The sequence below is a fragment of the Neovison vison genome, chromosome 12 (assembly GCF_020171115.1).
Source record: "Neovison vison isolate M4711 chromosome 12, ASM_NN_V1, whole genome shotgun sequence".
NCBI classification, from domain to species: domain Eukaryota; kingdom Metazoa; phylum Chordata; class Mammalia; order Carnivora; family Mustelidae; genus Neogale; species Neogale vison.
Window position 1 is genome coordinate 46,470,515 of NC_058102.1, and position 72,089 is coordinate 46,542,603.

General features: G+C 38.7%; 1 protein-coding gene across 1 annotated transcript; it reads left to right on the plus strand.

The window, feature by feature from the left end:
* Positions 1-1,860: 1,860 nt before the first annotated feature.
* Positions 1,861-33,522, plus strand: TSPAN8 (tetraspanin 8). Its single transcript, XM_044228312.1, has 8 exons — positions 1,861-2,289; positions 15,002-15,064; positions 19,748-19,885; positions 21,386-21,460; positions 21,562-21,669; positions 25,861-25,992; positions 28,830-28,913; positions 33,225-33,522. The coding sequence occupies exons 1-8, from the start codon at positions 2,230-2,232 to the stop codon at positions 33,276-33,278; spliced, it is 714 nt and encodes a 237-aa protein (XP_044084247.1). The 5' UTR covers positions 1,861-2,229; the 3' UTR covers positions 33,279-33,522.
* Positions 33,523-72,089: the final 38,567 nt, after the last annotated feature.

Here is a 72,089-nt window from a genome sequence, read left to right on the forward strand (position 1 = left end):
TGGAACATATCCTGTAGGTGACAGGAAGCCATCCTTTGACTGGCTTTTAATCAGGGGAATTACATAATCCATAAGCATTTATGAAGAGATTTACAGAATGAAAAAGAAAATTCTGGAGTGCTAAGGCAGACGGAGGGGGAAGAGACTGACAGGGAAACTAAGGTTCTTATGGAATGAGAGAGGGTAACAGGTTGAGTAATGACAGCAGCTAAAGGAGAGATGGAGGAACCAGATTTGGAGGAAATTTAGGAGCTCAGCGGACTGTGGGAAATGATTGGATACCAGGCAAGAAAGAAAGAGGGATACAAAGGGATTCCACAGTATTAACTTTGGTAAATGTAAATGTTGTGTGATTACAAAATTTACTGGGATAGGAATTCAGAGGAATGAACTGTTTCATTTAGATTTTTGAATTGGATGTCGGAATCTTCTACAAAAAGGAATTTTTCTATAAAAGGCATCCATTGATTTTTGTGTTTCAGAGTTCATTAGTGATTTAATTAAAGACTATATTCTTTTAAAAAATGTATTCTAAACTGAAATTTGGTAAGTACTCAATACATTCTTGTCCACAAAACAGCATTTTTATCTATAGGGTTTTTTTTTTTTTTTCTTTTTAATTTTTACCTCTAGCTGATAACCATTTCTAGGACTTCAAATCCATTTTGGTTTTTCACTCAGTCCAAACCAGTTTCTTCTTTCAGCTTCTGATAATCCTATCCACATTAATATCTCAGTAGAAGTTTGTGAAATTATTTCCATTTTCTAGAGGAAACAGCATAGGACTCCAACAATTTTCATGATTATTTAAATATTAAGCCATTATTTTTGAACTAATCCTGAACTTGACATTCACACTAAATATTACTGATGCCAAAACAATAAAAATACATTGTGTTTATACTCAGGGAGAGGGATTTTTCAAGAGCACCTTTCTATGTCAGTGAAAAGTAGAAAAAGATTCTTTTAACTGACCCAGTTTCTTACAGGTCCATGCTAGCTTATTGTATAGAACTTAACGAAGATTTTAAAGAATTATTCTGCCCTAAAACATTTTGAAGTATAGGGTTCTTTTCTTTAGGGACACAAGAACTCCCTTTTAGAGGCAGGATGTGGAAACGAGCATGACCCAAATTGTTTATACAAAAGCAGTCCACACCTCCCTGATTAGGTCAGAGAATTTTGCCTTTTACCTGCCACAGCTGCCTTCTATTAGCACTAGAAACAAATTGTACAATCTATGGTCACTGAACTGTGACCACCTTCTCATTTTGAATTTCTTTGTCTAAGAGGACCAGGAATCCAGAAACTGAGTTGGTGGGGAGGAGCTGTTGCTGGATGTAACTTACCAGGGGAAGGGAAGTACTTCAGCCTTAACAATAAACTGAACTATCAAAATGGCTACCCATTATAAAATGAACACAATGAAGCAGTCAGAAAGTGACTCCTGAGCATTTTCCCCCTCTTTATACTGTAAAGAAATAAAGGTAAAAGCTGAATGGTCTTGTCATAGGCAGGGCAGTCTCTCCCTCCCCACTTCCCGTATGTGTGCTGCCTTCACAGCAGCTCCCCGACTTGTTTTGAAATGAGTTTAGAAGCTTTGGAAGGCAGGTGCATGTCATGGTTGTTCCCAGTCCTCTGGGGTTCAGGATGAAAGGAGACTGGGGGGTAAGCCTCCAGATTTTGCACATTTCTAAATGCATTCTATTGCCCCCAGGAGAAATCTTGCATTGTCGAGAAAATGCAATGCAAAAACGAGTTGAGAGACAATGTCCCTTTATGTCAGAGCGAAACAGTCTTGCTTTCCTATAGTAGAAACAGAGGGCAGGAAGTCAAGTTGTGGTTTCTGAAATCCAGCAACCTCGTATCACTGTGCCACTCTCACTGGGATCCAGCGCCGCTCCTTAACTTGATATCTGTTTACTTTAGAGGAGGCAGTTTTTTGAGAAAGGATCATAAATATCCTGGCCGGGTGCCCCAGGAGCCATGACAAGCAAAAGAACATACTCGCCTAGTGATAGTCCTTGTGATATTTAAATGTGTGGGTTAATTTTTTATCCACTTTAATAACTGGATTATTCCCCTCCACTCCTCCTCTGCTTTCTATTTCTACTCTGAAGCCGTGGGCACAGAAATCTCTGCAGGCAAATTACTCCAGAGCATATTGCTGGACAGTCCTACAAGGAACAGTTACATTCACGGCATCTGGATTCCTGATCGTTTTCCGACATGGCAGGTGTGAGTGGCTGTATAAAATATTCTATGTTTATCTTCAACTTCTTGTTCTGGGTAAGTTTTTTTTTTTAAATTATCAATTTTAGACAAGAAAGGGGACCTTGATACATATATCATAAATGAGAACAGACCCTGCACTAGAGAAATAAGAGGAGGAGGAAAATGTATTTTCCATTTACTTGTTTGGTTTTGTTTGTTCTTTCTTTGGTTATTTCAGTAATTGAAAATGAGCCAATGACTCAAGAAAAGTGGACTTCAGGATCTGTGAGGATAAACATTTCATAAATGTTTTGATATTGTTGCAAAACAATCACAGAGGGGAAAAAAAAATCCCTTAATTAAAGGACAACGATTCTGAGTTGTGTATCATGCAGGCCTCCCTGGTTTGAGGATCTTGTGGGAAAAATTTGGTCTCATTCCACCGGCGCCCAGCCCCTGAATCCTAATCTTTACATCTGGGTCTGAAACAGGTGAATGGTGGGGTGTCCGATTAGGGATGTGAGGAAGGGATCATTTTCAGAGACCCAAAGAAGAAACAGTGGGTCATAAAAACCTTGAGAGGGAAATAATACAATTATTTAATCATGGAAAAATTAAACTTTGTTAAACTAGGTTAAAAAGAAGTTAATATTTCCATGTGTCATCACCCTGCCTCTTAATCAACAGGGTTGGTATTTTAGCAGGTCTTATGGGTTTTTTTTGAAAGCCTGTTGACATAAGACAGCAAATAAATTGATAAGTCACATTAAATCTTAGAAAATGGAGAAAATAAGATATGGAAGGCAAAAGGTAAAAGGCAGGCTGGGATGTTGGACAATCGACATCATTTTTAGTAATATAGGTATAATTAAATGTTGTTCAGAAGTGAATCAGTAGAAATAGTCCAATGTCCTTAAATGAAAAATTTATTTTGCATACTAGATTTAAGATTTTATTTATTTATTTGACAAACAGAGATCACAAGTAGGTAGAGAGGCAGACAGAGAGAGGGGGGAAGCAGGCTCCCTGCTAAGCAGAGAGCCTGATGCGGGGCTCGATCCCAGGACCCTGAGACCGTGACCTGAGCCAAAGGCAGAGGCTTAACCCTCTGAGCCACCCAGGTGCCCCTGCATACTAGAATTAAAAAATGGCTTCTGCGTGGGATGCCTGGGTGACTTAGTTGGTTAAGTGTCTGCCCTGGACTTTGGTCATTATCCCAGAGTGTGGGATCGAGTTCAGCATAGAACTCCTTCCTTGTTCAGCAGGGAACCTACTGAACCCTCTGCCTGCTGCTCCTTCTGCTTGTCCTCTCTCTCCCTCTCTCTCTGACAAATAAGTAAATAAAATCTTAAAAAGAAAATGGCTTATGTAGTATAGGCAGGAGAGAGTTTTGGTTTTGTTTTTTACCTGGTTACCTTTAGTAAACAGGCAGCTGGTATCTATATGTTGGTCAACTTCTGTCCTGTTAAAACAATGATGTACCTAATTAAACAACTACAGGAATACAGTCTTGTACAGAATGACTTTCCATTCAATGTCAGCAACCCTCATGAGTACAGATGAAATATTGGCGAAGTAAATGAGAACGTAAACAAATAAAATAAAATAGAGACGATCTGTCCCTTTACTTCCTCTTTTCCCTAGGAAAACAGACTGGTTTTTATAAGTATTAAGTCTAGATCATGAATATATGCCAGTTTTTTAAAGTTAGTCCTGATAAATTTCTTCCCTTAAAATATTTAAAACTGGTTAAACCTTGAGAGTAGAATATAAACAAAGGGATGTCTATCAACTTTGATTTGGTTTTGTTTGTAGCTTTTTGTTACGAAGAATTTTGAACATGCACAGAATAGAAAGAGGTGATCAACCCCATCATCGAGCCCCAACAGTGAGGACATCAAGGCAATTCTGTGTGTGTGCTCTCATTCACTTTCTTCACCCTGTATGAATTTGAAGCAAATCCCAGATACATCAATTCATCTGTAAACATTTTGGTATATATCTCTAAAAGAGAAGTAATTCTTAAAAAAAAAGAAAAGAAAAAGAAAAACGTAACCACAATGTCATTATCACACTAAAAACTTAACAAGAATTTCTTAATTATCGAATATCCATCTAGGGATGTTTCAGAATCTAAATAAGGTTCACACTTTGCCATTGGCTGATATATCCTATATGTCAATTTCACTTCCATCTTTATCTCTTCCCCGCCCACCCCCCCCCACCCCCCACCCCCCCGGCCCTTGAAATTTTATATATTGATGTGTGTTGTCGGTCTTCCCACATTTCCCACAGTCTGGAGTTTGCTATTTGCATACCTGTGGTCTAGTTTATCATGTCCCCATGTCCTCTGTATTATCTCTAATCTAGTGATTGAATTTTTCCCCTTGAAGGGATTCAGGTGGTTATTTGGGGGGCGGGGGCAGGGGAACACAACTACTTTCTTTTTTTTTTTTTTTTTAGATTTTATTTATTTATTTGTCAGAGAGAGCGAGCGAGAGCGAGCACAGGCAGACAAAGTGGAAGGCAGAGTCAGAGGGAGAAGCAGGCTCCCTGCAGAGCAAGGAGCCCGATGTGGGACTCAATCCCAGGACGCTGGGATCATGACCTGAGCCGAAGGCAGCTGCTTAACCAACTGAGCCACCCAGGCGTCCCCACAACTACTTTCAAAGTGATATTGAGTCCTTTCATTGGCCATACAGACATACTGTCTGGGTCGCTTTTTGTGATTCTGGTTGCCACTTGATGCTCAAGAACCTAAGAAACAGTCCATTAAGAGTTCCAAATTGGTGATTTTCTGTATCCATCACCTCATGTATGGACGGGAATACTTTCAATATAGAGAAACCCAGCATTTATTGACTGGTTACCAGTAGTACCCAGTTTTTATTAAAAAAAGAAAAAAGGCAGCATAAATGTTTCTTACTCTTTACTTAACCTGTTTCGAAATTATGAGTTAGTTTCCTGGTATCATGCAACAGTAATTAGCAAGTATTTTTGTAACTCTTTTATCTTTGGCCATTGGGGAGCGTCTTCAAGTTAGCTCCTCAGTCCTTTTGACATGATCTTAGCGTAACTTCTTTCCCATTGGTATGACAAGGTGATCCAGACTTAATTTCCCTAGTTCTTGCCCTAGACCTGGAATCAGCTTTTTCTTCAAGAAGCCCTGAGATTTATTTTTAAAAAACTGAAAACCTTGTCTTTCTAAGGCACAAAATATATATGGGCCATTTAAACAAGCCAAAATATGAATATGTCAATAAATACATGCCTCTTATTTTAATAAGATCTTCTAAAGTACTTAAACTAGTAAAAGTCTTCAAATTATGAAATCATTAAAATATATCTATATTGTATAAAAACAGCATTATAAAGTGCATTCACAAAGATTGTGAATACATTGGAGATCGGTGTTCCATTAAAGAGCTACTCAGGAATTTGAAATCTGGATTTTAAGCTGAAATGACAAAGAGTGATTAGGCAAGGGGCATGTTACAGCTTCAGGATTATATATTTAAGATTAGAGATCTCTTACTGTGTTGTACCCAGATATTGTCACTGCTTTCCCCGAATTCTCTGATTATTTTATGGTCCCCATTATCTCTTGTTTTTCTGGTAATGAAGACGAAGTCTTTCCAATGCATTAGATTTCAGTTAGATATTTCTAACTTCCCTCGGGTAAAAGGCCTTGTTCTTTCCATCCGCATATCGGTGTGACCTACAATCTCTATAGGACACATCTCGAAAAGGAGTCTTCAAGTAAGAGGAATGGAGATAAAGGCCAGTGATAACTTCTCAGCCAACAGGTGACATCAACATTTTCATTCAAAATTTAGATAGCAGGAGTCCCTGAGGTTAGGGAACCACTGCTATTTCTACTCCCCCTTCTATCCCCAACCCAGCATTCTCCATTGGAATTTTATGAACCTTCATAGGAAATTAGCAATTTGTCACATTCCTAATGTTTACTTAAACAACAAGTTTAACAGTCCCACTGATGTGGTTTTCTCATAGATATCCATGGCCTTATGTGTTCAAATGCATTCCTTGTGGTGTAGCTTGTGTAGCTTGCAAAACTAAGCCTTTGCAAAATAGGGCCAGATGTTGAAATATCTCTGAGATATGCATATGGTCATGTAACCTAAACATACCAGTTTCTTTTGGAGAGAACTTGAGATAGGTCACGTAAATGTGGGGCAATTTCCAATTGTCAGAATTAGCAATTGAAGAAAAACATGTAAAAGTGGAAATCATTCTTAATCACTGATGCTAGTGTTGGATGCAAGTCACAGGGAAGTGGAGAGAATGGAAAAATTCCAGGTACAAAATCTATTTCTCCAAGTCTTGTGTCAGAACAGATGAGCCACCCAAATTTCTTTTTGGTCCTCTCAAATAGGTCAGGCTGGGGAGTCGTGTAGATGCTGGGGTATAGTAGTTGTTCTGGGTAAGCACAGGACATGGAGCCTTCGCCCAGGGACGCAGTGGAACCTCTAGGAGGCCGGAAAAGGGAGCTATGGAGAGGCCAGCCCTGCGTGAAGGATAGTGGAGTGAGGTCACATGACCAATCCCAACTGAGGTAAGGTGAGAAGGAGGGGCCAGGTTGTAAGAGCCAAAGGTATCAGCAAATGCAGGGTGCTGGGACCTGAAGCCATATGAAGAGAGCAGAAGGAAGTCAGAACTTGCAGGGAGTCCAGGAACCAGAATTTTGATGTTTCTCCTTGTATTTTTTGTGGTGCCTGGGTCTCCTGGCTGGCTGGGCCTGCAGCAAAAAAGAGAGTCAAGACAGAGATAACTGAGATGGAGGAAGCTGAAAAAAAATCAGGCCTGATGATATTTCATTCTGTCAGTTGATGAACTCTCCCAGGTTAAAGACCTAACTATGGCTGGAATGTGTGAGCTTGGTAAATGCAGTGGTTTCCTGCCACTATGCAGTCGTGTGGAACTGTAACCCCGACAAGAGGCAGCCAAGCCCAGGGGTTGAGAGGCCAGACTGTACCTCCGCTCTTTCATCACTAGCCATGTGACCTTGGGGAAATGTGTTGATCTCTGTGTGCTTTAGAGTTCCTCATCTTTAAAACTGGAGCTAGAGTTGTTGGGAAGGTTAAATGAGTTAAGGCATAGAAAAAAACTCAGAAGAACGTTAAAGAAATGTTTAAGAAGCAGGCATTTCCACCAATGTTTAAGAAATGTTTCAGAAGCAGATATTTCCACCGATATTGTATGGACATTTTTGTAAGACAAAAATATGCAACTATGCTGTGTAGTAAGAAATCAATTCCAGTGCTGGATTCTGAAACAGAGGCAGAAATAAGATGGCAAGAAGTATGATGGAGGCAGAAAATTCTTCTCATTCAGATGAGGGGAATGGAAAGAAGGAAAGCAAATTTTGCAAGCAGATAGATTGAGATTCAAATCCTGACTTCGCTTCATATTGTTCTGTGGACAGGAACACTTTCCTTGACTTTTCTGTGCCCCAGTCTCTGTGTTTGTAAAATGAAGATGATAATTTTATCCAGGAGAGTTAATTGTGAAGATTAAATAAGATACTTTCTGAGAGCCTATAACCAGGGACTCACATGCAATAATAGTGCAATTAATGCAATTTCCCCCAAAGCCACCCATCATACTACTTTTTAATTTAAAAGTATTAGAGTCTGGCATGGTAATATTTTATACATAATTGGCTTTAAAAACTGAAATATGTTTTTAGCCCTACTTGGCCCTCCTCTGGCCTCATGGGACAAGGAGTTGTTGAGCCACCCTGAGCCTGGCCTCCAAGCTGGGGGCCTGAGACCCCCATTTTCTCTGCCCAAATTGCTCCAAACCTGTTTCTAGGCTCCCTTAGAAGGGTCTAGACCCTTCTTCATGGTGTGGGGCGCTGCTTGCTGGAATGGGAGCAGGTAGGAACAGGGCTGGCTTACAGGCTGATGCCTCCACAGTCATTCCTGTTTTGTCCCTTGGAGTTCAAGGACAGAGCCTGGAGTGAGGGCCAGGGGCAGGGCACTTCTCCCCAGGCCACCCTCTGCTGATAGCAGACTCCGAGGAGTCAGAGAATTCAAAATCAAATCTTGTCCTCCAGGTGATTAAGTGGACACATTTGTCAAGGTTGGATGATCGGAAACATTTTATATATGTTTATTACCATGAATGATAACTTCTCAATATAGAGATCTGTGGGCTGTGGACTGTTTGTTCTTGGTGTCCTTGCCCCAGGCCCTGCAAATGTATGTACAGTTCTGCAGGTTGTGCTTTTGATGCAAAGTGATAAAAACATTCCTGAATTTGCATCATTTTTTTTTTTTTTTTAAGAGAGCATGAGTAGGGGGGTGGGCAAAGGGAGAGGGAGAAGCAGGCTCTCTGCTGATCAAGGAGCCCATTTCGGGATTTGATTCCAGTACCCTGAAACCACGATCTAAGCTGAAGTCAGACGCTGAACCGACTGAGCCACCCAGGTGGCCCCTGAATTTGCATCCGTTTTATGATTCAGGAACATTAACTCGTAACCATGCTCGTAAAATGCTGAACATCCAGCTCTCTTTACCTATTTGTGAAGTTATGTACATTTTAGTGATTTTATGCTTTAGTGCAGCAAAGATAACCTGAAGTGTGTTCACCCAGATCCTATTTATGTCACAAAGAAGTGTTGATTTCATCCTCCTAAATTTGATTTATTTCTCCTAAAGTTAGAGCTCCTTAAAATCAGAATTTTCAGCAGTTGTATTGGGCATTTGGCTTATTTACTGGGTTCAGAAGAGACACATGAAGGTAACTCTAGAGACACTTTGCTATGTGCTTGCCAGTCCTTGATACAACAAATAATCAGTCACTGGGGCCTGAAAAACCATGAGGGCAGAGCCTGCTGACAATTGAAGTTTTTAAGTAACTTCACTGGTGTAGAGCATCAGAAAAGCAGACAGTGTGTGAGCGAGAGGAGGCGCGGATCTGTAAGTCAGAGCTGCATTAGGCCATGCCTGGAAAGAGAAGGCCTAGCAAGTTCTCCTCCTACAGAAGGTCTGAGAATTACCGTCAGCCATGTCACTAGAGTAAGGCAAAGTGCAAAGCCTACTCTCACTGAATAATACATCAGAATGGGTCTCATCTTATTCAAAAATGAATAAGGGAAAATCCAGCCTAGGTCCTAATAAAGACTGCTGAACAAGTGACAGGAAACTCTGAAACCTTAGAGGACAAGCACACATCCCTGAAAGAAACACTCCAGCATCATGGAGAAAGGACCTGGGAATTGGCATCCACAGAGCAATGGCAGAAAACAACTCCCTATGAAACAGACGATGGAGGCCACGAGAACAGAACAGGTCAACTGGAAAAGCATAGAATAAGGTGAAAAAAACAAAACTAAAGAAGTACCTCATGTAAACCAGAAACCCAGTGATAGAGTTAAAATCCACTCCAGAACCATTAAATGGAAATGGTGAGAGAGAATCCCAAATTGAGAAACCCTCCCAGAGGAAAATCAGAGAGATAAATGAAGTGGAAGAAGGTAGACGAGAGAATGGAAAACCAGGACAATTTGTATTCCTGAAGAAGAGGATACAATAAATGGGAAAGAAAGATAATCTCATATTTAAAAAAAATTCTCACAGGCAACAATGGCGTACTCTGTATCATCTTAACCACAATGCCATGGAACTAGGCTTTTAAATAAATCTTTATTAAAAAAAGAAAGTTGAAAATCAACAAAAGCAGTTCTGTCCTAAAATGTTAGGGTTCTTGGAATCCTTGCCTCCTGCATTCATGGCCGGAGGTGTTTTTGGATTACCATGAAAATAGATCTTGGAGTCATCCAGATTATCCATTTGGATATTTTCTTATTCTTTTATAGCCTTTCAGGAGCAGCATAGGAAGCTTTCCCTTAAGCTTACCAAAAATGTGTCCATTCTGGAACAATAATGATAGAGCTCATGATCCATACTTTCCCCTAACAGCGCTGTGCACTTTCTTCCATTTTTAATGCCTCTTAAATACGCTGTGATAAATCAAAAGGTAGAATTGAGAGGGAAGGAGTAGGAATGATTGGCAGACACCGTATCCAAAAAGAAGACAAATCAGCTGGTTCTGTACCATTTATCTTTGCTCTAGATACTGCCTCCCTTTTTCTTCCTGACACTTTTTAGTTTTCAGCTTGTGCCCTGTTTTAGTCTGCTTGGGCTGCCATACCAGAGTACCATGAGCTGGATGGATTAAATGACAGAAATTTATTTTCTCATAGTTCTGGAAGCTGGAAGTCCAAGATGAAGGCGCCAGTCCATTTGGGTCCTGGTGAGGCTCTCTTTCTGGCTTGCAGGTGGCTGCCTTCTTGACCTGTCCTCACACGGTTTTTGCTGGTGCATAGAGAGAGAAAGAGACAAAGAGATCTCTTCCTCTGTCATCAATCATCTTGGTCACCAGTCATCTTGGATTAGCATGCCACCCTGATGACCTCATTTAACCTTAATTACCTCCTAAAAACCCTATCTCAAAATACAATCAGACTGCAGGGTAGGGCTTTAACACGTAAATTTAGGAGGGATATAGTCCGGTCCATAGCATGCTCCTAAGCAAACATCAAAATTATTACCTAATTTCTTAGAATGTTGGCTCAGACCAACTACATCCTAATTCCGTAAAAAGAAAGATGTCTTATAGGAGCTGAGTGATAACCAAAATGACTACCTTCAAGGAGAAACCTTTGGGGTTTGGGGGCAGTAGGCCCGGCCAGTTCTGCATGTCCATTTACATTTCCTTTTACAACCTGCTCAACAGAAAGTGGGAAAGAGCTAGGTACTTATATCTTAATTTATAGTCTTGATTATTTAGACAGTATAAGAAGGCTGGGGGACAAAGACCCAAAGCCAAATTGGAAAAGGGCTCAGAGAACCATTATGATAGCTAGTCTTGTAACAATTGGGATAAAATAGGCTAATACCAACCATGACTCTAGAATTATTATTCTTGATAGAAAATAAATTTACTTTTAAAGTCAGTATAAAATTTAATAATTTTATATTATTTAGACTGATTTTTTATATGTAAGTTTTTTCAATAAGATGAGACTGGCATGTTCTAAACATGTGTTTCTTTTGTTATTAAGATTAAGCTAGAAGAAAAGATAGAGAGATAGAGATGGAAATGACAATGTATCCAGCTTCAAAATTTCTAAGAAAATTTAGCTAATTGTAGAAATTGAAATTGAGCAAAATATTCTTGACTTCTGAAATAATTGGATATTCATTCTTTTCCTTTCGTTTTTTTCTCTTTCCTACTCTCTCTCTCTTTCTTGCTTTCTTTCTTTCTTAGAAAGAAAGAGAGAGCATGTGAGTGGGGTGGGGATGAGCAGAGGGGGAAAGAGAGAGAATCTTAAGCATGCTCCATACTCAGTGTGGAACCTGATGTGGGGTTTGATCTCACGACCTTGAGATCATGACCTGAACTGAAATCAAGAGTCAGATGCTTCACCGACTGAGCCATCCAGGTGCCCCGCTTTCTTTTTCTTTCTTTTTTTTTTTTTTAATTTATTTTTTATTTATTTTCAGCATAACAGTATTCATTATTTTTTGCACCACACCCAGTGCTCCATGCAATCTGTGCCCTCTATAATACCCACCACCTGGTACCCCGACCTCCCACCCCCCTGCCCCTTCAAAGCCCTCAGATTTTTTTTTCTTTTTAAAAATCAATTTTTAGTTATTTAAAATAATTTAAAAATAAACTGAATTTTTTAAAGAGCAGTTTTAGGTGTACAATTCTATGGAAAAGATGGGACAGACATTTCCCACACACCTTACCCCACACATGCATAGCCTACCTTGTTTTCAGTATCACTCACTAAAGCAGTACACGTGTTACAATTGATGAACCTCTACTGAAATATCGTAATCACCCAAAGACCATAGTTTTCATTAGGTCTCACTCTTGGTTTTGTACATTCCATGGGTTTGGACACATGTATAATGACATTGACATGTATCCATAATTGTAGAGTATTATCGCCGCCTTAAAAATAATCTGTGCTCTATCTATTCATGCTGTATCCCCTTCAGCAACCCCTGATCTTTTAAGATCTAAAACTAATCCATAAGTTTGCCTCTTCCAGAGTGTCATATAGTTGGAATCCTACAGTATGTAGCCTTTTCAGATTAGCTTCTTCTACTTAGTAATATGCATTTAAGTTTCTTCCATGTTTTTGCATGGAGTGATAGCTCTTTTTTTTTTTTTTTTTTAGTGCTGAATAACATTCCCTTGTCTCAATATACCACTTTATTTATCCGTTTATTCACCTACTAGAGAACATCTTGGCTCCTTCCAAGTTTTAGCTAGTGTGAATAAAGCTGCTATAAATATCCTTGTGCAGGTTTTGTGTGGACATAAATGTAGAGAGATACCAAGGAGCATGATTGCTGGATGATAGGATAAGAGTATGTTGGGTTTTGTAACTGCCACATTGTCTTCGAAGGTGACTGTACCATATTGCATTTCTATCAGCATTGGTTGAGAGTTCTGTTGCTCCACCTCCCTGTCAGCATTTGGGATTGTCAGTGTTTTAGGTTTTGGCCATTTCAATAGGTGTGTAAGGGTGTCTTGTGGTGGGTTTTTTTTGGTTTTTGGTTTTTTTTTTTAAGATTTTATTTATTTATTTGACAGAGAGAGACACAGCGAGAGAAGAAACACAAGCGGGGGGAGTGGGAGAGGGAGAAGCAGGCTTCCTGTTGGGCCAGGAACCGGATGCGGGGCTCAATACCAGGGCCCTGGGATCATGACCTGAGCGGAAGGCAGACGCTTAAATACTGAGCCACCAGGCACCCCTATCTTGTGGTTTTCATGCTCCTTCTTTTAAAGTTAGTGTTGCAGATAACACTTGGTGGTTGAGAAGACTAAAAATTATCATTTGAAGGGAGAATATGGTTGATTTCATTGACTTCTCAATGAGTTGATATGTAAAAGGATTTAAAAAGTAAACTAGAGCCACACAGAGAAAAACAAAAGTTAAGGGTTTGAAAAACCAAAGTCTTAATCTCTAGGCGTTCCTATGGTTTTCTCACTGGTAGTCTCATAAATTAATATCAGATAAGGATAATAATCATAATAACTAGTTGGATAATTAATGCTATGTTCAGTTAAAGCTAAAAGCCAGAGCAACTATTAAGACAATCAATGTAAATCTACTTGAGAAGAAAAAGAAAGAAGATACCAGTGAACAAATTAAACAACAAACAAAAATCTAACTGCTGTAAATTACTGAAAATCTCAGGGGGTCTCATTATCATTCGACATAAATCCTTACAGACTTATTTATTAACACAGAACTACTAAAATGAGCATTTATCTCCATCTGCAAGTGAAATTAGGATTTAGTGGAAAGGGGGGGGGACAGGGTTGTCAGGCGCTAAAGCTGTCTTTTTAGTGGTTTGAATTTTATGGTGTATGCCAGTGTGTGACTGTAAGATAATTAAATTGTGCAGGTTATTTGGCGATTTGAGAAGGAGCTTTGGTTTTCCATTGCCTTCATTATTTTGTAAGAGTTAAAGCATGTGGAGGGGCGGATTGGGTTAGGAGTGGGGCTGGATTTTCATGACAGAACTGTTATTTCTTGGGGTTCTAGCTTCTTGATCTGAAAGGAAGGGTTTGGACCCAGATGACTTTCTTGAGATCTTTTAGACAACACGGATATTCTCCGATTTTTCAGCTGCTAATGGTACTCACTATTCCTTAACAAAGCCTTTGACTCTACATTCAGGGTAGACTTAATGAGAAGCCATTGAAAGTGAACCAGTTGTTCTGGCTTTGCTGGCCTAAGGCTCAACCATGCATAAGAGCAATGGTAGGACAAGGTGAGCAAGCTTCAGAAGACTTGGGAATTTCTCTGTCAGAGCATCCCACGACCAGAACAGTCTAGAAAATCTTGCGAGCACTGCTATGTTTGCTATGTTACCAAAGTTGTTCTCAACATCTCCCTTTAATGATAGAGCTTTGATTTTTTTTTGACGCTATAATATATATATAAATATAAATATAAATATATATATATATCTGAAATGAAATAAAACAAAATCAAACCCTGAAAGACAAGGGTTTTCCTTACACAAAAGTAAAATGTGTTTCACATTTTATGTGTTGGCTTTGGTCCAAATGAAATAATCTGGGAAAGTCATTAAATGCATTTAAGAGTTTAAGTACTGTTGCTCATTGTTCCTCCTCTCTGGGTAAGTTTTACGACCTAAAACAACTTATTTTTAAAAGAGTTTATTTGGGTACAAAAAGTGTAAACCCTTGTTGCATACCTGAAGATTTTGTCAGATGTACTACTGTTCCCTGCCTATCCCAATTTCTTGCTTCTAGAATCTTGAAGGAGTGTTTGATGATTAGTTTTTTCTTCCCTTTTGGTCCAAGACAGCTTCTGAGACAAACCCAGGGGCCTAGTAAGGATATTTTGTCTTTAAACTGTTGTGACCTATCTTTCAGCTATTATAATCTAGCAAAAACACAGAGTTAGTGTTGAAATATGAAAAATTATTGTTCCCCTCCCCTGTAGTGGTGGTGACTTCTCGTCTACAGACCGATGAATGGACTGTGGATGGGAAACAGAATTATCCTTAACAAATTTACCAATTTAGTGGAACGTTTTAGCAATTACCTGCACGTGAACATGCCGGATTTACATCTTTTAGGTGGTAATGTATGATTAGTGATAAGCCGTTATGATCTAGGGGTGTGTTCAGTCAGAGTCGCAGCTTGTCTCTGTTGTCCTCTAACACGTTTTTGTTTTTTGTTTTTTGTTTTCTTTCTGCAGCTATGTGGCATCTTGATCCTGGGAGCAGCAATTTGGATACGAGTTAACAAAGATGGTGAAGAGGTAAATAAATAGATACAAACTTCTCCGCTCCCAAAACAGGTTATTTCTCTTCCAGTGATGAAAATAATGACAACAATAGTATAAATATTTCTATAGCCTTTTCCTTAACTGCTTGATGTAGTCCTTTGTGCTGGTATGCGATCTTATAATTTAATTCAATTTAATTAATCAAATTTAATTACTAACTATGTGCCTGGCACTGTGCCAGGCACGAATCAATCCTTTTGGAGAATGGAGGGGTGTTATTTTAAAGATAGGAAGACTGCCATGAACATGGAGATCGGAAGGGGCTAGAATAGAAATCAGGCTCCTTCGGTATTGGCGGAAGGCCGGCCTGAAGTGTAGCTGGAGGAGACAGACTGCCCTTCTTCCACACCAACAGTGTCTGTAGTCCAAGGTACTGACCGTCATTTGGCTGATCCCAAGGTGGAAGGTTGGTCCAAACTAAAGAAGAGAAGTTCTTTTGGAGAAGAAGAATTTGAATCTAAAGGCAACAAAGTATAAAGGTGGTTAGTAATTAATTACCTGTGCCAACTGGCATTGAGGCTGACTCCTTAGAACAGTAAGACACCCGTCCCACTAGGGCAACTGAGCCCTGGGCCGGGGCTGTCCAACCTCTTGCTATCTAGATAAGATTAGCGCAAGCCCCTCTCCTTCACCAGGTGCCATTCCACGCCCCGTGGCAAAGCGCTTACCAAGATTTTCACAGGTGAGGATGAAGTTTAGTTCGTAGAGTTAATTCTGGCTCCAGTCTTTGAATCGCACGTGGGCGGTTTCCGTATTACATCCCCTTTGTGAATGCAAAAGAGTGCATGAGGGAGACAGGAGGAGGGAGGCGCGCGGGGCTCTTCCTTTGGTTCTACCCAACAGAATAGCTGGCATCATTTCCTGGCTCCCCTGCTTCCATTCTTCTCTCCCCCTTCTTCTGAGGGGCCCTCCACCCCCCGAATTATTCTTAACCGCATGCACGGCAGTTCCCTTATTCTTTGTGGTCTGGGCTCTTGCCACCATTCAGGATCCTGTCTTCTACTGCTAGAGCCTTTTCAAGATATTTATTTGCCCAAATAAAGTGTCTGCCTGTAAGAGAAATTTTGATCCTTATTTGATAATTATTAAGATACACTAAGCCAGCGATTAAAGTATTGTATTCTTATTATGCTGTGATGAAGCTAAATGCCTTTGGAGACAGTCTTGTTATAAGAGAGACTAAAAGCAAATTAACATCTGTTCTGATTCCTTTCCTCAACTGGGTGGCTTTTTTGCCTCTTCCTCCCTTCCTGCTGGCCTGCCTGCCTTCTTTCCTTCTTTCCCCTGCCCCTCCCTTCCTCCCTTCCTTTCTTCTCTATCTCCTCTTCTCTTTTTCAAATCTGCTTTCTACCCTTAGAGAGCCCAAGGAATCACAGGGGCAGTTAGTGTCCTCATTTGGTGCCTTCCCACGGTGAGGAAACTGGGTGAGGGACAGGTGTGGCAAACTAGTCGGTAACATCCTAGTCCATCTGGATTTCATTTATGGTTTTATACTGATAAATGTTAACAGGGACTTCCAGGTGGCCTTGGGCCCTGGGTTTGCACTCAAGAAGGATATTTGGAGATACCCGGAAACTTTGTTGTCTAGAAGCTGACGTCTGACTTTCGGAAGTGTAATTAAGCCCAGAGATTAGACAGCTGCCTATTCAGAGGGCGCTTTTGCCTTTCTAAGATATGTGTGCAGCCTGTCTTTTATTTCACTTTATTTCTGGTTGATATGGGAACATTTTCTTTCCTCCAAGTGCTTCTGGTAAACAACTTTGGTGTTTAGTCTGTTAAGAAATTCCACACATTGAACGTATTAAAGGAAAACTGTTGTCCTTGAGAGGGAGGGACTCCACATCTGGGGACACAGAATGAATTTGTAGAGCGAGGCAGCATCTTCTGTTACGTTTTGACTCTTGTGCTCTGTCAACCTCGAACCCCAGATGGAAAGTCCGTATCTGCTAGGACACCAGGAACCAGCTTGGCTTCTGTGAAGTTGGCTTGGTTTCTCTCTCTCTCTCTCGTTTTTTTAAAGATTTTATTCATTCATTTGACAGGGAGAAAGAGATCACAAGTAGGCAGAGAGGCAGGCAGAGAGAGAGAGGAGGAAGCAGGCTCCCAGCTGAACAGGGAGCCCGATGTGGGGCTCCATCCCAGGACCCTGAGATCATGACCTGAGCCGAGGGCAGAGGCTTAACCCACTGAGCCACCCAGGTGCCCTTGATTTATTTTTATCTAAAGTCTCTGTCTAAGAATCAAGACTGCAAAGAACTAATTTTAGTAGGGGAAAAACAGAGGCACCAGTTTTACAAGGAAAAGCTGGAGCATGAAGGCAAAAAGGAAGAATGTCTGGGAGGTCTTTGTGCTCAAATTTTAGCATATCTCTTTATGCTCAAAGTATCTCTGCTAAGGACACTTTGTTTTCCCTCAGGGAAACTCAGCACCCTGAGGCAAAGCCTGTGGGCAGCTATTCTGTCTCAGGAGATCTCTTAGAATTCAAAGAACACCCTGAGTCTTCTTCAAGGTTCAGCCATTAGAAATCATTCTCCCTTTGTCTTCACCCACACAGACACTGTTCATCCAAGACAGCCTTTGAAACTCTGCTCTCCCTTTCCTGGAGTGAACACCTGAACTCAGATTTCCATGTCTTGTCTGCAGTCTCCCCTGTAGGTATTTGATCTGTTATTTCTGTCTGGCCTCTAAGCCAAATTCTGACATCTCAAGACAGTGAGTTATCCCTCTCAGATGCCTTCAGGTTTACCTGCACTGGCCACAATGTTCTAGGGGAGCGATGTTTGATGGTAGGTGGGTAGAGGGGGTTTCCTAATGCTGCTTTTTTGGGTCATTATCTGCTCTGATCCAGGTGCCTTATGTGTTTATTAACAAAACCAATTTCTTAGCTTCAGTATGAACACGCAAACAACAATTTAATAAACAAAAACCTGAAAAACAAACAAAAAAATCTTTAGGACATAACCAAGCTTTCTAAATATGTAGGTTGAAACATTATCTATAGCATAGACTCTTAGAGACAAAGGAGGCCTCAGGGATCACAGAGGCTGACCCAGTTTCCTTTATAAATGGGAAACCAGGGCCCCACAAGGTTAGTTGACTAGTCTGGGGTTAGAACTTTAGTTATATATAAGGACTCTGACTAGAGTATAAATCTTTGTTTTAATGCTTTTACAGTTGCAGCGCATTCTTTCCTATTAATGTTGAATGAAGGTTTCCTTTAGGCTATAAGCTGGTTTTTATATACATTATTATTAGCAGTTTGTTTTTTTTTTTAATGTATTTCCTATTAAGGGGTCCACATGCTGGCCCACATGCTGTGCAGCAGTTTCTAGAAGGCAGAGTCTCTGAGTTAGTGTAACAGCTAGGACTCTCCCTGGAAATAGCCCGGTAGATAGAGATCATATTAATGGATGAGATCCCAGTAGCCCTCGCGTACAGAATAGGCACAAGGCTTCAGTTTTCGCTTATGATTTATCTGGAAAACAAGTGGTAGGTTGAGGCTAGGTATCAGAAAGCTGATGAAGAAGAGTATCTGTATTACTGGAGAGAAAAACTGAATTATGCAGGGAGGGTAGCCCAAGCCCATATAAGGAGCCCTAGGATGTGTTCCTCAATATACCATTGCTTAACAGGCAAAATAAAGAGTTTCTGACGACTCTAAAGACCATACCTTCTGGGAACGAGGAGACAGAATTACATGGAATGCCAGCAACTAGTATTATTTTCTTGGTTTAAATATTTTTGTTTATTTGGGCGAATGTATAGACCTGCATGATCACTATTACAATCAACATGCAAAGCGTTTTTATCGACCCATACATGTTCACCATATCCCTTTGCAGTTGGTTCCGTCTTTCCTTCCTGTCTTACTCAAAGTCAAACACTGGTCTGATTTCTGAGTTACTTATTCTTGTATGTCATATAAATGGAATCATACAGCAATCACTCTTTTGAATATGGCTTACTTGGCTCACCCTAATTTTTTTTAAGACTCATTGATACTGTTGGGTCTCTTGGTAGTTTGAGGAACTTGCCTTTCGAATTTAAATAATTAGATTGCCATAAAATATGCCTGGTTTACTATGTGACTCTTAGGTATAAAACACAAAATATGAAAACCAAAAATCGCATCATGGGTGAAAGTACCTATCCCTCTAAGCTTTTAAAAAATAATTGCCATTTTAGGGGTGCCTGAGTGGCTCAGTGGATTAAAGCCACTGCTTTCGGGTCGGGTCATGATCCCAGGGTCCTGGGGTCGAGCCCCACATCGGGCTCTCTGCTCAGCCAGGAACCTGTTTCTTCCTCCCTCTCTCTGTCTGCCTCTCTGCCTTGTGATCTCTGTCTGTTAAATAAATAAATAAGATCTTTTTTTTAAAAAAATAATCGCCATTTTAAAAGTCTATGACATTTCCTCAATAAAGCATCCAATATAGCATCTTAGGAAAATATAAATTGGAAAATGTTATTCAGGTAAGTAATACCTCAAAAGAATGGAGACTCCTTAAAAGCAGGAATTTTTTTGCTTCTGGAAATCACTGAAGTATCTCACGGTGCCAGAATAGGGCCTGGTCCGTATAAGTACCCAATGGATATTTCTTGAACAACCAACATGGAAGAAAGGGATTTTTCTGTCATTCATCTCTTTTTTATTTTCAGATTCTCAACCCTGGGAATTCTGTTACTAGTCCCTATATTTCTGTGAACATCTTGATTGCTGTGGGGTCTATCGTCATGATTCTGGGTTTCCTGGGATGCTGTGGTGCCGTGAGAGAAAGCCGCTGCTTGCTTCTTTTGGTGAGTTCTCCAGACAGATCCCAACACCCAACCTTCAGACTCCTGAGGCTGGTCTTCCATTTCCATTGTCTGTCAAAAAGACTTCCCAAGACTGAGGAAACTCTAACTTTTGTTTAGGGGGGTTGATTATAGAGGCTGATATTTTTTACTTAGATTAGAGGATGCCCTAAGAAATTATAGTCCTTCCTTCCTCTCTCCCTCTCCCCCCTCCTTCCCTTCCTCCCTTCTTACTGAGTACATGGCTGTGTGCCAGATACTGGGCTAAAAGATACAAAGACTTTAAGACAATTAGAACCCATTAGGGAAGACAGACAAGCCAACTATTAGCTCTAGTGTGTATGGCCCAAGAAGAGGAGGGCAAGGATAGAGGAGAGACCTTTCAAGCTAGAAGCGGAAGTGAGAGTGGTGTTTGTGTGGGTGAGGGGGTGACGGGCTTTCCAGAGAGAGAGTTTGTCAGCGTGGTGCTGGCATGTTTAGGGAGTGACAAGACCTTGGGTGTGGCTAGAGTGTGACAGAGGCTGTTTTTAGTGCATGATGGGAGATGGATCTGAGTGCGGGCAGCGCCAAATCCTATTCCATGCTGACTAAATTGTAAGAGAGTGAGGTAATCAGATTTGTTGCTTAGAAAGTTTCAGGGAGGATGGATTGGGTTGGGATAATCCACAGACATTTACCTTTGCCAGGTACAGTAGAAAATAATAAATGGATGTAGATAAAATATTAGAAAAAGATCCCGACATATTTATTAGATAAAAGCTAACAATAGTGTTTACAGAGATCACTTCAGCTTGTTTCTCTCATAGAATAAGTATTGTGTTAGTCCCTGAAAGATACTGTGTAACAGTTTGTGTATTATGGGAAGGCGGGAAGGAGGGAAGGCGGAGACACAGAACTCAGCAGGATTTTAATAGTATCCCTAGTGGTTGCCTTTTGATCAATAAGGCCTCATTCGCAATTTGGGAGACTTAATTACTTGAGGAGCTTGTTTTAAAGAGAGAAAAACTAATTTGTGGGCTGCATTCTTTCAAGTTAGATTTCAGTAGATCTGAGGCAGGTTTCAGAAGTGTACATTTATAATGAGATCCCAGGTGGTTCTGCTAACAGTAGAAAACGTGTTTTGAACTCCTTTCTGAAGTTTGTCCTAAAGTGTGTGCGAGTTTGCATTTGATGAAGAAAAAAGAGTAAGAATATTCCAATAATTGTATGTATGTAAACGTTCAAACTTCCTTCCGTTCAACATCACACCGATGTCTACAATCCTCTCAGTAAATTTTTGTTTTAACCACTTTGCTTAGTCGGTGTTTGAAACAAAGGTTTTTGACGACTAATGGCCCGAAATTGTCTTTTTGAGGCAAAGGATAGAATAAATGAGAAATGTGGTTATTCTTCCAACGGTAATGTGATCCTGATTGCAGAACAATGCGCCAAGCCCAAATGTCCCAAGATGTGACTGAAGGCCCTGGGGATAATACGTGTTCCATTTGTTTTCTTTTTTTTCAGTTCTTCATAGGCTTACTTCTGATCCTGCTCCTGCAGGTGGCAGCGGGTGTCCTGGGAGCTACCTTCAGATCTGATGTATGTATATATACGTGATATTTGATAATTCCGGAAAAGTCTGAAATATCAAAATACTACCTTCCAGCATGAATAATTGAACAATGCTTTTCAATTTTCAGTCCGAGCGCATTCTAAATGAGACTTTCTATGAAAATATAAAGCTTTTAAGTGAAACAGACGAGGAGGCACAAGCATTCCAGGAAGCCCTGGCTACATTTCAAGAAAAGGTAATTAGCATTTATAGGTCATTTGGGGAGTGGGGCGTGGGTTTTGCGTTTACTTAATTTTTAGCAGGAGTATTCCTTAAAGTAAAAACATGTCTCCGTTTTGCAGATTTTGACTGATTATTCTGTCACTATGCAGTAAGAAAAATCCAAGAGTATTTCTGACTTTGTTTCCAGCTTCTTATGAAGTTCTGACCCAGTTTAGGAGGACAGAGATTAAGAAGATATGTTTATGACCAATTAAGCCTCAATGGACCAAATCAATAGTTGTTTCATACTTCTTACCATTAACCAGGATAGTGTGTTTGGGGCATTTGGAAAGTCTTTCTCCCTCTGTCTCCATGTCTGTCCCCTCTGTCATAAAAAGAATTACATGTATCATTTCTTGCTACTTAGTTGTACTGGGCCTTACATTTAGCAGGTCATTTAATTTTTATGACAACTCTTTGAGGTGGATCATTATATCTTTATTATCCCTCTTTTATAGATAAGGGGGTTAGGTGTTGGAGAGGTCTGATGGCTAATGAGTAATGAGCTTGGAATTTGAACCCCATTGTCTGACTAGTTATTTTTTTTTTAATTGGTATACCAGCCTCTCCCTTATTTACTTATTGAAGTTGCTTCTCTGTCTTTAGGGTAAAGTTAAAACTTGGACAGGCATTGAAGGTATTATATTCTCTGGCTCTTACCGAATATTTTAATATTCGTAAATACTACTCCGTAAACATAAAACAAACAAAAACAAACAAACAAAAAAAACAAAAAAGAAGCCCCTCCCCTCCACTCTCGTCCAGTCAGGTTTGTCTGCTCAGGATCCCTTAAACAATTCCGCCTTCCTATCTTGGCATCATTCCCTATCTTGGAAAATACTAATACTTTTCTCTTTCTTCCCAAATACTACATGTGCTTCAAGGCTCGACGAAAATGTTACTTACTCTGTGAAACTCCAAATCACTCTTTTTTTTTTTTTTTCCAGAATTCCCACTGTATTAACCACATGTAGCATTAGGTTCACATGTTAAGGAAATTCTCAGAATCTCAGAAGACAGCTGAACTTTGTAGGGCATTTAACTTGACTTCTCATTGATTGAAGTATTTTTTTTTAAGATTTTTATTTATTTATTTGACAGACAGAGATCACAAGTAGGAAGAGAGGCAGGCAGAGAGAGAGAGAGAGGGAAGCAGGCCCCCTGCAGAGCAGAGAGCCTGATGTGGGGCTCGATCCCAGGACCCTGAGATCATGACCTGAGCGGAAGGCAGCGGCCCAACCCACTGAGCCACCCAGGCGCCCCGAAGTATTTTTTTTTTTAATTTATGTTTATTCACTCTGTAAGCATTGAAGAATTTAAGTTCACCAGTTTTTGCCCATCCACCCCATTTATATCTAAGTCTGATGATTAGTATGTTCTTTCTTAATTTGAAACAAAACCTGCCTCCCTAGGATTTACATCATTTAGTCCTAGTTCTTCCTTCTGGAGTTTCAGAGGAAAAAAGGAAATCTACTGATGCTTCTGCACATTGCAGCTTGTACTCTGACAATGGCTATCATATGACTTCTAAAAGCTTTGCTTTTTAAGTTGAAACATCCTTGGTTTCTTGAACTATTTATCAGATGACTTTTTTTTTTTTTCCAGAGCATTCCCCAGTTCCTGTTTGAATAGACTCCAGCTTGTAAAAATTCTGTTTAAAGCATCATTTCCAAGAGCTGAAACCTGATAGGCGTCAGTCTCTGTTTCACTTCCTCTGTGCTGTGCTTTCCCAGCATCCCCAGTAGCTGCATTTCTTGATCCTCTTGCCTCCAGCATCCTACTCTGGAGCCCAGATCAACCCAGGTTGAAAGCAGGAAGAATTTAAGCAACTTGGTTCTTCCCCTGAGTGGGACCGATCATCCTTGGTCCTCCCTGGTGGTTGACTTAAGACAAAAGGTGCTCTAGGTAAACACCAGATCTCTGGATTGGGTCCTGAATTGCACTTGCTGCACATTGTCCCCGATATCCAAGGTCCCAGTAACAACCATGGGGTTCTAAATGTTCTGTTTATTTTAGCACAGTTCTGAATTACTTCCGTTCTTGTATGCTAATCCTATGCCTGGAGCTTCCTATGCTCATAGAACTACAGTTCTTTTTTTAATGTCCATTTTGAGTTCCTTCCTTCCTTCCTCCCTCCCTCCCTCTTCCTCTCTCCACCAAGGTTTAGTAACACTTTTTTTTGGAAAAAGAATCCTACACCAAACTCTTGCTGGATGACTCGGGGCCCCACCACACATGAACAGAAGTTGTATATACAAAGTGGTTTTTCTCTTTGGATTTTGGAGAAATGCCCCCATGACTTCTCTGCTAACATACTAATGGAAAGTGCTTCTCTCGGATTCTTGGTGACGACTCTTTGTCTAGAGGTGGTTGTATTGTTCACTGCGCTGTGTCTTGTTCATTCAGCTGTGATAACACTTCCAACAAATCCTGGCCAACTTCTTCCTTGACTTCTCACACATCTGATCTGGTGACCAGATATCATACCAAGTTTAGTCTTTCTACCTCCTACCATGTCTTCTGCTTCTAGGCCTCTTCTTAAGAAAGGAGTCCTGAGGTATATTGTTCTCCAAATATGGACTGATCTGTGAGTACATATAATGGGACTTTAAAAAAAATCTGGCTGTCTATATCAATTAATATTACTCAAGATTATTTAATCAGAAAGCATGAGCAATTAATCATGTCTATCATGAAAACAGGAAAGGAAGCTTTTCAAGTTTTTTTTTTTTGCTCATACTGATTGACCTTGGGACAAACTGAAATCTTTCACTCTTCGTCATATGAATGTCTGCTGAGTCATATATTTGTGCATTTAAGGCTTTGAGCCAAAGGGCAAGACTTTATATCTGCTTCAACTGAACTTGTTGATTTGAGTCTATTTTTTTCAACTAACTTTGGATCTTGAGTCCATTCCCCAAAATGTTAATCATCACTGCCAGCTCTATAGCAACTACAGAGTTGAAAAGGTACTTTCCAAATATTTATCTAAATGATTCATATCAGTGTTGAACAGAGCATAATGGAAATGGCAACACCCACCACAATAACAGCAACAACAGCTTCCACATACTGAGTACTTTCTATAAGTCAGGTACTGGGCTAAGCACTTCCCATCTTCACAGGAATATTCCTTTTTTTTTTTTTTTTTTTTTTTTTTTTTTTAACAAACCCACGACTTACATATACTGTGAGCAACTACTGTTATCTGCATTTTACAAATGAAGAAACTGTGGCACTGAGGGGTTAAGTAATGGGGGTAGTGTGGTCACCCAGCCAGAAGTGAAAGATTTCTCAATATCCTGGCATTTATAATGCATCTTAGCCTAGAAAATCATGTAGTCTTGCTTCTATTTTCTCCAGCAGTTTTTTTTTCTACCTTTTCTTCATGAAGAGTTGTCTTTCTAATAGATAAAATAGAACAAGATGAGGTACGGTTACATCTCTCTTTCATCTAATCATACGATGGGCCATGGACTCTGAGTCATCGGGTTTATTGTTCCTTATTTCTCTTCCCAAAACACGACCACAGATTCCCAAGTGTTTCCCCATGTTTCAGTATATTCTGGGCCCTCCTTGACATTATTTTAAGAGTTTCTTCCTTCATTTGCCTCCCTCCCCCATTTTGCAGAGGTCCATGTAAAATTCAGCTTTACCGGAGGCTCACCATGCATCATCTTTTGGCCTTTGAGAGGCCTCTCATTCTTTTCCTCCTCTCCTTCAAAAATGATCAAAGATCATTTTTAAAACCTCTTTAAAATCATCTTTTAAAACCTCTCATCTCTTTTGAGCAAAAGTTATTTAAAGAGAACTTGATTTTCTCATGAACTTTTTGGAAGCTTCTTTCCCCAAATCTGGGATACATAGACCTGATTCTGCCCCTTTCTTTTGTCATTTAAAACTAGGTGAATTTTTCATCTTTTCTCCAACTTCCTCAGACATGTGCATCTGCAACCCTATTTTTCCTTCATTAATATTAAGACCAAAATGGAAGATTTCTTCATTTTTGCTTCTATATCCAGAGAAATTAGTGAGGTGATTTACGTGACATTTTGGTATAGGAAACATCTTAATAATAGTTTCAGAAAAATAAGATTCAATGTATTGACAATTTTTAAAAATTTTCTTTGGTGATTGTTTCTTATACCTACTTTCCATTAAACAGTTTAAATGCTGTGGTTTGGTCAATGGAGCTGCTGACTGGGGAAAGAATTTTCAACAAAATTTTAAGTCATGTGAATGTACAAGTTCGTCAGATTCTTGTGTGGTATATGAAGGCAAAAATGTTTACAAACAGGTAAGAACAAATCAAACTTGACATAGTAAGTGGTTCTGTTAATTCTTTTTCACAATGAGTCTCTACAAAAAAAAAATTAAATTGCAAGATTACAATGGGAATAATGATATAAAAGTCCCAGGAATTTCCCAAATAATAAATAAATCCTATTTAAAGATAAAAGTGGATATAAAAAAGTGAAAGTATGTCCTTTTTTTTCTGTGAGTCTGATATCTTTTAAAGTCAACATTAATAGATCAAAGAAACATTCCACTGCAAGAAGGAAAGCACAATCTAACTGATGAAAGCTATCTCATCTTCATTAATAATGATTAATGACTAATCATTATTCTTCTTTATTTTTTTCTATTTTAACATAAGTCCTAGAAAACTATATTTTCACTTTAGTTTGTGAAGTAAAGATTTCTTTTTCTTATCAAAGATTCCTTTTCTCAAGTAATTGTGTAGGTATAAAGACTTGGCCTTTAGGGGTTTGGCTCTGGATGTTAAGTACATCAATCAATTTACCTAATTATTGCTCCAATTAAGAAGTGGCCTCAGACATTTAAAATCAATTGAAAAAGCTGGGTTTGTCTTTTATGAGCTGTAGTTGTCATATTTATGTCACTTGTAGATGTCGGCATGTGTTACATTTCTTATTACTATTTAATTCATCAAAACTGAGTGACCACCTCCCAAGGGCTAGGTCTTTTACCAGCCCCTGAAAATCTATTCCTGACAGGCACAATGTTTGCACTCATGGAGCTGACTCTCAAATAATGAAGAGAGAGTGAAAACTAGGCAACTTCATTTCAACAAATTATTGATATTTCTTATATAGAGGCAGGTGCAAGGTATTACGGGACCTTATCAAACATAGTCTTCAGGGTTCAAGAATATAATATCTGTTCCTTACCATGGGGCTTTACATAAATTGTTCCCTCTGCTTGGGAGGAATGCATAGGACAATGATAATTAATATTAATGTTTCATTTATTTGCTGTTATTCTTCAGTGTCCACCACGTATCAGAGAGGCCCTTGCTAAAATCACATATGTCTGGACCTTCGAGGAGATTATCATCTAGTTGGGAGAAAGATGCATAAAAGCTATTATAATTCAATGAATTAATTTCTGTAACATCTGAAGATTATTTTCATTTTGGCATTGGTGCAGTAATGGCTATTAAGGTTAATTATATAGTAGGAAATAGAAAGTATCGTGGGGGACATTTCTCTCCCGCTGGCTGTCACATCCCTTTTGCTAATCTCATCACAAATCAGGAGACTGTTCTAAAGGGGAATTGCTGTTACTAGCAATTCATAATTCACGGGGAAAAGTTATCCCAACCAGACTACAGAGCAGCCATGTTTTTTTTATTGTCAAAGTAATATCCCTAAGCAGTTTTATTCTTACCTTTTATATTTCTTCCGACCTAGTTTAGTGATGTGGTATCTCGAGGAAGAGGTGAAATAAATATGGTATAAATGAATGCAGTTGCCACTTTTAGGATGATGAGGGCATTAGTAAATTCAGTTGTAGATTGTTATCTGTTGCCCGTTAAAGATTCGATTCAAAGATGCTTTTCTGCAGGATAGATTTCTTTATCCTAAAAAGTAATAGACATTCCCTCCAAATTCACACATAATTCAGTGGAAGATAGGCTGATAGCTGCACCAGTTTCCCAAAAGGAGGGTCATAAATTCATAAAATACTTCCATCTGCCTTGTGTCATTTGCAAGATGTCTGGAAAAATAAGAAATCTGGAATTGCCATAATTCACATTTCCTTTTTTCCCCCTTCCTTTGCCAAGGTAACCTGGTTATCTGCAGGGGAAAGGGGGAGAAAACTCCTCAAATATAATGAATGTGACTCAGTAGATAAGATTATTAATCTCATAGTTAACCCTAAATGACATAATAATTTACTCTAATGTTTTACCACTTTGGATCAGATGTGAATGGAGAAACCCATTACATTCGAGAATGAGAAGGAAGAGACTGTTTTACTCAGGCTTATGGAGAACTTTTATTTTATCAACCGTAGCAATATTTTGTTAGCCCTCTTCACATATAAGACTATCACAGGGATGATATATTTTCTGGCAATACAGATAATCCCACTATTACATTATGTAGTATTTTTCCATTTTGAAAATTACCCATGTAATTTACAATTGTTGGAATTTTTAGGTCTGGTCTGAAATGTTATAAGCTTGAAATTGCATGCCCGTTTGAATATATTTCAACAAATGGCAGAGAATCTACTTTCTCAATTCTCATTTTTATCTGAAGTAAAGACAAAAGAGTGGACATAATATCTTTTTCCCTTTTAAAATAAAAATAATCCTGATATAAATAACTAAGGGATTTTTTTTTTAAAACCTTGTTTTAAAAATGAAAACTTGTTTTACAGTTAGCTAAAACAAAAATCAGGGAACTCTTTGTTGCAAATTATAAACCTAAAAAAAAAAAACAAACAAAAAAAACCCACATTCAAAGTGTTAACAGCTCTAAAATGAATAATTGAAAGTTAGGATAAAATTATTACTTATACCTAGAGATCCCTAGATTTAGCAATGAGATACTTGAATTTAATAGTTGGATTTTACTTCTCAGTGAACAAACCACAATTAACCACCTTTTGGAGTGGAGAGCAGTGTGGTGTGGCAGAATGGTGGAGTGGAGTAATCTAACTCCGTTTTGTTGACTGTGTTCCTCTGTTGCAGTGTAAAAAGCCAACCTAATGGGGGGAAAAATCTTAATTAAAATAAATCAAATAAAATTTTAATAAATTAAATAAATAAAATAAAATTTTCAATAAAGGTAACTTTTTTGTTTTTGTTTTTGTTTTTAACAGCCATGCATTTCTTTCGTAAAAGAAACAGTTGCAAAACATTTTCTCATAGTTATTGGAATAGCATTTGGACTGGTGTTTATTGAGGTATAGTATAACCTTGCATTATTGACTCTTCATTCATTGCCTTGTTTATTCATTAATTCTTCCAACAAATATGAATAGTAAGCCAAGTATAAACCAGGTACTTGAGAAAAATACTGGGTGCCAACTGCCCAAGGTCCAGCATCTTTTTTCTAGTGGTCTTCAGTCTGGGAAGAAGATTACAATCTTATCAATTCAGCAGGGCTGAGACCATTATTTATGAACGATCTCTCCACTGGGAAACAAAAATTGAATTAATTTCCACAGTTCTTAGTCCCAGATCCTTTTCCTGTTGAAAACTAGCCCAAGAGTTAAAGTTTCCTGAAGTTAGAAGAAAAAGCACCAAACAAAACCAAAACATGACCTCTACAATTTCTTCTCTCTTCCCAATTTTGAAGTAGAGAGTAAAAACTCAAGAGTGTGGGGAGCTCTTTTCCTGCTATTCCATCTAGAGAAATCTAATAATTTTTAAAAACTAGAGACAGACGTCTTAAAGACTATGGATTCACTTGAAGAAGTTTTAAAGGAAACTTAAGATTTATATATTTACACTCATCATTTTGATTATTGGTGTTGAAAAAAAAAAATCCTGTATAAGATTTTTATTTTGATGGATTTTCTTGGCATGGGTTTTTCTAAGAACTCAAAGGTACTTTCTACGTGGCCGAAAATTCTTTGCTAATAAGATGAAATAAAACTATTTCAGAGAAGCATTTTTGGAATCATTCCAGATCTTGGTTAATTTAGATATCACATGAGTCAATTCACTCTTGATCCCCTGTGAGGACATTGGCAAGAATCCTAATGATGTGTGAGGTGTCTTCCTGCTTCCTGCCCCAGAGGGCTGGTTAGGTCAAGGTAGTAACTTCAGCTTCACTCTCATAGTTTGCTATACAATGTCCTCCCTGAGATTTCTGGTAGCTTTCTAGCTCATACTTTGCTACTTTACCAACAGAGAGGAATTTTAGCTGGGGTTGAAGCAATTTGGTGTTCTAAGTGGTCTTCTAGGTTACTAGTAGAGTTTGAACAGCAAGTTGAGCTGTTGAGTATTACTTCCTTGTAGTCCAAATTAATAGGCCTAAGTATGACACATTCTGTGTCAGTAGATAGGGCTAACTTTCTTTTTGTCTGCCATATGATGGATGTCACCAGGTCTGCTTCTCTTTTTGTTTTGTTTTGTTTTGTTTTCAGAATGCCTGGGTTTGTTTGTTTGTTTTAATCTTTTTTTTTTTTAAGTTTTTACTTTTTTTTTTCCAATTTATTTATTTTCAGAAAAACATTATTCATTATTTTTTCACCACACCCAGTGCTCCATGCAAGTTGTGCCCTCTATAATACCCACCACCTGGTACCCCCAACCTCCCACCCCCCCCACCACTTCAAACCCCTCAGATTGTTTTTCAGAGTCCATAGTCTCTCATGGTTCACCTCCCCTTCCAATTTACCCAAAAGCACATACCCTCCTCAATGTCCATAACCCTACCCCCCTTCTCCCAACCCCCCTCCCCCCAGCAATCCACAGTTTGTTTCGTGAGATTAAGAGTCACTTATGGTATCTGCTTCTCTTTTGATTCTGTCTTTTGTAAAATGTCTTTCGCTGCTGTGTTTTGGGTTCATGCAAGTTTAGAAATATGAGCTAATGGTTGAAGAGGTGAGTAAGGAATCACACACAGATGTACTCATACATTTATAAGCATAAAACACACATACATGTGTGTTGGTAGAGTAGACTTTAAATGAATGATTGAAAGATCAGGCTTCAAATGAGGTATTCAGTGTAATTGTCAATGTAAGTGTCAAATCCATGTTAGACTCAAATTCAGTCAATTGACTATGACTGGCTACAAACCACTGATGCTTTTAAGAAACTTCTCGGAAGCAAAGCCAGAAAAAATAAGGACATAGTCAACTGGGAACTGGGAAGATTGATGTCTCTAATATCATAGCCAAAGGCTTTGCCAAGAATCTAAGTACATCTAATGGAAAATAAGATTACAAGAGGAATAGTATTTCAGTATTTTATGAAATTGGTATATTCCATGTGTTGTTGCATATTTAGATATTTTACTGGTGTGCTAAAGACATGGATAGGAAAAGACCTTAATAGAAAACTTCCATGGAGTAATTTATAGGTATGGAATTTATGCAGTGGTATCATAAAGTATACCTTTTTCTGAGTTAATGCCAGTTAAATTAAGTGTGATTTCTAGACTATCTGTAGATAGAGCAAAGAGTTGGTTCAAAGAACTCTTTGCCATTTTGTGTTGTTCGCTCCCCCAATCTAAAGCCTGCCCTCCATCTAAGATTTGAAGAGAAAAAAAATCATTTTATATTCCCCCTCTTTTTATTCAAAAAGGAGCTTTGAAATTACCCAGTCTGTAAAACTGTATCCCAAAAATGTGCATTAGTCTGGCTCATAGGCATTAATACTAGTTGCCTAACAGTCAGGCCTTTCTCTGTTCTGTTTCTCAAACTCAAATTCAAGAAAACACAAACATAGAGAGAAAAGTCCCTTTAATAACTATTTTTTAAGAAGAAAATAGAAACAAATATCTTCCTGCAGAAAATATATTCCAACTATTTCCATAGACAAATATCACACGAAAAAACCACCCTCTGACATTTAGACCGTTGATGATAATCTGCTTAGGCAGAGGCTGTGAGGGGCTGGGCCGATAGTTATTTTCAAGGCTCTGTTAAGACCACATCCCTGAGGGATTTTTCTCAGATAGGATGTCAGGAATCTATGCAAAATACTTTATTTCATAAGAAAATTTTATCTATAGACATTGGAATTCTCAATATTCAGCATCAATAACCAGACTCTCCTATGTCTCCTTATTTGAGACCAGTACAAAAACTGAGAAGCACTTCCACTCCCCATTTAATTAGGGAGAAAAAGGGCCATTGGCAATGATCGTCATCACTTTGTAGGACAGACATTATCTTGACACGAGATCCTAGAAACAGAGCAGTTAAGAGAGAAGGAAATGAGAATTTGTAACATTTTTTGGATTGCTTCAGAACATGGGAAATCATGCACACTACTTAGCACTTTTATCCCGAGTCTTAGCACACATGATGAATCTCTTTTAGTTATTTCTGTTTTTATGAACAGTGATAAAGTATCTTTTCCAATGCAAAAAAATATGATATTAACTGTTTAGTCTGCTGATGAATAGTGGATTTCTATTTCAAGGCTGTGACAATGAATAACAATAGACAGTTGCTTTATCTCAATATTTTGCCCATTTTCTTTTTTTATTTAATTAATTGATTGATTGATTATTGCCCATTTTCTTTCCTCTTTCCTGATACTTGTCTCCCAGACGGAAGGTTTGGGACTATGGCAAAAAAATGAAATTCCAGGGCTTTTCCAGGCCATTCTAGAAAAACATTATGGATGAAAACCATTATTTTTGCAGAGAATTGGTGTCTACTGTTTTGTTTTTAAGAAGGAAGAAATATGGGGCAGCAATTCTTGTTTGAAATGCATTTCCGGGGAAGAATTAGTAAGCAGGATGCCTCAGTACAATAGGAACACTTGGGATGACTCAGCAGAAATGGCCCCTCGCTCCCCTCCTGCCTCTGGTGTCTGCAATACACATGGGTCCTTTCCATCATTTCTGCATGGAAGCCACAGCAGGCCAGGCACTTGACTGCAGAGTCAATGAGGGCACATTTTGGGGTCCCTCATTCTTGGGAGAGCCATTTAATGGGATGGAAATTATGCCTCAGATTTTCAGCTGTACTTTTCACTTCAAAGGAAATTCCTGAATTAAGCTATTCCCCACAGATTTAGAAGCTTTTTAAGAAAAAAAAAAAAAGTGACTTTCTTCATTCCTCTTGGCAATGCCTAAAAATATAGCAAGAGAAATTCTAGGCTCCTTGATTTTATGCAGATGATCTAAACCAGATGATTGTATAACCCTTCCGTGGAAGCAGTAGGTGTATCTAGCCCTCACAAGGTCTAGGTTCTCCAGAGCTCTAGGATACATGTCCCACGGAGGGGTGTTTGTGTTCGAGAAGGATGGGGTGCTCTGGGGGCAGCCAATACTACCCAATGAAACAGAGCCAATTAGAAGCAGAGTGGCCAGCTAAAAACTGATTAAAACACAAAACTACTCAGAGAGCTTTCTCAATACTCTTTTGTCCCACTGGAGGCTCCAATTTCCCAAGCAGAGAGATGACTTAGATAAATAAGATTAGAACTGTCATTAGCCAGCATCTTTTCATGTGTAATGTCCTTTCTGTCTATTTATAACGTCTCCAGAATTTTAAGTTCCATGTTAATCTTGTTATTATATTTTCTAGGTACTTGGTCTTGTATTTTCTATGGTCCTGTACTGCCAGATTGGGAGCAAGTGAATCTGTGGATGTGTCCAGCTATCTTCCATTGGGCCCCTTTAACATTTGGCTTTGGTTTTGTAACTTTAAATATACAAGTGCTGTACACATTAGGAACAGCTGTCTGATTCAAATATCTCATTGAACTAAGATCACAGGTATCATCCAGACATATTGAACATACTTAAGATGTGAGTGACACAAGGAAAATGATATGAATGTGATTTTTACTCAAAATAAAAGTGACCTTGTGCATGCTGGCGAATTTCCATGTCTGATCATTGTGTTCAGGTTCTACCGTGCTTAGAACGTTCATCCAGAGCCCCGGGTGGATTAATTTTTATTGCTAAGTGACAGGTAAGGCCATAGTTGGTTAAAGCAGGGGATCAGGGCTTTTCAGAAGCAACACTCTCTTCTGTGTGGTGTGTCAACCACTGGTGATAAGATTGAGTTGAGCGTCTGGTTGAAAAAATTGAGCGTGGCCCAGCTGAAAGAGTCAGCCTTTCTTTTCTATGTGTGCTAATGTTTCCTAATGGCATCTCTTCTTTTCCTCCCAGCTGTTGAAGTGGGGGTGGGGCAGGAAGGTCTGAGTGCTGCCTTTTAGGTTCTGAATCTCAGGGACCTCTTTGGATCTTCCTCTGGGACATGGATCTAAGTGCTTTTATCTTGCGAGTTCTCAGGAGTATTTTTACATTTTACTTTTTATTTAGGTATAATATCCACACGACGAAGTGAACAAATCTTAAGGCTCCACCTGTGTAAGCACTTTCCAGATCAAGATACAGAACATTTTCAGCACACCGGAATGTCCCTTCATTCTGATGTGCTGGAGCTGGCTCCCACCAGCTCATGGGGGCAGACTGTATGCATGACATGGGTTCAGTGACATCACATTGGTAGCTTGAAATCCACCCTGGTGAGAGGATTGATACCATGGAAATGGGCAAATGCTATAAAATCAGGACTTTTTTTTTTTTTTTTTTTGATAGTTGGTTGGTAATCATTTACCAGTATCTCATCACTCTCGGCAAATACCTCCCAAAGATAACCACTTTTCTGATTTCTGTGGCCATAGATTCATTTTGCCTATTCCTGAACTTTCTAGAAATGGGATAGTAAAGTATGTACTCTGCCTTCTTTTGCTCAACATTTTGTTCGTGAGATTCATCTATATTATTGTATGCAACTTTAGCTGACTCTCATTGCTCTGTAATATCCCACTGTATACTAACCTATTACAATGTATTTATCTATTCTCCTATTGATGGGCATTGGGTTTGCTTCCAGTTTGGTTCTAGTATGAATAAAGTTGCTGCTGTAAACATTCTTTTCCATCTCTTAGTGCTTATAGGTACTGATTTCTGGATTCATATATTTAGGTTTAATAGATTCTATTCAAGAAGTTTTCTGAAGTGGTTGTGCTTACCTATAGTCATACTAGAAAAGTAGGATAGACAGCCTCCTCATCTGAGGAGGAGGAAGGAAAGAAAGGCAGTCATTATCAAATGGATCAGCGTGGGGAAGGAATGGGAAATGGGGAGCGGGAATGCATACTGGGCTGGGGTGGGCAACCTAATTCTGTGCTCCCCTGTTACTGATAAAGATAACGAACTATCCTTTTCTGAGCACCTCTCACCACCTGAAAACTAAACCAGAAGCTGTACTTTTATTGTCATATTTCTTCTTACCACATCCTTATGAGCTAGATACAGCTAGATATGAGCTATTTATCCTCATTTTGCAGGTGAGAAAATAGAGACTTTTGTGAATTAGGTAACATGCCTAGGGTAAAACCATTAGTGATAGGCAGAACTGGATCCAAACCTTGACAGTTGCCTTCCAAACCTCTCAAACAATTGCCTACCAAATGGATCATGTTCTACTTGGCTTTCCCATATGTCTATTATACTTGCCACATTGTATTTTAATCACCTGTTCAAATGTTTTTCTCTGTTAGTATACTGCAACTTTTTGAGGGCATCGATTGTTTCTTATTTGTCTTTATGTCCCTTGTATCTATCACAGTGCTCAACACGCAATAGATGCTCAATGCATTGTACCTAAAACTAATACTTAGAGTAATTGAGAGCATGCCCTGTGCCTAAAAAGAATCTAAGCACCTTGCATAGAGTAATTCATTTAATCCAGAACAACCCTCCTAAGTTAGTAGTATTGTTGGACCCACTTTGCAGACAAGGAAACCGGAGATGAATGAGATTAACTAACTCTTCTTAGGTCATGCAGTCACCAAGTGGAGGAGTTGTGATTTAGTCAAAGTGACTGGAAACCTGGGGTCTTCATATCATTTCCCCAGTGTTGTTGAGAGAAACAGATAAGGAAATGAATATGGAAGTGATTTTTGCATAGTGTCAGGCACATATTAGGCATTTTATGGCAAACCTCTTATGGTATTCGTGATATAAAGAGCCGTGTCAGGGTAAGCAGGAAAGCAAAATTCCTCTTAGCTATTTCAAATAATGGAAATACAATGCAGGGAGTTGCAGTATTAGTCAGCTAGGACTGTCTAAACAAAACACAACAGACTCATTGGCATAAAGAACAGAACATTAGAGAGAGAGTGAGAACTCTCCTTTATCTTCTCTCATTGAGACGCTAATGCTATCAGATCAGGGCTTCATCCTCATAACCTAATTTAACGTTAATTACTTTCTTATTCCAAATAGAACCACACTGAGGGTTAGGGCCTAAACATATGAATGGAGGGGGCCCAAAATTCAGCCCATACCAAGATGAAGGAAATTCAGCCCATACCACAGATGAAGGAAAAAGTAAGTGGTCAAATGGGGAAGCAAGGTAAACCGGAGATCAGCAACACTGGGGAAATCACTACCACCCTTAGACCTGGAGGGACAGAGATGGTGTTTTCAGATCCCAGGATCTAGACCCACCTGGTGGAAGATGGAACCATGGCAGGAACAGCAGGAGAAAAGGGGGTTAGCAAAAGTTAGAGCCATGAAGGTCACTCAGCAGCTATTGTCACACACAGAGAAAGGGAGAAGTGTCCTGGATTCTTCCCTTTGGCACACTCCAATCTTTTGCCAGTAGGTTCCATTGTCTGAACTCATCTAGAAGCCCAAGAACAAGGGAGCTTGGGAAATGAAGTTTCCTCTGATACAAAACCAAGCTAAGAATGGCAAGGACTGGATTGAGCAGAGGGAGAAGACTTCTAACAGCTGGACATTTAGAGAGCAAGCAAAAGAGCTGAACTTTTTGATGAAAGGGCAATACAATTGCTGAAAGTATAACTGACATTTAAATTTTTCATGAGAAATTGTACAAAATTTCCTAGATTCTTTCTGTTTTGATCAACCTTCGTAGCATTTTCAGGATAGGGAGGACTTTGTAGCATTTGTTCCTTACTGGGGCCATCTGTCCCTCAGGGACTATGTGGCAATGTCTGAAGACAGTTTGGGTTGTCACAACAGGGGAAGAAGGGGAATGTTACTGGCATCTAGTGGGCGGGGGCCAAGGATGCTGCTAAATATCTCAGAATGCACAGGAATGTTCTCCCATAATGAAGAATTACCAGACCAAACTGCCCTGGGGGCTGGGATTAATTGAGAAAAACTGCTTTAGAGAATCACATCTGAATAACAAAATATCCTCTTTCCAGGGCACAGTAAGTTGCATGTTACCGGAAAGCAAACTGGAGAGTAGTCAGGAGTCATCCTAAACCAGGCTCCCAAAGCAATAGGCTGCTTGCTGGCTTTGGGATTTTTGCAAATCCCTTAACTTGAAGTTTCTTCCATTGCAATTAAGACATTTTATCTAGAAGAAGATATTTATCGGCTTGTGATAGTTCACCAGAGTTTTAATTTTGGTCTTTGGTACTGAAGGTGATTTTGAGGGAAGCTTTTATTCTCTTGTAATATAGTAAAATTAGTTGTAAGAATAGGCTCATACTTTAACTTCATTCCTCCCAGAACAAACCACAATATTCAAAAACATTAAATTACCTAACAAAGGTGAAAGAAAATAAAAGAAAACTGTTGTCAAATTGATAATTCAATATAGATGGAAATATTTCTTCCAATTAAGAGAAATGTAGGAATTATGTTCATGATGCTTAAGACTGGTCTGTTGCACTAATTTAGATACAGGTAATTATATTAGATTTTGACAACTGTCCACTTCCCTGTTACCACCATCCTGTGTGATCTTACTAGTCTCTCCTGAGGTAGAAACAACTAATGGTCTACTCCACATCCTTGTTTCTTTGTCTACCTTACTCTGATATACCCTGATTTTGTTGGCATACAATGATCCAAACCCTGACACAGCTCTTTGACTACAATATTTTGTTTCCTGCTTCCTGCTGTAGTGAATCTCTTCTTTAACACACCTAGCAAACACACAAACTAAGAACACACATAATTAGTAAGTGTTTCTCAATTCCCATTAGTAGCAAGCAGATCCCATTTTTAAACTATTCTTACAATAGTGTAAGAGCATCTTTTAAGAGACTGAATTTACTGGACACAACATAGAGCTTTAAAGTAGGGTTTTATCATATTGATGAAAGCGATACCATCTGTCTGATGCCTGTAATCTGATGCCTGTCTGATGCCTGTCTGATGCCTGTAATTGACCAAGTGTCACATAATTTGAACTGCGAACTGTTGGAAAAGTAACTTCTGTATCCCAGAAAAGATGAATGTCTTAGGTAGTAATGCAAGCCTTTCCCAAACACCTTTCCTTAAGATCTGGCTCTATACTAGACAAACACAACCAACTGACAAAGGTGGGATATTGTTCCAAATTGTCTCAAGGTCTGCTTCTGGACTCTTCATTTTGTTCTATCCTTGGACTGATACCATACTGTTGAATACTATAAGGTTTGATATAAAATAAAAGAAGCTCTCTTACTTTGTTGTTCTTTTAAAATATTGTGGTTATTCTTTGGCTTTGCATTTCTATAGAAATTTTATAATCAGCTTGCCAAATTAGACACACACACACACACACACACACACAGCCCTACTAGAATTTTTATTTAGATTGTTTTGAATTTATAATTTAGTTTGGGGAGAATTGACATATTTATAATATTAAGTCTCCCCATCCTTGGCCTGGATATCCATTTATTTAGATTTTCTTTGATTTATCTTAAAAATGCTTGGAATTTTTCTGCTAGAAATCATTCAGTTATTTAAATTAATAAGTAATGTTAGCAAAGTTGTTGGATTTAAGGTCAAGACACATAAAATTGTATCACTGTATAACAATGATAAAAATTACACATTGGGAAATTTTTAAAAAGGTATCATTTATAAAAGAAGAGTGAAATGTCAAATACCTAGGATTAAATCTAATAAATAATTGGAAGATTTCTAACAGAAAATTCATAAAATGTTATTAAAAGAAATTAATATATATTTGAAATTTTTGTGTGTTGGTCTTCAATCCAATAATCTTGCTAAACTTACTAATTAATTTTAGTAATTTACCTGTAGATTATTTTATTTAAGGATTTTCTATGTATACCACATTTCATTGGTTTGTAATGTATAGCTTCCTTCCTTCCTTCCTCCCTCCCATTCCTTCCCTTCCCTTTTCTTTCTTTCTTTCTTTCTTTCTTTCTTTCTTTCTTTCTTTCTTTTTCTCTCTTTCTCTTTCTCCCTTCCTTCCTTTCTTCCCAATATTTATTCATTTTTATTCCTTTTTTTTAAAAATTTATTACATTGACTAAACCTCCAGTGGAGTGGAGAGAATGATGTCTTCCATTGGTGTGCAATGTAGATACATAGGCTTTTTACACATTCTAGAAGTAGGGTATACTTCTGCTAGTTTTGTAAGTACCCAAAATTATGTTAAAATTCAGCATAATCCTAGGGACCTACGTAAAGAAAAAATCCTATTAAGCATATTCTTGATTAGATGGTTCATAAAGTCTGAAAGAACAAAGAGATTTGGAGGAAGAACTTGGATGGAGGAAAATAGGAACTAATAACATTGGGCTAGAGACAACGGCCAACTCCTCAGACATCTATTTTTCCCCAAGGAAGATGGTAATGTGCATTGGACTAGAGAGAAACACATGGTCCTAAACACGTTTATATTTTACATTAGCAGCACCCACATTTGTCATTACATGAGCATTCAACCAGTTGGAAAGCAGTCTGAATAGGAGCACAACATCCAAGTAAAAAGAATCTGGGTTTAAATTCCAGCTCCACCATTGTGTAACCATGGTTCTCACCTGTAAACCAGGGATTCATACTTACTGGGATCACCGTGAAGAGGAAATAAGGTAATACATAGGTGGCATCAGTTCTATCAAAAATGTATGAGAAATGTTAGTTTTCTGCCTTTTTTTTTTTTTGGTTTGAATTCTTTCTGTTGTGTTGTGTACTATTTCTTACATAAACTGTATTCTTTTGTCTTGGCCTTCCTCTTTTTTCTGTCTCAACACCATCCCTAAATGTCCACACTGTTCAGTCACATAGGACCCTTGAGGAGGAAGTGATAGAGTGGAAAGCAGAAAAATCTGCCTTGCTTCTAGCTTTTGTATTCAAAAGCTTAACATTTTAAGACAGACGGGTTATATTCATGGGCTCTGGGCCTCTTTGCCTTCAGATGTGTTGTGTATTTCTTCAGTGTTTAAAATGTTTTTAATAGCTCCTAGCAGTTAAAAGTTGAGACAGTTACTCTAGAACTCTGGAAATCTGCCCTAGCTGGATCTGCAACTTCACAAGGAGGAATTTGCTAGAACACTACAGTGCCTGCCTGTTGAGATGGGCTTCTCAAGCTTCACTTTGGGATAGCCGCCATGGACCTGCTCCTTTCATCTACATACCTGTCAGTTGTCGTAAGCAGTCAAGTTTGTGTGTCCTTCCTGGGACATTTTATGTACTTGGAGTACAGGCAAGTATTTGGGAGAAGCAAGGGAGAGAGAGATTAGGGCACTGTTGACCCCCCTCACCATCTTAGAAGAGGTGTCTCCCAGACCCAAACTGTAGGCAAGAGACATTGAGAGGAGAAGTGCGTGAGTGTGACCGTGTGTGACTCTGTGTGTATGTATGTGCATGAACCTAAGTAAGACTTGGCTAAGCACCTAGGGAGGGCTTGCTGCTGAGAAGGAATGGCCACATGGCATATGTAGTACATATAAATGTTCTGAACGGTCTCGCAAACAATATTGGCACCAAATTAATGGAAAAAATCTCGTCTTGTCCTCTACCTCAGATATGGATTTGTCTCTGAAATGGCCATGAGAACTGAAATGAGGTCTTTCTCAGGGTGTTCTGTGTGCAGTTCTGGGGCCTGGTGAGCAATCATCAGATGGGCTTCCTGAGGCTTCCAGAAACATGCTTCCATTAAGTTTCTATCTCTATACACTCACCTAATGTCCTTCTCTACTCCTCCCCACAGCAGGCATTTTGAGTTTAGTTACATTTCTTTCTATTCATTTCTATGAACTGAGAGGATTGACTTCGAGTCTTCTTAAACTCTGCCCCCAGGTCACCACATATTCTTGAAACATTGTCTTGTAGCTTCCACAATCCTACTGTCTGCTCTTTCTCCCTCACTCTTTCTGTTTCCAACCCCCTCACCATCCCTCCAATGGACACAGTCAGATACTCAGGCATCGGTTGCTCTTTCTGTGTCTGTTCTATATTCTATTACTTACCGTCTTTCTTCTGGACACTCCTTTCATTTGGGAGTTTCTCAGACTTCTAGTCTTCGTCTTCTTTTCATTCCACTGTCTCTCTCTTGCTGATGGTAACTATTTCCAAATTCCTAGCAGACTCCCAGGACTTCAGGATCAGGACTGGTCTCCTAAGCCCCTGAGTTGAATTTTTTAGGTGCAGACGGAGATGGTTTAGACAAATCTGCTTTTCCTTTTGCCTTTTTGATTTTTGTTATAAGGATTAACAAATACTTAGTCATCCAAGCCAGGTACCTTGGAGTCATCTTCAATACCACCTCTTTATCTACTGGATCTAACTGGTCACTCCTTCTTGTGGACCCCTCTACTCTACCTTCTCTTTTCCTCATCCTTGCTCATGGCCCAGGCTCAGGCCATTTGTATTTCTTTTTAGGATCGTTGCAATAATCTTTTGATTTTTTTTTTCTCTACCTTTATTTTCTCTTCAAATTTACTCCCCATGGTGCCACAGAAATATTTCTGAAATGCAGATGTTACCAAGTTGCGTTAATTTCTCCCAATTTAGAATTAACTACAAAGCGCTTTGTAAGAACTAATTCTGCTTTTCCCTGCTCATCTCCAGACTCTCTTCGAAGCATAAGCACTTCACAAACCAACCTTCTGTTTTTGTTATCCCTTTGTATCTTTGCCATATTGCTCTTTATGACTGGAATGGCCTTGATACTTATTTGGTTGGATCTTTCAAAGTCTGGCTCAACTGTGACCTCCTCAGTAAAGGTTTTATGGGTCCATGGAGACTGAATTAATTTTTCCATTCATCTGCATTTTCCCATAGTACATTACACTTAAATATCACTTATTCTAATGTATTGTAGCTAGTTTTTGGTAGCCTCCATTTTATTACGAGCTCCTTGAGTATTCCTGAGGTCTTGGATTGTATTTGTCCTCCAGGCCCAGGCATGGTACTTAGAATATATTAGAGGCTCAAGTATACATTGTTGTCATTAATATCACCTGGTCCATTTGAAGAAAGATATCCAACCTTACTTCATAAAAATCTTTCACTGAATGTCAATATTTTTATTAACATTATAATAACAATAGCTAATGCATATAGTGCTTATTATATATCAGGTGTTGCTCCAAGGAATTCACATATATTAACTCATTCAATTCTCACAATAACTCCATTATTAAAATTATTATCCTTGTTTTACAAACAGAGAGGTTAGGTAAATTGCCAGAAATTAATGGAGTCAAGCTTCAAACCCAGCCACCCTGGCTCCACAGCTTGCATTTTGAAACCACAACACTATAATGTATCTCTTGGGGAAAAAGATGATTTGTTTAAGGAACAGAATTTTAGATTTTTTTTTCTGGGGTACCTGAATCATTAAGGGTAATAGCTGAACATTAACGTATGTTGACACATTGCCTTAAGTCCAAATGCATTGGTCTCCTTCTCCCCACCCTCATACTGTGTGTACACCTCCATCAGAACCTCTATCAAACTATATTCCAGGGCTTTGTTTCCATGTCTGCCTCTTTAATCAGGCTTAGAACAATTTAAGGTAAAAACTGTATCTTTTTAAACTTAGTGTCCTAACAACACATAGCACGGTACCTGATGATACTTGCTCAACCAATGTTTGTTGAATGAAAGAAGAAGAAATAGTGCTTGCATTTTTAAAGACATTAAAATGGCCACATCCCTAAATGAGAGCTGACAAGTCCTATGACTTACAAGCAATTCATTTATCTCCAAGAAATATCTGCAGATTAGAATATCCTGTCCTTTTTAATGAGAGGAGTTTGTTCACTACAACTTTGTTCTCCTCTATCTATGGGTGGTGATTAAGATCTATAGAATCTGGAATCAGATTTGTCTGGATGTCTTCACAGGACTGCTAAGAAATTAAACAAGGCAATACATGCAAAATATTCTGAACATACAGTACAGTTAGTAGTCAATAGGTGTTAGCAGCTATAATATCATCAGTATTATAAGAATAAATAGACTTGGCATTGGTATTTAAATATTCACTTATCAAGTTTTGGTTTTGATTATGAGGCTTCTTCGCACTTCAAAGAAATCTGCAGACCATCAAAGACTTTATCTTCAAAGATCTGAATTTTTGAAATGGATTTTGACACCAGCTCTCCCACAGAACGATAAATCTCAGAATCTCCTTCCAAGACTGCTCTCCAGCAATCATGTTGAGCAGTGAAACCAAAAAGGCAGGGAAGGGAGACAGGGCCAGGAACTGAGCCGCATGGAATGACAGACAGTAAATGAAAAGGGATGTAATCTGGGAATCATGGTGATGTTGAACAGCATGCATCAAGCCGAGCGGAGAGACAGCTCTGTTGGCGTTCCCTGCAAGGTGAGACCCTAATAAGTCATGTCTACTTAAAGCAATCTGAGCATCAATTGTGGCAAAGCCAAAACCCAGGCGAACACAACGTTGCACCTGGATCGTGCTATCTCCAAGAGCAATTTGCGACGCTATTTCTAGTGAGTCCAATAGAACATGTTGTTCTCTGCAGAAATTATGATTTTGGAAAACAGGTTAGGGTTCATGGCAAATTTTGAGATGGAAATAGTCAAGAATGTCATAAACAAGCAAGAAATCCTTAATAAGTTCATAACTGGAAGCCATAGTAACTGGCAATTGGACTTCTTTTTTTTTAATAACCCCAAAAATGCTTAATATAGAAACAGGCAAGTCAAGAAAACTCAGCCCAGTAAGTACTCAGGAATAAAACGAGAATCAAATGTGTATAATGAGCACTAGGATGTGGTGAGGACTTGTTGACTCAGGGAAAGCAGAGTCTCACGGGTCTGGAAGCTGAAGCCCGGGGTTGTAAGTCAGGCTATGGGCCTGGCTCTGTGCAATGCTGGCTAAACTCCCAATACCTTTTTTATCCTTGTTAATTATCCCTCAGTGGCTTAAAGTTCTGGACTTTGGAAAGCACTTTCCAAAGATCTAAAGATTTAAAAATCCTTAGATAGAAACAGCAAATTTCTGATGGAAGAACCAACTTTCTTTCCTGGGAAGCATCCAGCTATAAAGAGTCTAAAAATATCTTGGACAGCATATATTTGAGAACTATAAAGCAGAAATTCTATTTTCCCTACACCCAGATTATTCTCATATGCAGTTATCCTATATCTTTACGGTTAAATGGTAGCAGTAATGTGTGTCTGGTGAGAGAACTGAGAAACTTACATTTTTCACTTCAGGGGAGCAGGCGAAAAAAAGGAATGGTGTTGGGATTGTGAGACTTGAAGTCTCCAAAGAAAAATGACTGTTCCGATGAGCTTTTCTGAGATGGCCAGATTAAATTACAATGTTGGGTTATCTATTGTGAAAAAAAAAAAAGTATTGATAACATTGATTTGGTAGATCCTAGCTCTTTGTCAACCTTGAGGTTAGACACCCCATTTCAGAGTCTCGGTACCAATGCCTGGGTCCCATTTCTACAGGTATTCATTCATTCATTTCTAGAGGCATTTATTTATTTATTTATTTATTTATTTATTTATTTTCTAGATTGTTAGTTGATTTCTTGTTACAATGTGCACCTGCAGTTGAGAACCACACCCTCAGAGGAGTCCAGAGAGAACTGGTTCTTGCTTCCCAGTAGCTCTTCCTCTGGTCCTGTTGAATTCCATACATTTTCTCAGGCATGATCCCTCAGAGACCTGCATGCCCCTTACTGTAACAAGATCACCTTGGAACACATCAGGTAATTAACTATTTTCCACCCTCAAGCTTGGGTACAAACATAAATTCAACCTTGGGCCTTCCGTGGGTTCCATCTTGGCCCTAAATCCAGAGTGGAATTTAAGGCAGTGCTGCCTTTCTAGAGACTTGCTCTCAATTTATAGCCATTATCTCCCCAGGGTTCTGTAGCATGCCTGATATCTAGCAGTCTCGTATTGAAAGCATCCAACATTATTCTTTTCTTCCATTGTCTAATGTGGATTGGTTGTCTTTCCTTTAGACCGGAATCTTCGCTTCAGATGTGCCTGTGGAGTAAGATCCAGTGGCCAACGCAATGGAACCTCTACCATTTGGCTCAGGACGGTCTAGAGGTGCACACCCTTCCTGAGATTCAAACGGTACCTCTGCACCCTACACCAGGTCCTGCCACCCATGTGCCTTTGCTGAGGTCTAAGTGGTCCGAAGTTCTGTGTATAGTGGTCCACATATACAATCCCACCTGTACGAGATGCTTAATGGTCTGTCGACAGAATGGCCAGGAGCAGCAATCACTTCCCAAGATCGGGCTACAGCAGTTACATTTCTATCACACAGCAGTAAAAACCCTCTTGGCTTGCTATGCTCTATGTGAGACTTTATGCACCACTGGGGTGGGGGGCGGTCCTCCCTCCCCATACATTCAAGTCTGTGGTCCAATAATCCAAGCCCTGTGAGACTCCTCTTGATAGGTTTCTTTGGTCTATCATTGTACTCCTAGTGTTCAAAGCATGTACACCAAATGTTGGATCTGAGATAATACTCTCCAAACTATAAAATCCTACCATAGAGTGAGCTACCCAAGAAATATACCAGCTTCCCATGGGGGAAAAAGAAGGAATTAAGCCAGGCAGGCCCAGTTTATGGCAGGCTCTGGCTTATTGTCAGATGAATCCTTCTATCTTCCCTGGGGGAGAGAAGACCACGGGATAGAGAAAACTGGGGGGGGGGGGAATTATTTATTTATATATTTATTTATTTAGAGAGAAAAAGAGACGGCATGAGTAGGGGGAGGGACAGAGGGACAGGAAGAGAGAGAATCTCAAGCTGACTCCCCAGTGAGCATGAAGTCCAGTGTGGGCTTGATCCCAGGGCCTGAGATCATGACCTGAGCTGAAACCAACAGTCGGACACCTAACCGACTGAGGCACCCAGGCACCCCTAGGGAAAACATTTTTTAAAGGATAATAATACTAACTTATAGACTGATACAATGTTGCATGAAATAGGGTTGTAAATGAGATATTTATTGAATAGTAGATTTCAGGTTTCCTGCTTCAGATCACACCCAACTAAGATTTTTCACTGAGACTTATTTTTAAAGAATTATTTGGCATTAATTATACACTTAGAGTAAATTGGAGCAAGGCAAATAATTATGGAAATCTCTTTATCAAGAATGCATTTGGCTTTGATTTTCTATCTTTTTTGCTTTGTTTCAAATTTTATAATTTAAAGCATTTAAAACATACAGACAAGAAAAGAACAAATGCATTGTTCTGTGCCCTATGACTGAATGCATTGCTTGATTCAGATCTGTTCCATACAAAAAAGAAAAAATATAAATCTTACAGACATGGCTTAAGTCTTATTTTCCTCTGCCTCACACAACCTCTCCTTACCTCCCCAGAAAAAAATATGTTCTTAGAAGTTAATGCTTACAATTCTTACGTATTTCTTATTCATTTTTTAAAAACATTTTTTAAAAGATTTTATTTATTTATTTGATAGAGATCGCAAGTAGGCAGAGAGGCAGACAGAGAGAGAGAGGAGGAAGCAGGCTCCCTGCTGAGCAGAGAGACTGATGTGGGGGCTCAATCCCAGGACCTTGGGATCATGACCTGAGCCAAAGGCAGAGGCTTTAAACCACTGAGCTACCCAGGCGCCCTGTATTTCTTACTCTTAAAATAACTATGTAACTTGAGTTTTACAATTTTATTTATTTTTTATTTTTATTTAGGTCTTTAAAGACTTTATTATTTTGGACACACACACACAGAGAGCAAGTGAGCACAAGCAGGAGAAAGGGCAGAAGGAGAAGCAGATTCCCTGCTGAACAGGGAGCCTGTCCCAGGGTCCTGGGATCATGACCCGAGCAGAAGGCAGACACTTAACGGACTGAGCCACCCAGGTGCCACTTAAGTTTTTAAACTATAGAGGAATGATGTCAACCTGCCCACAACTTTTTGTAACTGACTGGAAAAAAAAAATTGAACACTGTGATACTGAGACTTATTCAAAGGCTGTGAATTCATTCTATGAGATGCTCCATTCTGTGACCTCAGTTTATCCACCTATCGAGAAACAGCTCATTCATTTCTACTGCTTTGGAATTATCAACAGGCTCTACTCAGCATCTGTGTGCACACTCACCTCTCCACATATACTACGGTTTCTCCAGCGATGATGCCAGGAATAGCGCTAGGGGGACGCACGGAAGTGCCCATCTCCAAACTGACAAGCTGCTTTCCAAAATAATCAACTCATTAATTGTCACACCAGCCAATATTGGTTGTGTGTTTTGACTATTGCATGATTGGTTCTTTGGAATTTTATTCTTTCATTTGTTTGAGTTTTCTGAGGCTTCAAATGCGGTTGTGTCTCTCCAAGATGGTTTGTATTTGCTTCTTCTAGTTACCTGGAGATACAACCCAGCTGAGTGGTTTGACGTTTATCAGTTTTTGTTAGGTATACCACATTAGGTAGGCCCAAGGCTTTTCCTCTGTCCGTGCCCATGCAGCCATCAAAGTAGAAGCTCAAGGTCTCCAGGACCTACTTAGCCAAATTGCCCAGGACAAAAGCTGGGTGGTACACATTGTATTGCAGAATTCTAGCATTCCATCATTTTTGGCTCCTGTGTGTTATTTTTTTCTTGCCAGCTTAGCAAAACATTCAAAATTGTTTTTAATATTTATTATCTTAGAAATGTAATTCTTTAATTCAAAGTATCTACTCTGTAATGTACCCAAAACAAAGACCACAGTTAGGTCTTCGATCAACCTGTAATTTGTTTTTTGTGTGTAGAAAGTAGAGAGGTATATTTTTCCTTCCCAAATGAATGGCCAGTTGTACCTGCACCATTTAATAATTAAGCCATTCTTACCCCCATTGACTTGTAATGTACCTCTGTCACTTTCCAAATTCCTGTATATATAAAAAAATGTGGATATGTTCCTAAGCATTCTTTTCCATTCATTTAATTTTCTTATCTAACTTGGTAGAGTCTCATTCTGATTTAATTACTGAATGTTTGTAAGAATAGTAAAATGTGAAACCTCCCTTTTTAAATTATTTCATTGCAATTATTCTATTTTTAGGTTTTAATTGTACTGGATGATTTATAGAATGAACTTGATAATTACAACAAAAGAAAATCGTTAGGCTATTGATTGATCTTGCATTTAACTTACAGATTATTTTGGAAAGACTTGCTATCTTTATGATATGAAATCTTTCCATTCCTCTCTCTCTCTCAATCCATTTTATATCTTTCAATGAAATTCACCAACAAGATACAACGATTCAAAACATGTTGGCAACTAAATAACAGTGAAAAATTCAGTAGAACTTTAAAAAGAAATAGATAAACCCATTCAAAATTGCGTACTTTAATACATCTTTTTCAGTAATTAACAGAAAAAGCTACAAAAAAGTTTACAGAAAACTCAGGTAACATTATTACTTATCTTGCTTTAAGTGACCTTACAACAGCACACCCAACAATTGCAAAATACACATTATTTTCCAGCACACATGGAACATCAGCCAAAATAGACTGTATGATATATAGTAAATATTAATAAATTTTAAAAGGCTAAAATCATACTGTAAGATCTGTCACCACAGTGAAAATCAACTAGAAATCAATAACAGCAAAAGTCCTAGAAAATTCCCAGGGGCGCCTGGTGGCTCAATTGTGTCTGCCTTCAGCTCAGGTCATGATCCCAGGATCCTGGGATGGAGCCCTGCATCAAGCCCTGCATGGAGCCCCACATCGGGCTCCCTGCTCAGCGGGAAGTCTGCTTCTCCCTCTCCCCCTCCCCCTGCTTGTGTTCCCGCTCTCACCGTCTCTTTCTCTGTGTCAAATAAATAAATAAGATCTTTAAAAAAAAAGAAAATTCCCAAATGCCTGGACATTAAGCAACATGTTCTAAACGACTCATTTTTTTTTTAAAAAAAAGCAAGATAAGGGCGCCTGGGTGGCTCAGTGGGTTAAGCCGCGGCCTTCGGCTCAGGTCATGATCTCAGGGTCCTGGAATCGAGTCCCGCATCGGGCTCTCTGCTCAGCAGGGAGCCTGCTTCCCTCTCTCTCTCTCTCTCTATCTCTCTACCAGCCTCTCCATCTACTTGTGATTTCTCTCTATCAAATAAATAAATAAAATCTTTAAAAAAAATTAAAAAAAAAAGCAAGATAAAATTAGCAAGTGTTTTTGAACTAAATGAAAATAAAAATATAACATATCAAAATCAGAGAGGGACAGCCATAGCAATGTTTTTTATTTTGTTATTTGTTTTTTGTTTTTAAAGATTTATTTGTTTATTTATTTGAGAGAGAGAGAAACATAGCAAGAGAGGGAGCACAAGCAGGGGACATGGGAGAGGGAAAGTAGCCTACTCGCCAAGCAAGGAGCCTGATGCAGGCTCAACCCCAGGATACTAGGATCATGACCTGAACAGAAGTCAGACACTTAACGACTGAGCCACCTAGGCATCCCCCATAGCAATGTTTTGAGGGATCTTTCGTTTTCAAGAAGGTGTAAAAAGAGCAAATTAAATTCAAAATGTAGAAAGCAAAAAAATACTAAAGATAACAGAAAAAAACCACAAAGTAAAAACCAAATGTTTAATCACTAAAATCAACAAAGTGAGAAGTTGGTTCTTTGAAAATACTAATAAAATGAATAACCACCCTCCACAGCAGTATTGATCAAGACAAAGTAGAGGCAAAGAAAATTTTTCCAATATGAAGAATGAAAAAAATACTATTACTGATCCTTCCATCATTAAAAATATAATATCCTATGGACAACTTGATGCTGATAAATTTGAGAACTCCATTTAGTAGGATAAATTCCTTGGGAATCACAACTAATCAAAACTACAGAAAAGGAAACAAAACATAAATTATTAGAACTAATAAGTAAATTTAGCGAGGCTGCTGGATACAACATCAAAGAAAAAATGTTTTTCTGTATACGAGCAACAAGCAAGTGGAAAATGGATGAAGAACAATACCTTTTGTAGTAACACCAAAAAACGTTAAACACATATGATTAAATCTAATGAAAGATGTGTAAAAATACTATGAGGAAAGTTACAAAACAGTTTTGTGAGAAATTAAGCAAGTCTTACATACATAGTAGGATATACCATGTACTGAATATATCCCTTTGTTTACCGTGAAAAAAAGAACACCACTGTAATATGTCCACTTTTTCCAAATTGATCTATAGATAAAAGCAATCTCAGTCAGATTCTCAGCCCTTTTTTTATGGAAATTGGTGAGTTGGGTCTAAAGTCTGGTGGAAATGTAGTATCTAGAAGAGCCAGGACAACGCTTATAGAAAAACAAAACTGCATGACTCTTAGATAGTAAGATTTACTATAATAATAACAGTAATTAATACAGTGTGGTACTGGCATGAGGACACACAAATAAACTCATGACCTACCGTAGAGGCCAAGAACATACCCATTTATATGAAGTCACCCGGTTCGCGGTGACATTCCATGGCAATTCAGTGAGTGAACCGATGGCTGCATTAGTGGAAGTCTGTCAGGAAATAGAAACCACTCAGCGAATTTGAGCAAAGAGAATATAATGCAAAGCGTTGTTCATGGAGTAAAATGTTATGAACAACCAAGAGGGCAACAGGAAGTCTAAGAGTAACAACTACAGAAAGCAAACACAGCTACCATCCCTCCAGTTGAAGGATCAAAGAGAAAAGCTTGAAAAGTTAAAGGAAGGGTTCGTGGGGCTGATTCTCAGCTGCTGCTTGTATTTACAAGCTTTGGAGGGCCAGAGGAGGAACCTGTGTGATGGGTCCGAGGTCTCGGGAAAAGGAGTGTTGTTTCTGTAGAAGGACAGAACATTCTTCTGCCTCAGCAGGGGTAATATATTGGCGGATGTCACTCTCGGAGACCACCAGCCATCAATGCCCTTGGGAAAAAAACCCAACAAACTAAGGAACAGGAAAAATAAGTTTTCCTTCTCTTCCAGCTTTGAAAGCTCTCTCTAGTAACTTCTACTGGTAGTGCTTAACCACAAGCCAGCTGGCAAAATAGAAAAAGTGCTTTTCAAAGTCTCAGCCCCAGCATCACAAAATGGCACACAGGTAGTTGGGTTTGGAGGGAAAAGCAGTAACTAATAAAAAAAACTGGCACATGTAATGTTTGCAATAAATGGTATTGGAATAACTATATTTCCATATGATAAAAAAATTAACCACTATTTCAAACCATATATAAAATTAATTCAAATGGACCATTGACCTAAATGTGAGAAAAACCAAACTTTTAGAAGACACCAGGCTATTCTGACAGCCTTGAGATAGGCAAAGATTTCTTCAACAGTCACAAAAGCCATTAACTTCAAAAAAGTAACTGATAAAATATACTTCAATAAATTATAAACTTCTGTTTATAAAAAGCCGTCATTCAAAGAGTGAAAAGGTAAAGCACAGGCTAGGAAAAAATATTCAAAATAGACATATGATGGAACAAAAACAATGCAATTATAAAAAGGACAGACTGACAGATATGAAAGAGTCACTGGTCTATAGAAATCATAGAGATTTCACCAGCCAGATACTGTCATTTCCTCCAATTCTGGGAAATGGAACAGCATTTGATTAGACTTTAATTCAAGGGACTTATATCTAATATATATAAAGAAGAATCCTTAAGAACAAGACAGATAATTTAACTTAAAAATAGACAAAGACTTGAGAAACAATCCACAAGAAAGACCATCAAAATATGCTATAAATATATGCATCAGTAATTATCAAAGAAACTCGGTGAAAACACTACAATTTACCCCCTACGGTTGCTAAAACTTAAAGATTGACATTAATAAGCTTTGGTGAGGATGTTGAAGCTCTCTTACACTGATGCAAAGTAAAAATTGGAAAAATCATTAGCAAAACTGACAGTTCTGAGAAAAGCTAAACATAAGAATTATCTATTGCACAAAGATTTCACTCCTGAATGTTTACCTAACAGATGCAAATCTTATGTGTACCAAGCAACATATGCAAGAATGCTCATAGTAACTTTCTTGATAATAGTCAAAGACTGAAAAGAGGTCAGGGATTGTCTCTTATTTGTCTGAGTATTTAAAGCCTCTTGTAGAGGAGGTAACAAATCATTGGTATTAAAGAAATTGGGTGAGTATTTTGGAATATGAGAATGGAAGAGAGACATTAGGAAGACCATCCTATTGGGAAACTAAGACAAATAAAGCCCTCTGTCCCTAGAGCATATTGTGTTTTTATTCCTTCCCTTTGCTGACATATGTCAAAGCATTATTCAGCTACTATGAGAGTGCAGCCCTTTTGTCTTTCTCCTTTATGGATTGTTTTCTTCATTTACATTAATCGTGTCTTCTCCAGCCCTGTCTCCTCTCTTATGTTCTATCCTTGCGTTCCCTTGTAAAAAAAATAAATCAATAAAACAAAACAAGATACATCCTGGGACACTAAAGTACTTTTTTCCTCTTTAAAGTATATAAAATGTGTATTTTCAAAAAAACAAAGTTACATTATTAGCCAAGTATATGAACAATGATACCTAGAAACCACAATGTTGAATGAAAGTCTTTTTTGGGATATGATATTCTTCCTGAACTGCATAGATAGACTCTATTTGCTACCACGATGAGCAATTATATTTCAAGCATGGTCATTTTATAACTGCTTAGAATTACTTCTAAAACTAAGTTACAGGTCAAGTAAAAATTTCCACAAACTGCTCTATCATGGTTCATTTATTACCATCCTCTAGGAACTTGACCTTTTGAAAGAGGATAAAAGGCTCAGGAAATAAGAATAATTCCATTTATTCCCCTAGTAATCTTATCAGTGGGTAGCGTCAGATGAAAAGAAAAGCTAGTGTTTTTAAAAATGGAAACATTATGCTCTGACTCACAAAGGAAATCCAAGACTACGGGCACCATCTTGGACATATCTCTGAAATTATGAAGAAATACACTTCTTTTGTTCTCTCCTACCTTCTCTTTCAGGATCTTTCCCAGGGCCCTCCTGTCCACTACTCCTCTGACTCTCTTCTTACCCTCTAGCCACACACTTGGAGTCTACATCTGGAGTTTCAACTTTATGTGTCTGTTTTGCTTTTAATTGGCTGCTATGTTTTAAAAAATCTTTTAAGGTGTTAGAAAATAAAGCTGAAAGTCCTACAAAATGGAATGAAAACTTGGTTGAGACCCAGATGAATGTCTCAGATTTTCAGCACCATGCTAGAATAAAGAGAGGTGTTTTGGGAGCAAGAGGATATGCCCACATTGCTTAACTGATATGTGAAATTCTATAAAATTTGAGTTTCAGTGTTCATGGATAAAATTTTATTAGAACACAACCATATCCATTTATGATTTATCTACAGCTGAGTTTTTGCAAAAGAGCAGGTCTGAGTAGGTCCAAGAGAGAACATTTGACACACAAAGGCTAAAATAATCTTTTGTTTTATAAATTGATCTTTTACAGGAAAAAATTGCCAATTCCTGGTGTAGAGCATAAAATGAAAAAATAAGCTAGAACGTAGGCTACCAAATTTACAACACTCTAGATCAAAGACTACTTTTCAATCCAGCTAAAAAATTTTGAGTAAGGCTCAGTTTCAGTACATCTTAATGTCTGAAAACTAATCTGAGATTAATATTTTCATGACTTTTTTTTTGGAAGCATATAATTTCCAGTAATATCTTCTCCTTTCAGATCTAATTTATATGAAAAACTTACGGTAATTTCATTGAAAAGTAATTTTCTTTTATTTTAATGAGTTTCATTAAGGATTTACCGTCACAGATGAAGGCTATAAAGATGAATGAAAAATTGGCCCTGCCCTGGAGGAGCGGACAGTTAAGTAGAGAGAGTAGAGAAAACACACAAATACTGGCTTATAATCCCCCCCAATTTTACTGAGAAATAATGACATACATCACCATATAAGTTTAAGGTGTATAGCATTGTGACTTAATTTATATATATATTGTGAAATCATTGCCACAATAAGTTTAGTTAAAATTCATCATCTCACAGATATAATAAAAAGGAAAAAAATTACTCCTTGTGATATAAGTTTGTAGGATCTATTACTCTTTTAAAACCTTTTCTGTATATCATATAACAGCATTACCTACAGTGATCATGCTTTACATGACCTCCCTAGTATATGTTATCTTATAACTGAACGTTTGTACATTTTGACAACCTTTCTTCCAGTTCCCTCCTCCCCCATCTCACATCTCTGGTAACCACTGAGCTGATCTTTTTTGCTATGAATTTTTTTTTAAGATTCCATATATGAGTGAGATTGAATAGTTCTTGTCTTTCTCTGCCTGACTTATTTTGCTTAGCATAATGCCTTCAAGGTCCATCCATAGCATCACAAATGATAGAATTTCCTTACTTTTTGTGGCTGTATAATAGTCCAATATATATGTGTATGTGTGCGTGTATACACATTTACATATATAAATATATATTTATTATATATGTTTTTATGGTATAATGGTATAATTTTACGGTATTTATGGTATAATTTATAGTATAATCCTACAAGTGGGATTGCTGGATCATGTGGTAGTTCTATTTCTTTTTTTCCCCTTTTTTTTTAGAGTGGGGGAGGGGGCAGAGGAAGAGAGAATCTTAAGCAGGTTTCATACCCATTGCAGAGCCAAACCTGGGGCTCAATCTCATAACCCTGAGATCCCGACCTGAGCCAAAATCAAGATTCGGACATTTAACCAAAAGAGCCACCCAGGGGTCCCTCTACTTCTTATTTTTTGAGGAAACTCCATCCTTTTTTCCATAGTGGCTGTACCTATTGGCTAATAATTTAATAACATAAGTGTTCTAAGATAGGTAAAAAATTATGTAGAATTTTTCCCCTTCCAATCCATCTTTCACCTGGCTTTCAGAATGAGCTAACTAATGATGCAAATATGATCATGCTTCATACTTCCTTGCTTTAAATACTTCAATTGCTACCCTCCTGTTTTCAGGATGAACTCCAAACCCTGAGTATGACTTTCCAGGTCTTTCATGATCCAGTCTTGTCCCTGGCAGTTTCCTCCTTTCCAAATATTTTTCCTGAATGCCGTGCCTTGTAATTCCCCAGAAACTCCACAGTCCCTTGATTGTCAGCCATTGTCCTTCTTTCCCGTTATTTTTCTCTGCCTAGAGAAATTTTTATCTTCCATGTGCCTGCCAGGATTCTCTCTGACCAGTTAGGGTGGTCCACATCCCAGTCTCAGTGGTGGGCTCAGAGTGGGGCAAATAGCCAAGCCAGTCCCATGAAAGATGAACCTCATGTTCCTGATGGAGCTGGTAGGTAAAAGTCTGCTTGTTCTGTGGACGCTGTTAAGCTTTGTAGAACAGAAGTCAAAACTCTCTCTGACTTCTTAATTATACACACTGTTTATTCTTCAGCCAGTTTGAGTTGGATTTCTTTGACCTGAAGCCAAAAAAATTCTCACAGAGTTGGCATCATGAAAAGGTCACATGTAAAGCAGATAGGAAAGAACAAGTATGAGTTTTCATGGTAGAGTAAGCAGAAAGGCAGTTTTTACATAGGCTGAAGCATATATGTATTTCCTTTGCAGAGCGAAAAAAAAACCCCAAAAACGTAGAGTTATTTTCGTGAGGCTTCTGAATCCTGCTTAGAAAGGAGAATTATTATATGTTTGGATTTTGCAATTCTTATGGGCGTTTATCTCTGCAAAAAAAAAAAAAAAAGTAAAAGTTTGATTAATGAATCTGATGATTTTGTAGGAATCTTATTAATAGGAGTAGGTCTATTACTTTAGCCTCCTATGATATAGCTGGCTGATTGGCTTCCAGATATAGTGCTAGGAAACCAAAAAGTTCACACACACACACGCGCGCGCGCACACACAGGCAAAGAAATACAGTTGAAACTGCCCAGGTCTAAAAATCTAACAAACAAAATTTTCATAAGAGTTCTCAATACTTAATAGTAAATATATTTCTATATTATATCCCAATTCCATATTTTAAATTCATTTCACAAAGAATAAATAGAAATAGAGAAAACTAATGCCTGATTAAACCCCTAAATTGAAAAAAAAATTTTGTTTATTGTACTTTTAATATGATTAGTCTTCTGAAAGGTGTTGGCTCAAGGGACACTGTCACATTTGCAGCCACAAAATTTGTTAGCATAGCACTTTTTGGCAAGTACATGCATTCTTGTGAAAACTTTAAGATAAAATTATATAATGTTAAAACTAAAGACAGACATGTCAGCAAGGGGGAATAATAGGCAAAGGGGTTTATTGATATTTTGGTTGTGCTACTTCCTCACAATTACTTAGGCTTTGAACATTCAATAGCCCTTTCCTTTCAGTTCCAATACTGTCATGGTTCCCTATTACTTGGAGATGGAGTCCAAAATCAGTCTTTGGAGAGTCTCCCCCTGCCACCTCCATACCCAGTGAGTCAGGGCCAACTGAGCTAGTTTTCTGGAAATCCCTTCCTCTTTGCTACTGAAAATTTCCCTACCTAGTACACCCTTTTTGCTCTTATAGTCTACGAAAAAAACCCCACAAAAACCTAGGGTACGAAATTGAATACATATAGCACACCTATTGAAGAAAATGTAAGCTCTTCCTAACTTAGGGGCATCCTAATTGAAGAATTCATGAACATTTGCAGAAACTCTGCAGTTGGGTGGATCTGGGCTTGAGTTTGGGGTCTGCCTTATATAAGTTATATGATTCTGACTTTGTAGATTCATTCGTTATTGAGCAGATATTTATGGAAAGGCAATTACGAGCTGGATATCTGGAGATAGTGAGAGAACATAAAAAAGTCAGTTCCTCCTCGAAGCTATAGAAGAGTATGACAATAAACAGATGAATGTGCAATACTGTTGGTGACAAGGGCCATGAAATGGAGGCAAAGAGAGCAAGGAGGATACCAGCAGCTCGACGAGCGCTAGGTGGGCAGAAACACTTGGATCTTACCCATTTTATATCCCTGTGCCTAGAATAGGAGCCCAATGAATTATTGTTGAATAATTCATTTACATATCAATGGGGACTATTGTTTTAAATATAAGTAAATTACTAACGGAAATTATTATTATCTGTCAGTAGATGGCAATGTATGAATCTTCTAGAATAAGTAGGCTTAAATTTAATATAACTTTGCAGTGGAGTTTGCCTCACTGGAGGTGCTTTTTCATTTTCCTCATAGTCTGCTTTAAGAGAAAATTAATTGCCTTTCCCAGAAAATTTGTGTCTTCAAAACTTGCATTGTAAAAACAATGACTCAGTGGGAAACGGGGTTTAGCAGTTATTGTGTTTCTGGTTCACAATAAAATTATTTTGTGCCTAGATGTCAATGACATCAGCTTACAAAAATCTCTTTGCCTGTTTTGCAGATGCTGCCTAAAAATTATGAATCGATGGATCTAAACAGTGAAAACCAAATCTAACTGTGTTGCTGCTTGTCCCCATCGATGCAAGAGCCTTGATTTCACTATTTAGCTTGAAGCACACTTTGGAACAGTTTCAGCTAAAGAAAAAAGAGGGCAATTAGTAAATAAAAGATGTTAACGAAGCACGTTGTTTTGTAGGTTTTGTTGTCTCTGCTTTTTTCCTATTCTCTAGGTGAGGCCCTGACTCTCTTTTGTGACCCGGTTAAGAAGACAACATGAATTGGGTTCCTTAATTCACCAATCTTGACTTATCCTACTTGTATGACTCACAAATCCTCATCACAGGGAAGATGCTTGCATTATAATTTATGAGAAAGACATGGGGCCGTATTTCAATAACCGTCTAAACAGGAGAGAGCCCATAGCCTTAGTTAGAGACCACTGGTTGTGGATGTTAGCCCCTGTTTGACAGCCTATAGTAAAATTGCTATTTCTGCATGGTGCGTATGTGTCTCAGCTGGGAAGAGGCATCGCTTGTATTCTATTTTATCCTCCTACGTGAACGCCTAGGCTGGGAAGCTGTCAGTCATGCATCATCAAGCTGAGAAATGTGTCTTGTGCTCTGGAAGTGAGTTCTGCCTAGTAGCAGAGGAAGTCATGTGCAGTCCCCCTCCAAACATTGTGGGGGCCACTAAGTGGGCCGGTGCCAAGAGTAAGTCATGCAAACATGGCCCAGAAGAATGATGACTTTTTTAAACACCAGGCATACCCTCTATTGGTCTGAGACAAAGGCAATAATAAAGCAAGTGTCCACAGTTTCCATTGTTCTGCTCCTTAAACTTGTGGTTCGTTCTGTCCTTGGACTTGATTTAATCTTAATGATATTCTCCAAGAAGCAGCCAAATGTTATTTTAAAAATATAAATCTGATCATGTCACTTCTCTGCTTAACCGCCATCCCTCCAATACCCCCACCCCCACCACGGCTCCCATTAGAATGAAAATCTAAAGTCCTTCAAGGTTAGGCATGACCTACCTTCTGTGTGCTGTCCTCCATCAGCTGTGACCCTTGGTGACTATCTTCCAGCTACTCTGGGTATCTTCCTCTGAATCTCCAGTGCTTAGAATAGTCCTAGGACATAGCTGCTACTCAGTATGTATTTGCTGAGTGACTGATCAATAGAATGAATGAATGGATGAATGCCTCAGAGCAGCTGTTATAAAATTTGGCTCACATTTGAATCATCTAGAGAGCCACTAAAATTAAAGATGTCTGAAATGCATTCCTAGACCTTATGGTTTCATGTCTGCTATGGAGTAGAACATTGGTATGTTTAAAAAAAAATAAAAAAATAAAGAGCACCTCAGTTGGTTCTAATGTGTAGGTAGAGCTGAGAAGCCATGACCTGGAAGGAAAGGGCCACCATTAATAAACGATGAAAACGCCTTGCTCTGACCCCTGCCCTCTCTCCGTGGCATGCTGTCATGGCCATCCAATCCTATGCATTCCCAAAAAGTAAATCTTTTCCTATTTCTTGCTACAAGATCCTGTTCCATATCAAATTACTGGTACATATTGGCTGTTATGATGCAATAAAGCTTGGCTCAAGTTTCTTTGTGTTAGAAACACTAAGTTAGGTTTCTGGAAATTTCTGACATGGAAAAGGAAGGACCATCTCAAGCTGTTTCACATATTACAGTTTTGCTGATTAAAAATATCTGGGTCTCCGCCAGAGGTGTCATCGTGTTGGCTACATGACTGTTGCAAACAAACCCCAGCAGCCAGGCAGATATGAAGTTCAAAGCTTATTTAGACTGGGAACACTTGTTAAAGAAAATGTCATTTGTGCTCAGAATAATGGCTTGTAACTCTTCCAGCATTATTTTTCTCCTAATCGGATTCGTCTTCCACAGAGCAAATTCCAAAGAGGAAATCTGGAAATTCTGGCCTGGCAGATACAAAGAGACCAGATGGCCGACAGGTACCGAGCTGGTTTTTGTAGTGGGGTACACTGAATGGAAAAGACAAGTCTTTTTAAGATGACCATAAATTTCCCAAATGGTCTGTGTGAAATGCTTAAAGGTTGAAGATAAAGGTTTTGGGTTACGTGGTCCTTAATATGAAAGGGGGATAAATGGAGCCAGGTGGGCTGCGATTTCAGACTTAAGCAGATCTGAATTCTGAAACTGTGAACATTATAAGAGGAACTGGGTGGAGTTTGGAAGCAGTAAATCACTATAGAGCCTACCCCAGGAGCACATACACGGGCTATCCACTTAAAATGATCCTTTTGAAGGTAAGACAGTGAGGTCTCAATTAGAAAGGACCAACCCTCAAAAGTTTCTTTCAACTACTGGAACTTCAAATAAATAGTTTCTTTTCTATATAGCAGAGCGTTGAAATCACAAGAATTTTCTTTCCTTGTTCCCCTCTCACACTCAAATACTAAATCCACTAAGGGTCTATCCCCCATTGGCCTCAACTCCTAAACGGAAGGGGTTCTTGAAAGTGAACTTTTTTTTTCTTGATTTATTTGAATTCAAAACTTGTCCTAAATTGATGTGGGGCTCTTAAGAGTCTTTATTCACATGTTTCACTGACATGATCCTATGTTTGGATGTTTTCTCAGACTTTCCCAAGGATGCTACATGGTACTCAGTATAAGAGCCTGATTACCTTTTTAAAACTTGAAAAATCTGAACCTCAAACTACATCTGGCTTAGGTTAGAATATACCTACTCAATCTTGTGAATTTGCAAGAATTAAAACACTCATTAGGGTTGGTGGATCAGTGATGCCATACTGAGTACTTTTGTTTTTATGTTGCCCAAATGTGGTGGTAGGTATGTTTGTTCTCAGGGAAACCCACCTCTGAGATAGTGGGAAGAAAGAGAGAAGGAAGACTCACATGTAAACTGGTTCTTTTTTTTTTTTTTTTTTTTAAAGATTTTATGTATTTATTGGAGAGAGAGAGAGATCACAAGTAGGCAGAGAGGCAGGCAGAGAGAGAGGGAGGACGCAGGCTCCCCACTGAGCAGAGAACACAAGGACCCTGAGATCATGACCTTAGCGGAAGGCAGAGGCTTAACCCACTGAGCCACCCAGGCACCCCTCTCAACTGGTTATTAATTCAAAAAATAGAAGTCAACTTCTGGTAACATACTGAAGGTTCTTTTTAGGGCTGCTAAGAATGGGATTTAAGGTGAAGTTTTTACCTTTTAAAAATTATTATTATTCTTTTGGCAGTACTGAAAGATGATTTTGATAAAGTTTATGTAAATTTCACATAGATAAAATAACTGGTCAGTGGAACTGGGTTTGACCTGAGCTTGGGCAATAATTCTGGACTGATATGGAACAGATTCATTTGAGCTGGATTTGTAAGTTACTTTTCTATGAACCACTCAAAGTTGGGAAAAATGAATTGACTGCTTTGATCTTGACTGTTGCAATGCCAGACTCCTGTTCATCTCCAGTCAGGAAGCGTCACCCCCTGTACAATTGAGGCAGAGCACTAATCCTGTGTTTCTGCTTGGCTCAATGTCAAGGCATTTCACAGAGAGTAGTTTCCCAGGTAACTGATACCTAGGCTCACTATCTTTCCGTTTTAGGGACTTTTGATGAAATTAGTTCTAAAATATATCATGGATTTCCCACAGCGAAATGGATGGAATCCATCTTTTGTTGGTATCTTAAGGTAGCATCAGGAACATTTTCATTAAAAATTCATTTTTATGAAGTAATGACTTTAAGGACTTTAATGACTTAAAGGACATAGAGCTGTTTTGCACTTACAGCTTGAGCTCCCCCTGATTCCCACAACTGAGGAGATCTTCCTAGCCATTTGTGTCCAACTCTGTTGAATCAACAGCCCCCACTTGTCAAGTGACAGGATCTCAGCTCTTTCCCTCAATGGAAAGGTGGTTTTACCTCTCATTCACACCCTTCTGAGCTGACTTCCTGTCATTCCTCTGCCCCAGCTTCTTGTCCTTTCTCTCCTGCTGATTGCTGGGGATCTACTCATTGCCCGCACTTGTTCCACAGGTCTCTTGATTGATTCACCCATCAAAACCATCAGTATTTATTAAACACCAACTATTTCCCAGGCTCTTCTATGATCTTGGGCTATATCAGTAAATAAAATAGACAAAACCCCTTCTCTCCTGGAATATTCTACTGGAGGAGTCTCAAGCTCTTAACTTTTTCTCTTTGTCTAGGATCCATCTCTTAGTGTTCCTGATAGCAGAGTTGGTAGGACTCCCAAATTTATAACCTTTCAGTGATGGAATGGAAGGACTTATGTCCAGTCCTCATGTTCTACCCCAGGACAACTGCTGTTTTTCTACACACCTGGTCCTGTTTCTGAACCTTCTTTTAAGACAATGGAAATTTTTTATTCAAGGGCACCATGTAACTTGAAGATGTGGCCATCCCTCTCTCATTCTGTCTAATGTGGTTGGTTGCATATTCCAGTGTTGAATTAGGTGGAGCCCTTGTTCTTCCCATGACATATTTTTGCACAATGAAATCTTGGGATTCTGCTAGATACTGGTGGTAATGTCACCTAAATTCATACAAAGTATGTCTGAACCTCGATTTTGTCCCTGGCATAGATGATATACATTGAACAGTAAATGTCTCTTCTACTCTCTATGTCTAATGTGCCCTTTCTCCTTTTCTAATGAGCACAGGTTGATCATACTAATATCAATAGAGTGGTTAAAGGTTTAAGGATTCTCTTTTAAGAAAAGTATATGTGGTTAGAGTCCTTTAGATTATTCAGAGACTTGGGATTTTTTGTTAGTTTGTTTGTTTTTAAACTTCATTTTATTATTTTTTATTTTTTCTTTATTTTTAATTGAAGTAAATTTGACATACAATATTACATTAATTTCAGGTGTCCGACACAGTGTTTTTTATCTTTCATTCTCTGCTCTTCCTTCTGGTTCTGATCCTGTTCTTGATACGTAGAATTTTTGGCAATCAAAGTGTTATTGAGTAAAGATTTCTCCTGGTGCATTTTGAAACACTGGATCAGGAATTGAATGAGAGCACAGGACGTGAATTCCAAAGTTTTGGGTCTTTGTCTAGGTCCTCTAGCGAGTATGACTCTGGGACAAATCCTGGAGCCCCTCTGTTTTCCCTCGTTCTTTATATTTAAAATTGGCATGACAACTTTTTTAGAACTTTCAGGTGTGACTCTTTCTAATTTCTTATTTTAACTTCAAGGGCATCAGATGGTTAATATTCTTCCAAAGTATTGAAGAGACTGGAATGCTTTCCTATAAAAAGATCAAGTGGCAAATCTGGGATTTCAGGGGAGGCCTACTAATATCAAAATTTCTGTCTTTTGCATTACTCTTAACAGGAACAAAAATACGTATTCTTACATACATTGTTGAAATATTAGAAAAATAAAATAATTAATCATTGAAACACTTGAAAGAAAAGTACCATTACATCCAAGATGGTGACCTATTTTTACATTCTCTGCCAAGTATGCTTTGTAGGCCATGGGGATTTTTTTCACTTGTTGGTTCCCCATCTTCTGTGGCATGAGGAGAAACAGGTTTAGATGGTGCAGGAAAAGTAAGCGAACAGAAATGGCCTCCCACTTTTGCCTCACAGACAGAACCATATTTATAAACTTTGCAAGGTTTGTTTTCATATTTGTGTAGTCCTTGGCTTTTATTTTCCAGAGTCTAATGCAAAGAAGGGCAGGGAGAGGAGGGGCGGAGGGCTGGAGAGGTGGGAGCCGGGGCAGATGTTATGAGGACGAACGGCTCAAGAAAAAATGTGAAGCTCGATTATGTAGGCTCACGAGGTTTATATCATTTCGACATGCTTGGAATAAGTATCTAAATTGAACCAGAGCTAGAAATCGTTTGATGTTCATCCATCACTAAATTTAACCTGTTTTGTTTTTTTTTTTTTGTTTTTTTTGCCTTATGCCTGTTGCTATGTTGCTTTACCAGTACTTCGTGTCCTTGGGGACAGTTTCTCCTCGTTAGAATTTCTTCTCCTGTGGTTAGGAAAACAAATGTTGCTCTGTTGTATGAAGAGTTTGGTGGAATTTAAGGTCTGTGATTGTGACAGACCAGGGCAGGAGAGCCTTTGAAAGAGCATCGCCCTCTTCTCATCTGCACTACAAAAGCATCTCAGTCCATTCATTCAAAGGAGACTCCCTCAAGATTTAGTTTCTCAAAAAATATGTCACATTAGGTTGACTTCAGTATGACGGCATTAAACACAGAAATGCGTATTGGTGGAAAAACCAGAATAACTGTGAACCGGCTCCTCTTATTTTGGTTAAGTTTACGAATGAGTCAACTATCTACACCACAGCTTCAGCCTAGACTGCATTGCTCTAACCATTCTCAAAACACTTCTTGTTCAGGAAGCATTTGAGCATGGACCTGAAGACCTGTGGAATATGTTTACTATAACCTCCCCAAATCAGACCTCAGGCAGATGTTGCATCCTGTCCTCTGGAATTTTTTTTGCTTTCTGTGGTTTGCCCTAGAACCTTGACCTTCAGGCAATACTGTGAGATCTCTTCCATCTGACCTGTTCTCCCTTGCAGGTGGAATGATGGAGGGTGGGGAGGCATTGTTTTAAATAATTCAGTGGTGTTTCATGTGGTTAATTATTGTTGTCCCTGGCTGTTTCTTCTAATATATTTTCATTAACATTTTATTGTAGCCTGAGGCTAGTTAAAACCCAGGAGACACTTCTATAAACCCACACCCTTTCTCTTCCAGTTCTCCATCTGTACTCACTAACTGGTTCACTGGGGGTCACTTGCAGAACTGCAAATGATAAAGATTTTAAGGACAGCTGGCTTTGTTTTTAGTGGAATAGAAACTAAACTTTGATCAATGAAACAACCATAAAAGAAAAAGAAACAGAAGAGGTTCTTTTGTTAACTAGCTGTTTCAGTGAGGAGATATAAGCAAAATCATGTTGAAATTCTATTTTCTAACATAGGAAACTATAAGGAGGGGGACTTTGACCCGTGGAAATTAGAAAATCTTTTCTTTCTATCTCTTAGATTTCCCACACTGGTCAGGTTCATCTGACACATGCAAATTGATTGTCTTAATCGTAAAGCAATGGAGGGAACTTGAAAGAAACAGAGCAGGTGAGCTGAAGGCTGACTCAGAAAGAAAAGATACTGGAAGAGCCTTGTATTTAAGGTTCAGAAACTTTCTGATCTGAAGGCCTGGTGTCATGTGGTCCCTCTTTCCAAACTCCCGACTCCTTCTCTACCTCCGAACCATACCCCCTTCTCCTAGAGCCCAGTTTCAGCATTAGAACCTGCTATGATGTCTCCACTATGGATGTGATTTTGCTGACCAGTGAGCACCTGATCTGGTTTCTTTTCTTAAAACTCCTCCCCTGAAATCCACTTGTCCAAAAGGTTTTCATAGTGGTTTGGATCTTTTTTCCTTTCTCTGTTAATCATAAGGTTCAGAATTTTTAATACCAGTAGCTTCACACAGATTTTAATTCCTGCATACAGGTTGTACTTGAGAATTTAGCCTTGGTCCTCTTCTTTTTTTTTTTTTTTTAATATTTTTTTTATTTATTTATTTGACAGAGAGAGAGAGATCACAAGTAGGCAGAGAGGCAGGCAGAGAGGGGGGGGGAAGCAGGCTCCCTGCTGAGCAGAGAGCCCGATGTGGGGCTTGATCCCAGGACTCTGAGACCATAACCTGAGCCAAAGGCAAAGGCTTAACCTACTGAGACACCCAGTCGCCCCTAGCCTTGATCCTCTTTAGGACAATCACTGGACGGTTTAGCTGTCTGGAATGGCTCAGAAAGAAGAGCAATGAGCTAGTTGCCACGGATGGACTCTCTCCATCCGAAGCCACTCTCTTGCACCTGCTGGCTGGGTGTTGGAGCATGGGGCTGCCCGCACAGTCCTAGAAGTCTTTCAAGACCTTGCTGCAATATTTGGCCCTTGTTGCCTCTGGGAAGAAATGGATTCACTCTGAAATGGTTTCATTAAGTGGGTAACCTGTGTTCTTGGTCCCTCTCTGTTCAAGCATTCATTTTAGAAGTTGTGAGAACTGATCCTCATTATCTCTTTACATCCATTCCTTCCTACAGCATTCATGACGTTCTCCTTAACCCCTTAGGTTTAATGGGAGGCTTCACTGTGATTCACCAATGAACTATGTAGTTACTGAACGCTAACAAATATTTTACTTGTAATACAGAGAATTACAACAGGTACAATGGGGAAGGGAAGAAGTGACTCCAAAGTGAAAGTGTACCTCGGCCCTTCCTGCTCTCACAAAGTTTACCATCTAATTGGGAAGCCAGCTTACTAGAATTTGCTAAGAACTGAACAGGTTGGAGAAGGGAGGGCAGCTCACTTGGGTGGGCAGGATCCAGAAGTTCTTTATGAAAGAGTTTGGAGCTGAAACCAGGCATTGAGGCATGTGGAGGGTTCCACCAAGAGGAGAGATGTTTGTAAAAGTGATTTGTTAGGCCCGGCTTCTGTGTGAACGTGCATTTTCCTGTATGCTTCTACTTTATTTATTTTTTTAAGATTTTATTTATTTATTTGACAGAGAGACACAGCGAGAGAAGAAACACAAGCAGGGGGAGTGGCAGAGGGAGAAGCAGGCTTCCCGCTGAGCAAAGAGCTCGATGCAGGGCTCCATCCCAGGACCCTGGAATCATGACCTGAGCCAAGGGCAGCTGCTTAAGGACTGAGCCAGCCAGGTGCCCCAATATGCTTCTACTTTAAATCCATTCATCCGTCCATTGCATTATTGTAGGTTGACTTTGATCCTAGGTTTCAAGAGATTTTAAAAAAAATACATTTTCTTTCACTCTTTTTGATAAACACCAATGAAGAGAATTGATGAAGATAATAAATAATGGAATTGTAGCTCCTAGCTGTCTTGTATAACAATTGAAAAGAGGGCTTTGGAATTTGTGTTGTCTTAACTTCTTTGCATTTAAAAAAGGAGCAATATGTTTTCATTACAGAGATTTTGGGAAGCACAGAAAATTTACAATGAGGAAAATAAGAAGGCCTATAATCTCTTCAGAGACATGAATGGGAACATTTTGGTAGATGGCTGGAAGGATGACCATATACAATTGGGCTGGTTAATGCCTTTCAGGGCTGCGGGGACGGCCTTTCACGGGGGACACGGATGTCAGCAGAGCTCCCGGAGCATGTGAGGCTGTGACCCTGACGCCTGTCATTGCGTCACATCCCGCAAACTCATGGAACCTAACCCTTGTCACTGATTAAGGTCAAAATAATTTGTGTATAATAAGTAATTATCTCAAATATATTTTAAAACAGCTTGCAGTATTTTATTTTTTTAACATATCACCCTTGGAAACAAATTTTCTACTACTTGACATTTCGGTGTTTTCAAATTATCAATTTAAATTAATGTCCTAATGACGATTCTTGAAGGATATAGATGTGAATTTTATTGTAATCTGTTGTTTCTTAGGTTAAATTCCTAGAATGAGACTTGATGGGAAAACAGTCTGAGCACTGAAAAAAGTTCTTCTTGGACTATAACATACTCCCCAAAAGCACCCAAATCATAAATGTACAGCTTGTCGAAGCAGTACCTAGAAAAACTGTGTAATGCTGGAAACCCACAACTTGCCCTTGTGCTTCCCTTTGGTCATGACCCTCCCAGGGTGACCACTACCTGGACTTCCAGTAGCTTAGGCTCTTCTGCCAACTTTTGTACTTTGTATAAACGAGATCGTAGAGTGTTCCTCATTTCTGAGGTTTACTCATATCATGACATGTAGTTGAGGACTGTTTTCTTCTATTACTGATAGAATTCCATCTCAGAACGATGCCCCAATTTATCCATTCTATTTATTGGAAAACATTTGGATGGTTTCTGCATTCTGACCTCTACAAATAGCATGACTTGGAGCATTTTAGGGCCAGTCTTTTGGTCCCCAGAAGAAGGAATTTCTGTTAGGCACAGGCGTAGGTGGGAAGTGGTTGGGTATAGGAAATGCATTATTCAGCTTCAGAAAACTGCCTAACCTTTTGTTTAAGTAGTTGTATTTATTTACCTTCCCCCTCACAGTGTGAGAGTTCTGCGTGCTCCACATCATTGAGATACTTGTATTGTCAGTCTGAGCCATACTTCATTGTAGTTTTAATTCACATGGTTTTTCTGATGGTTAACATAAGAACTTTTCCATACATTTACAAGTTACTGACCATTCCTATCTATTCAGGTCCTTTGCCCATTTTTTAAAAAAATGTAATTTTATCAGTGTTCCAAGATCCATTGTTTACGCACCACATCCAGTGCTCCGTGCAATACGTGCCCTCCTTCATACCCACCACCAGGCTCGCCTAACCTCCCATCCCCTCCCCTCCAAAACCCTCAGTTTGTTTCTCGGAGTCGCAGACTCTCATGGTTCATCTCCCCCTCTGATTTCCCCCAACTCACTTTTCTTTTCCTTCTCCTAATGTCCTCCATGTTATTCCTTATACTCCATAAGTAAGTGAAACCATATGACAATTGACTTTCTCTGCTTATTTCACTCAGCATAATCTCCTCCAGTCCTGTCCATGCTGATACAAAAGTTGGGTATTCATCCTTACTGATGGAGGCATAATACTCCACAGTATATATGGACCACATCTTCTTTATCCACTGGTCTGTTGAAGGGCATCTAGGCTCTTTCTACAATTTGGCTATTGTGGCCATTACTGCTATGAACACTGGGGTGCATATGGCCCTCCTTTTCACTGCATCTTATCTTTGAGGTAAATACCTAGTAGTCCTTTGCCCATTTTTAACAAGTTGTCTTTAGCCTCTTGATTTGTAGAAGGAAACTAAACATTTTGTTTAAAGATCCTCTTTAAAACTTTAGGGATAGGCACAAACACTTACTCTGTTGAGCACTAGGGAGAAGAAGAGATAGTCCCTGGAACTCACATATGCATGAACAGTATCTGTTGTGTGAAGAGAACCAAAAGGATTTATTTTAGATGTGAGAGCATATTTTAATTCTAATACAAAATTTTAAAAATCGTGCTTTCTATAAAATTTCTCACGTTTCAGAGTGCGTGAACCAGGGTGCAAAACCAATGATGTTTATCCTGACGTTTTTTTTTTTTTTGAAACATTTTTAAAAAAATCAAATTGTGCAAATTCTCCATTCTGGCAATAGGAACATAAAATGACAAGGAAACAATTTTAAATTCTCTAAAGAAGAAATGAAGAAAAAATTATTCTAAAAATGTTCGAGTTTCAAAATGTATCTCTATTTGGATGGTGATGATATATCCAGGGATATATAGCAGATGTGCTGGCTTGGGTCCAAGCCCTGCTTGGAGGTTTGGAATCTAGGAAGACTGTTACATTATGTGTGAAATGCCACTTCAGTTCAGAGTCGGCTAGTAAATGGGTAACACCAACTTCATGGTCTTTTCGGGCTGATTAGCTGGAAAAGCATTCCCAGGTGCAAATATCCCCACTCTTAAATCATTTTTAAGAAAAAAGAAGGCATCATATGGTCTCTTCTAGACACCGTAGGCTGAATGATTTTCTATTTTTAAAATTAGGTGAGTTTCAAGGGTCATAATATTCCCCTTTCTTGAAGAAGTTAATAAATAATTCTATGCCATTTTTACTGACACTTCTTTCAATTCTGTGGATTAAAAAAAAAAAGTTGAAGTTGAGAGTTAAGTGGAGTGAAATCTCCCTAGTCCACTTGGGTATCCTTCCAAAAATCTTTACAAATTGTACAACTTTCATCAATTTTGGACTGAACAAACTACTATTGAAGGTTCCGTCCATTACTTTCTTAGCCACGAAGGAACATCATCCTGAAATATTGAGCACAACTTATGTGTGAGATGGTAAGACTCTGTGTCTCAGAGACATTTAGAAAAGTCTGTTCTTGGAGAAAAGGCCAAAGAGAGCTTCATGAGTATGTGTTCAGTCTTTGTGCATCTGGCTTTACTCTCCATCCCCTTTTCTTTCTTGTATAGCAGAGAAGTTTTTACTGGTTTCTAGAAAGGTAAAATAAAATAAAATAAAATAAAAATAAAAAAGAAAGAAAGAAATTTTACTTTGATAATAAAGGGCAAATAAGAGCACAATGTAAACAAGCAATGAAGGAACAAAGGTTTTCCTCTCCATCAAGAATTTCCTGAAGAAATCACAGATTCCACCCAGGTAATCAATACCTTATTAAGTTCATTTCTCTGAAATCTTGCCTAACTTCACACAGGAAACTTCTTAGACATACACCAAAGCACAAAACTTGGGCCACTATCCATCCTATAGGATAAAAAACTGGGGGCGACTCTCAAAGAAATGTTGGTGAACTTGAATAGAACAGCTGCTCTTTATGGATTATATCAGCCCATGTGATTTCATCAGCAAACGTTGCCTTCTTTCTTCTGTGGACTTTTGACCTATGATGTTCATCAATTTAAGATCAAGGCTCATGACCCAGCATCACTGTTCTGGGACTTATTATAGAAAGCAAATAAATCAAGAAATGAGGAGTGAGGTCCAAATTAACAAACAGTATCATATAGAAGAGATCAGTGGGGCTTTTATGTGATTCAACTAGGACTAAGATGACTTCTAAGTGATACGAGTAAATCAGATGTCCTTTATTTTAGGCTCTGTGTCAGAACTGAAGTACCATCATCTTTAAGTTTTATAAACAACGAAGTGAAATATTACAGTATTACATCTTCTTTTTTGTGAGTGCCAGTAAACATATTTTCCAGATATATTTTTTCATTACATTTTATAAGACAATACTTTAAGTCACGAGACTGGTGTTCCTAAGTGGCTTATGGAAACAATATCATGACTTCTCATCATGCCTCATGTTTTTCTTGGGCATGAATTTCAATGTCTGTACATAATGGCTATATGAACAAGAAGGATCAAAAGACCATTATTGACTCTACTTGAAAAAGAACTCTTCAAAACTCTTCCAAAGAAAATAAAAGTTAAAAAAAAAAAAAGCAAAATAATGAGGGAATAGTTTACTTGGAACTTACTGTTTTAATCATGTCTCCTGTCTGCTGTGCTCACAGCATGGGATCTATTCAATTTTTAATCAGGTTTTAGGCACTTTATATTTGTAAGCTTTAAGGTAACCACAGAATTAGAGAAGCTAGATTTGACCATAAATGGGGGAAAATAATAACTTCAGATCTTCTCTTTGTGCTCAGAAGTTTTCTGGCAGTATTGTCTCTGAAGCATAGCAGTGCCACACTAGAGTCATCCCGTGTGAAAATGAATGCCTGGTTCATATCATTCTCCTACCCAAAAATATTTACTTGATTTCTCTTTCTCTTCACAATTAAGCCCAAACTCCTTAGCCTGACTGACATTTAAGAGACTCTGTAATCTGTGCCTCCATTCTTATTTCCCATTATTACTTTTTATTGTTGTTGTTCGTAAAGTATGGTCCTTGGATCATCCATACCAAAGTAAAACCAAATGTTTATTAAAATTAAAACTCAAGCCCTTTGTTAACGCATATACACATTAGATGCTGAAATCCCATATTCGACATGAACTCTCTGCACCAACAAACACGATTTGATATCTCCAACATGCTTTCTTGGATTTTCTCTTTGGGTGGTGGCTCATAACAACACTCTTGGCATGTCTTTTCCATTTTTCATCAGTCAAGACTCAACTCTGTTCTAACCTCCTCCATGAAACCATCCCTGGTGGTTTCTTTTGAGCCTTTTTTCTTTTCATTCATAGAAGTAAATAATCATAAAATAAAACTAAAGGGATTATTGTGAGATAATGCTATTACTACAACTAAAACCCAAGTCCTGTGGAAGTCGGAGGTGGTACTACCCATGCGATATGAGGTCAGGGTCTAGCTGGGTGATTTTGAAGAAATCTATGCTTTTGCATGCTGTCTCTCCTGGAAACACAAATGTGTTGAATGATTGAAATCGTGAATGATACCCTTCCCATCCATTTAACTCCAGCCAGAGAAGCTCCAGACATTTGGACTTGAAGACAATGAGCAAATGCCTTATTTTTTGCCAGATACGACAAATGGGGACTTTTAAAAAAAATTATTTATTCAACAGAGAGAGAGAGAGAGAGAGAGAGAGAGAGAGCACAAGCAGGGTGGAGAGGCAGAGGGAGAGGGAGAAGCAGGTTCTCTGCTCAGGAGAAACCTGGGTTCATGACTTGAGTGGAAGGCAGACACTTAACCAACTGAGTCACCCAGGTGCCCCCAAATGAGGACTTTTTAAATGAAATTTTCGCAGAAGGTTAGTATATTAATAAATACTATAGAAAACATTGGTCTTCCAGATTTTCAAGGGCACATCTCCCTTTTGCATTTTTACCTCTGGATCTATTTCTCCTACCTCTCCACCTGAGTATATTTCATTGTTCGTGAGTTTGTATAGATTTACATATTTTTGGGCAAGTATCTGGTCTAGGGGAGAGATAGGTGGAATTCAGACTCTCCTCAAATGCTTCCAGATTTGCCTAGACTACTAAAAGTACAAGAGAGAAAGGGGAAAGTATTGTAGATCCTCTCGAGAGGTCCAATACCAGCAAGCAACGACTAACAATTAACAAGAACATGTGTATCTATTCAGGAAGGGGTGCGGGCACTGAGACTTAGTCAGCAATGGGTTTAGGCTTAGAGAAACTCCTTTGTCCCACGTTTATAACTCATTTTATTTACTCCCACAACAGCTTTTTGTTAATGAATGTACGGTTCTGCACTGTTATCTGTATCATCTCCTGGCTTACTCCCCATCTCAGACGA

Bases quoted from the DNA above. Each gene is read 5' to 3' on its own strand.
- TSPAN8 (XM_044228312.1), top strand. From the start codon at position 2,230: ATGGCAGGTGTGAGTGGCTGTATAAAATATTCTATGTTTATCTTCAAC. The intron at 25,993-28,829 runs GTAAGAACAAAT...TGTTTTTAACAG, and splicing joins GCAAAAATGTTTACAAACAG to CCATGCATTTCTTTCGTAAA. The intron at 28,914-33,224 runs GTATAGTATAAC...TATATTTTCTAG, and splicing joins TTGGACTGGTGTTTATTGAG to GTACTTGGTCTTGTATTTTC.